The sequence below is a fragment of the Gossypium arboreum genome, chromosome 8 (assembly GCF_025698485.1).
Source record: "Gossypium arboreum isolate Shixiya-1 chromosome 8, ASM2569848v2, whole genome shotgun sequence".
In the NCBI taxonomy this organism is placed as follows: Eukaryota; Viridiplantae; Streptophyta; class Magnoliopsida; order Malvales; family Malvaceae; genus Gossypium; species Gossypium arboreum.
The window spans coordinates 6,621,182-6,693,270 of NC_069077.1; the positions used below are offsets into that span (position 1 = coordinate 6,621,182).

Below are 72,089 nucleotides of genomic sequence, written 5' to 3' on the forward strand. Positions count from 1 at the left end.
AGTCTTCTTGTTGCCTTTTTTCCCCATAACAGACTCAAACTTCATGTACCATTGCCTTGGAGCTTACTTCAAACCATACAAGCTCTTCTTCAATCTGCACACATAGTCTTTTTTCCCTTGTGCAACAAACCCCTCTGGCTGCTCCATGTAAAGCTCTTCTTCCAAGTCACCATGAAGAAAAGTAGTTTTCATATCCATTTGTTCAACCTTTAAGTCATAACAAGCTACCAAACTCAGTATAGTTTTGATAGAGGACATCCTTACAACTGGAGAAAATATTTCTTCAAAATCAACCCCCTTTTTCTGAGTATAACCCTTGACGACCAATCTAGCCTTGTATCGTAGAGAAGAAGACTTCTCTTCTTGCTTCAACCTGTAAACCCACCGATTCTTCAAAGCTCTTTTGCCCTTAGGCAGTTTCACCAACTCAAAGGTATGGTTCTCATTGTAACACCCTAAAAATTTCTACAGTAAGATATTATCCTTAATATAGTAAAATAAGGAAATAAAGTGACAAGAAGAGGAAAATTTGAGTTATGTCACTGGGAAGTATATTATGATATACTGATTTAAGAAAGGACTAAATTGTAAAAGTGAGAAAAGTTTTGTGGCCAAGAGTAAATACTCAAAATTTGAGGGATTAAAATGTAAATATGAAAAGTTGAAGGACTAATAATGAAAATATTTTAAGGGTGGAATGATCTAGAAACCAAGGAAAATTGATGAATTAGGACCAAATTGAATAGGTGAAGAAATATGGGGGACTAAATTGTAATTTTACCAAATTAAGTGATGACTCAAGAATAGAATTTTAAAAGATCACTAAGGGCAAAATGGTCAATTGGAAGAGATAGAAATCTAGAGACAATGATGATGTTGGAGATATTTTAGATAAATTAAATAAATAAATATTAGTTTATTAATACTTTAAATTGATTTTTAAATGATATTTTATTATTTTATTATTATTTTATTTAGTATATATAAGGAAAGAAAGATGAAGAATCATCATCTTTTCTTTCCCATGCAAACCAACGTGAGAGAGAGGAAGAAGAAAAGAAGTTTTCTTTCTTTACAATTTGGTCCTTCCACCAAAAATTCACCATTTTCACCTAGAAATCAAAAGAATTTTCATAGCTACTAAGAGAGAAAAATGTTAAGGAGACCATGAGGAGTTAGAATATCAAGTTGGATTTAAGAAATAGAAGCTGGAGGAGAGAGAAAATCAAGTTAAAGACTAGTATTAATAGAACAAGGTAAGTACATCAAGATTTCAATATGTTTTTAAGTTTGTTATTATTGACAAAGCATGGAAATAATGTAATAGTAGAGTTTTCTTACATAAGGTCCTATATTATTGATATGTTAGTGAAGAGAAAATAAGAGAAAGTGATGAGAAATGGTGTAGAAAAAGAAAATAAGGGTGTTATAACATGGTAATTAATATCTTGCACAAAAACAGTTTTGGACAGCAGCAGTAGTCTAACTTTGAAAAATCATAAAAATTTTATAAATATAATTATAGGATGAATAAAATATTAAATTAAATGTTATTAAGTCTAGTTTCTTATAGAAGAAATTATGTAAGCAATGGAATTTTAAATCATGATATATGATGAATTTTGTGAGATAAGGTCAGAATGATTTAGGGTTCCCCTATTCTGACTTTGTAAAATTAAAAAAAATTGGATAAAAATAATTATGGGCTTAAATTTATATATTTAGAATCCAGAATGAGTCTATTTTCAAGATAAACAAATGGGAACATTATTTGAATTCTGTATGAGGAGATAATTAATTTTTAGTGAAGAAGGGTCACAACTGTCAGATAGCAGAATAAGGGTGACTTTAAAGAATAAACTGTACTTATTGGATAAACCAAAAATTCTGAAAATTTTATGAAAATAAGATATATGAGTGTAGTTTCAGGGAAAATTAATGGATCTTAATTTGGAGTTCTATATCTCCAGATATAAATAATTTAGTGATTATGACGCAGATAGACAACTTGAATATTCATAAAAGTAAATAATAAAAATTATAGATAATGTTACTTACAAGTGTGTATATACATTAAGGATGTGAAATGGAGAAGAGGAGGAGGAAAAATATGTATGAATATTCATCTAGCATGGCTAATTTGCATATTTTAGGCTCAGGGACTAAATTGAATAAAAGTAAAACTTTATGGGTAATTTTGTAAAAAGTCAGAAATGACCAAATTGCATGAAATGGATTATTTTATTATTTAAATTATAAAATTGAATGAAATTATTAATTTAGTTCAAGATCGGGGGAAAACATGTTTTAGGGATTAAATTGAAAAGAGTTGAAATTATGGAAAATTCTGATATTTTATAGAATTCATGGACTGTTATCAATATGTATGAGAATAATAGCTGGAAATAACAATTAAATTGCAAGAATTTTATTTTCCTGACCCTAAGGATGAAATCGTCATTAATTAAAAGTTTAGGGGCAAAATGGTAATTTTGCCTAGAGCATTAATTAAATGCATTAGAATATGAAATGAATGAAAATGATGATCAAATTTATTTATAAAGATCCGGACGACTCAAATACGAGACTTGATCGTGAAAAAAGAAAAAAATATCGGATTAATAAAATTATAAACACAAACAAGCAATAAGGTAAGTTTGTGTAACTTGAATTGTATTTTTAAATACTTGAAATATGTGGTTATGTGATGAAAATATGATTTGAATGTTCAATTCATGATAATTGATGAAATATTGATAATACTCGATATAAATTGAAAATAAATCCAGTTGAATGGAATGGAATTGATGGATCATTGGAAAGGAATTGGCGGTAAAAGGATCTAGCAGGACGGGTGATCCTATTCGATATAGCCCTCCAGAAGAATACGTGTAAAATGGATTTAGCCGGATGGGTAATTGAATTAAGTGCGAATTTGCTTTGGATGGTAATTCAAATCCAAGCTCATTAGAGTAAGTGTCATTGCGAGGATTTAGCTTTGGTGGTAATCCAGACAATATTCTATGAGTTTATATTACGAGATTTGCTTTGCCTTTGGTAATCTCGTTGTAAGGATGAGGTTCGCGGGAGTGTGCTTTCTAAAATGAAATGTGTAAGACCATGGTTGAAAGATACCATGGCAACATGATATGAAATGTGTAAGACCATGGTTGAAAGATACCATGGCAACAGGATATAAAATGTGTAAGACCATGGTTGAAAGATACCATGGCAACATGACGGGAATGAATAAGACCACGGTTGAAAGATACCATGGCAACCTGACAGAAAATGAGTAAGACCATAGTTGAAAGACACTATGGCATCATGTCAATGATAAATAAGACCGTGGATGGGGAGGCGATGATATCTATTGAACAATTGATATTGGGTAATATGTATCGGATAATGAATGGTTATATGAAATGGTTGTGTGAAATGTTTACAAGAACTGGTCATATGGAAATGTATGTACAAAATAGTTGTATGAAATAATTATGAAGATAGATAAGCGAAATAAGAATAAGTACATGGAATATAATTTATGTTAAGTTTGATATAAACTTTACGGAACAAATATACATAAAATAAATGGAAATGATGGAGCATGAAATATTGATATAATGAAATGATTGATATATACTTATGAAGAAAGCGGTAAGAGAATGATATGTTTCATGACATGTACATATATGATTATTTTTGATATGTTGATACAAGGGAATTATGTAAGTAAAGACAATTATTAAACTCAAGCGTGACATGTCGAGAAAATAAGTATATCGATGCTGAATTTATATGAAATATGTGCAAGTATACTAACAATGATGTTGTTTGACGCTTAGACAAGTGTCAAGCTATTGATTGAATGATAACATGTTTAATTATAAGAAGCATTGAAATGGTAAATACTTAGATGAAAATATTTAAGATTTTGCGAAAGTTTTTCGGTTGGTTTTTAATGTATGTTTGGCGCTTCAAGGGCCCAATAGAGAGACGTTATGATTGTTTTCAAAATATGAATAATAAATGACTCAGATTTATCTGAAAATGTTTAATAAACTCCGGTAATGCCTCGTACCTATTCCGGCAATGGATACGGGTAGGGGGTGTTACACTCATGCAAGGATTGAAGTTCATCTTTCATGCTTCAACCCACTAATCTTTGTATTCACTCTCCATAGCCTCTTCATAACATTCAGGTTCTCCCCCGTCAGTCAAAAGAACATATTCAGCAGAAGAATACCTGACAGAAGATCGTCGATCTCTAAAAGACCTTCGAAGTGGAATTGCTGGTGAAGCTATAGGTGCTTGTTGTTGATCATTCACAACATCATACATGGGAGTATCAAAGTCACCTACATCCTGATAGTCATCACTAATATCACCATGCACATCATTCTGGATAGGATCTGTAACACCCCTTACCCGTATCTATTGCCGGAATAGGTACGAGGCATTACCGGAGTTTACTGAACATTTTCAGATAATTCTGAGTCATTTATTATTCATATTTTGAAAATAGTCATAACGTCTCTTTATTGGGCCCTCGAAGCCCCAAACATACATTAAAAACCAACCGGAATTAAATCGGGATCATAAAAAAAAATTCGCAAAATCTTAAATTTTATTTTCATCTAAGTACTTACTATTTCAATGCTTCTTATAATTAAACATGTTACCATTCAATCAATAGCTTGACCCTTGTCTAAGCGTCAAGCCACATCATTGTTAGTATACTTGCACATATTTCATATAAATTTAACATTGATATACTTATTTTCTCAAAATGTCACACTTGAGTTTAATAATTGTCTTTACTTACATAATTTCCTTGTATCAACATATCAAAGATAATCATATATGTACATGTCATGAAACATATCATTCTCTTACCGTTTCTTCATAAGTATATATCAATCATTTCATTATATCAATATTTCATGCTCCATCATTTCCATATATTTTATGTATATTTATTCCAGTAAAGTTTATATCAAACTTAACATAAATTATATTCCATGTACTTATTCTTATTTCGTTTATCTATCTTCATAATTATTTCATACAACTATTTTGTACATATATTTCCATATGACCAGTTCTTGTAAACATTTCACACAACCATTTTATATAACCATTCGTCATCTGATGCATATTACCTGAATATCAATTGTTCAATAGATGTCATCGCGTCTCCCATCTACGGTCTTATTTATCTTTGACATGATGCCATAGTGTCTTTCAACTATGGTCTTACTCATTTTCTGTCATGTTGCCATGGTATCTTTCAACCATGGTCTTATTCATTTCATATCACGTTGCCATGGTATCTTTCAACCATGGTCTTATTCATTTCCTGTCATGTTGCCATGGTATCTTTCAACCATGGTCTTATTCATTTCATATCACGTTGTCATGGTATCTTTCAACCATGGTCTTACACATTTCATATCGAGTTGCCATGGTATTTTTCAACCATGGTCTTACACATTTCATATCGAGTTGCCATGGTATCTTTCAACCATGGTCTTACACATTTCATATCGAGAGCACACTCATGAACCTCATCCTTACGGATGGGATTACCGGTCAGGCTAAATCCACAGTAATATAAACTCATAGAGTATTGTCGGGATTACGGTCCAGGCTAAATCCCTGCAACGACAATTACTCTAATGAGCTTGATCTCAATTACCGATCCGAGCTAAATTCAGACCCTAATTCGGATTACCTGTCTGGGCTAAATCCATTTTCCACATATTCTTCGGGAGGGTATATCGGGGTAGGATCACCCGTCCAAGCTAGATCCTTTTTACCGTCAATTCCTTCTCAGAGATCCATCGAAATTTCCTTTCATTCAACCGGGATTTCTTCCCCTTTTTATCAAATATATCAATGTTTCATAAATTTTCATACAATGAACTTTTAAATCATATTCACATCAATAACATACATTTCAAGCATTTAAAAATATAATTCAAGTTATACGAACTTACCTAGAGAAATTGCAAAAATATCAAGATTCAGGGACATTTTGGTAATTTACCATTTTCCCAATTTTCACTCGATCTTAAATTGACAATTTCATTCAATTTATTAATTTGGATAATAAAACAATTCATTCCCTTCAATTTGGTCATTTTGACATTTTTATAAAATTGCCCCCTGAAGTTTTACTTTTATTCAATTTAGTCCTTAAGCCTAAAACATGCAAATTAGCCATGCTAGGTGAATATTCATATATATTTTCCTCCTCCTCCTCCTCCTCTCCATTCCACATCCTTAATGTATATAACACACTTGGAAGTAACATCATCTATAATTTTTATTATTTACTTTTATGAATATTCAAACTGTCCATCTGTGTCATAGTCACTAAATTATTTATATCTGGAGCTATAGACTCCAAATTAAGATCCGATAATTTTCCCTGAAACTAGACTCATATATATTCTTTCCATAAAAGTTTCAAAATTTTTGGTTTAGCCAATAAGTACAGTTTATTCTTTAAATTTACCCCTATTCTGTTGTTTGACAGTTCTGACCCTTCTTCACTAAAAATTAATTATCTCCTCGCACAGAATTCAAATGATATTCTTGTTTATTTCTATTGAAAATATACTCATTCAAGATTCTAAAAATATAAATTTAAGCCCCTAATTATTTCTATCCAATTTTTTATGATTTTCCAAAGTCAGAACAGGGGAACCCGAATTCATTCTGACCTTGTCTCACAAAATTCATTATATCTCATGATTTACAAATCCATTACTTACACAGTTTCTTCTATAAGAAACTAGTCTCAATAATATTTAATCTCATATTTTATTCATCCTATAATTCAATTTCTAAAATTTCTTGTGATTTTTCAAAGTTAGACTACTGCTGCTGTCTAGAACTGTTTTAGTGCAAGATATTAATTACCATGTTATAACACCCTTATTTTCTTTTTCTACACCATTTCTCATCACTTTCTCTTATTTTCTCTTCACTAACATATCAAGAACATAGGACCTTATGTAAGAAAATTCTACTATAACATTATTTCCATGCTTTGTTAATAATAACAAACTTAAAAACATATTGAAATCTTGATGTACTTACCTTTTCTTATTGACTTCAATCTTTAACTTGATTTTTCTCTCTCCTCCAGCTTCTATTTCTTGAATCCAACTTGATATTCTTGCTCCCCATCATCTCTTTGCTATCTTTATCTCTTGATGGCTATGGAAATTCTTTCAATTTTTAGGTGAAAATAATGAATTTTTGGAGGAAGGACTAAATTGTAAGAAAATAAAAACTTTCTTTCTTCTTCTTCTTCTCACGTTATTTGCATGAGAAAGGTGATCATATCCTCCTCCCCTTTCTTTCCTTTTATATATATATATATATATATATATATATATATATATATATATATTAAATAAAATAATAATAAAATAATAAAATATCATTTAAAAATCAATTTTTATTTAATTTATCTAAAATATCTCCAACATCATTATTGTCTCTAGATTTCTCTCTCTTCCAATTGACCATTTTGCCCTTCGTGATCTTTTAAAATTCCATTCTTGAGTCATCACTTAATTTGGTAAAATTACAATTTAGTCCCTCATAATTCTTCACCTATTCAATTTGGTCCTAATTCATCAATTTTCCTTGGTTTCTAGATCATTCCACCCTTAAAATGTTTACACTATTAGTCCTTCAAATTTTCATATTTACACTTTAATCCTTCAAATTTTGAGTATTTACTCTTGGGCCACAAAACTTTTCTCACTTTTACAATTTAATCCTTTCTTGAATCAATATGTCATAATATACTTCCCAATATTGACATAACTCAAAATTTCCCTTTCTGTCACTTTATTTCCTTATTTTACTATATCACGGATAATATTTTACTATAAAAATTTTCATGGTATTACAGGATCTAGTGAAGAGTCTAGGGGAACCGGATTCACATCAATCAAGTCACCACTATCTTATGAATCCACTTTCTCCGTCTTATCAATGTCATCAATGGTCTGATCCTCAATGAAGACAACATCTCTACTTCTCATGAGTTTCTTCTGAACTGGATCATAAAGTCTATAACTAAACTCACTATCTAGACCATAACCAATAAAAATGCATTGTCGAGTCTTGGCATCCAACTTGGATCTTTCATCCTTTGGAACATGAACAAATACTTTACAACCGAACACACGTAGATGATCATATGACACGTCTTTACTAAACCAAACTCTACCTGGCACATCACCTTGCAAAAGAACACTAGGAGACAGATTTATCACATGTGTCACTGTATTCAAAGCTTCAGCCCAAAATGATCTTGGCAACTTTGCATCTGACAACAAACATCTGACTTTCTCAATCAATGTTTGGTTCATTCTTTCAGCTAACCCATTTAACTGTGGAGGCTTTGGTGATGTTCTCTAATGTCTGATTCCCTGTCGCAGACAATACTCATGAAAAGACCCTTTGTACTCGCCACCATTATCAGTACAAATGCACTTCAACTTCTTTCCTGTTTTCCTTTTAACTGATGCTTGAAACTATTTAAACACCTCAAAGACTTGATTTTTAGACTTCAAAGTGTAAACCCACAGTTTTCTTGAACAGTCATCAATGAAAGTCACAAAATAAAGTGCACCGCCATGTGACCTTACTTTTATCAGACCACAAACATCTGAATGGACCAACTCTAGCAACTCTGATCTTCTATGAGAAGGACGACTTCTAAATAAAACTCTTCTCTGCTTTCTTGCTAGACAATGAGCACAATTCTTCAGTGTAGCATTCTTCAAACCCGAAAGTTGATTCTTCCTTGCTAAACAGTTAAGCCCCTTCTCACTTATGTGACTGGGTTGTTTATGCCACAACTCAATTAAGGTATCATTCACTGTCACATTCACCGTCTCTCGAGAAGTCGAAGCTTGTATCAAGTATAAATTTAAGCTCTTCTTTCCTCGAGCCACAACCAAGGAGCCTTTAGTCAGCTTCCACTGCCCCTCACTGAAGGTGTTACAGAATCCCTCATCATCAAGCTTTCCTGCAGAAACCAAATTCAAACGGATATCTGGTGCATGTCTGACATCCTTGAGAGTTAACTTTGTTCCATTGTTACTCACCAAGCTAACACCTCCCATACCAATAACCGAAACCAAACCGTCATTACCCATCTTCAATACCCCAAAATCACCAAGAGTATAAGATGTGAAGAAATCCTTCCTCGATGTGACAATGAAGTGATGCACTAGTATCAATCACCCTACTAGTCTCGTCGCATGCTAGGTTGATCAAATTCTCATCACAAATAACCATCAGATCTTCACGAGTAGCAGTAGCAACACGCTCGGATTTTTCATCATCATTCTGATCGTGTTTATCACCACCACCTTTGTTCTCTTTCTTCCACTTGAAGCAATATTTCTTGATATAGCCTTTCTTACCACAATGATGGCACTCAAGATTCTTGTATCTCGATCTTAACTTGCTTCGGTTTTTATCTGTGCCCTTTCCATCTTTGTCTCTGTTCTTCCCCCTGTTCTCGATAACCAACACCTCGAACTGTGATGTAGGACCCTGAGATCTTTTTCTAACCTCTTCATTCAACACACCACTCTTAGCCAAATCCAAAGTAATAATACCTTGTGGGGCAGAATTAATAATTGAGACCCGAAGAGTCTGGTATAGTAGCAAGCAACCAAAGCCCTAAAATCTCATCATCAAATTTGACACCCATACCAAGCAACTGATTCATCACACTCTGAAATTCACTAACATGGTCAGCTATAAATGTTCCTTCTTTGTATTTCAACGCTATCATTTTCTTCAGCAAAAACAACTTGTTATTGCCCGACCTCGAAGCATACAAGCTTTCAAGCTTCTCCCACAATGTTCGAGCATGTATCTCCTAATCAATGTGGTTGTAAACATTTTCCTCAACAAATTGTCGAATAAAGCCACACACTTGTTGATGCTTAAATTCCTATTATTCATCACTTTTTGAATCGGGTTTTTGAGTAGCAAAGACCGAAAGATGCAAAGTCTTCACAAATAACAAGTCTTTCATTTTATTCCACCAAAGTTGATAATTTGTGCCATTCAACATAATCATCTTGCTCGTATTGATTTCCATAATTATCTGACACAATAACTGAGCTCTAATACTAGTTTGTTGGGAAGAAACTGAACAACTGAAACAAAGCAAAGCACAACCGGTGTTATTTCTCTCCCTATAACTCTTGTAAAAAATTATGGCAAGCACAATAGCACAAAATATGTTCTCTAGCAACCTTAATCAACCACAAATCAACCAATGCAACCACAACAAAAATAAATAAATAGAGACACCGGTATTTTTACATGGAAAACCCCTCTAAATCAAGGGTAAAAACCACGGGACTTTAGAGTCCGATAAAAAACTCCAATATCATCAAATATTCAACTACAAGATCATAATATCAAGCCTACAACAAGCATTCAACTCCAACAAGGCTAACAATATGTAATCTTTAGCAAAAGAGAGAAAAATGGGAGAACATCACCAAAAATACAATAATTGAAAAAGGTATTTGTAATATCCTGGTTTTGGGCCTAGTCGGAATAGTGGTTTCGTGACCACAAAATCCGAGATAGAAATAATTATTTTATGATTATTTTAAGGTCTATGATATGATTGCATGATTGTGTGAAAATTTCGTGAAGAAATTTTATGCATAAAGTGCTTAATTTGAAATTTGGGACTAAATTGAATAAATTGCAAAACTTGTGTTCTAGAAGTATTTTGCATAAAATTGAATTAGATTATTAATTAGAGGTTCTTAAAGAGTAATTTTACCAATTTCTAAGTCTATGGACAAAAATTGGACATGGATGGAATTTTTGGAAAGTTTAGTAGTAAGGGCATTTTGGTCATTTAGGGGTAAAATGAATTAAAATACAAAATTAAAAGCCAATTTTGCTCATCTTCAACCCCATGGCCGAATATAGCAAGGAGAAACCATGGCTAGGGTTTTTCAAGCTTCCAAGCTCGATTGTAAGTCCATTCTAGCCTCGTTTTTAATGATTTTTACGTTTTTGGAGTCCCGGTAGCTCGATTTAGCTTATGCTAGCAATAATTTAACCTAGGGTTTATATTTGGAAAAATACCCATAAGTGAAATTTGTGTATTTTGGTGTTTTATGATAGAATATGAGGTTTTAAATTATGTTAGACAACTTGTGCTACTCGGTTTTAAGTGAAAATGAGCAAAAGGGCTTAATCGGTAAAAATACCTAATAGTCATAAGTACATGTTAGAGTGAGAATTTGATGTTGCCATAGAAGGGAAAAATGATCAGCATGTCATAAAACATAAGAAAATAGGCTGAATTTTAATTTACGAGCTTTGGGGCAAAAGTGTAAATATGCAAAAGTTTAGGGGTAAAATTGTAATTTTTCCAAAATATGATTTTGGGTCAATTTGAATAATGTGAGTCCTAATTAGACTATATTTTAAATGATAGAGCAAGGAAAACTGAAATTCGGGCTAAAATGGGGAAAATACCAAGTGGTGGGCGAAATGGTAAAAATAGCCATTTTAGCATACGAGGTAAGTTCATGTGTAAATAATGTAGCATAATGGTTATTTTAAGTTATTGATGTTAATTATATGTTATGCTGAATTTTATTATGAAATGTATGCTTGTGGTTAATTTCAAATAATATGCAAATTATGCGAACTACTTGTTAAATATAATTGTTACTGAGTATTGATTTGGCATTCTACGGAAGACAGCAAGGATAAGTGTTCGAGGAAAAAGCCCGTTTGAACCTTAGGAATAGATGAGGATACAAGTGACATGTCACTAGGATGGTTGAGCATCCGAACTCGTTGAGTTGAGTCCGAGTTCACTTATGGATCTGAATGCGAACTCGTTGAGTGAGTCCGAGTTCGTGAGATGTAACTAGGCATCCGAACTCGTTGAGTTGAGTCCGAGTTCACTTATGGATGCGAATGCCCGAACTCGTTGAGTTGAGTCCGAGTTCGTGAGATGTAACTAGGCATCCGAACTCGTTGAGTTGAGTCCGAGTTCACTTATGGATCGACGCCTGAGCTCGTTGAGTTGAGTCCGAGTTCACTTATGGGCGGGTTACATGGTAGCTTGGCTACATATGTGGCACTTATGTGCAAACTTTCCATGTATCCGAATTATATTCCGATGTGTTCAACGGGTAAAGTTCTACTCAAATGGAGGAATACTCAAGATGAAAGGGACGTATTGGTAAGTGTTGTGAAATGGATACTTTGAGCGGTATGTACTTAACCCTCGGGTTGAAAACTCGATATAACAACAATATGGTAAGATGATAAATGAAAAGGTGATATGAATGTCTTGGTGATGATTATGCAAATGATGTTTTATGTTTGCTTATATGGTTATGTTACTTGCTATTTGCATGTGAGCTTACTAAGCATTTATGCTTACTCCTCCTTTTCATTCCTTGTAGTGTTGACAAGCCAGCTCGGAAATCGGAAGCGGTTGGAGGCACGCTCACACTATCCGTATACCATCTTGGCATAATGGCTTGTATATTTTGAGTATGGCATGTATAGCATTATAATCATTTTATATGTATGGTCTTATGATATGGTTATTGAGTGGTATGGAAATAGAAATGCTTGGTAATGATTAGCCATTGGAATGGCTAATCATGATCATATTTGGTATTATGTATGTCAAATTGCTAGCTAATCCATGGAAACCATGAAATAGGTAAAATTTACCATAAAATAGATTCAGACAGCAGCAGTGACGTGAGTTTGAAAAATCACTAAAAATAGTAGAAATGGAATTAAATAATGAATAAGTTATGGAATCGAAGTTTGATGAGTCTATTTTCATATGGAATAAGCAAAACAGGTATATGAGCTATATTTTATGAGATGTTTAAATTTTTATGAAACAGGGCCAGAGCGATTTCTGGATCCCCTGTTCTGAATTTGGAAATTCACCATAAATTTTACAAAGATAATTAGAAGTCACGCTTTATATGTACAGATTCCTTATTGAGTCTAGTTTTATTAGAGACAAACGGCATAGTCATTGAAGGTCTGTATAGGAGATATCTGATTCGTAATACACAGAGGTCAGAGTAGTTGAACCCTGAAACAGGGGAGACTTTAACTAATAAACTGTACTAATTGGCCCAACCAAAAATTCTAGAAAAAAATTAGTAGATATATACATGAGTCTAGTTTCAGGAAAAATTTACGGAATTGGATTTCGAGTTTCGTAACTCGAGATATGATTTTTAAAGCGACTGTGATGCAGTTAGCCAGCTTGTCTGGAAATTTTAAAATGAATTGTATGAGCTGTTTAATTAATGAATTAAGTCCGTTAACACCTCGTGTTCGACTCTGGAAACGGTCTCGGGTACGGGGTGTTACAGTATTTCTGACGCTACAAGGCTCGGATGAAAAATCCGACCTTCAAAGTAAAGAACACCTTATCGCCTAGCTGTTGTCCAAAAATCAGCTCAATTGAACTACGGATGGACCTTCGATCGAAGAGTTGATCACTGCTACACTAAACTTGAAAAAAACTGATTTCTCCTCTCCTCTTTTTTTTTTTTTGACAAGCTTCAATCTCTCTGTTTCAAAATTAGATTTTTGGCTCTCAATAAATGGCTGCCCACATCCACACATAAAATCCAAAAAGAATGGCTTTTTGTCAAATTTAAAAAGGGTAATAAATATGTGGCAGAAGCTTTCCTTTTTGTAACCAAACAAAAGAAATAAACAACCACTTTTAAGTTGGGTTGACCGGTGTAAGGGTTCCCCACATAATGGGACCCACACCCAACAGCGACAATAAAGAGAGCCATCAATAGAAGCATCTTCAAAGAAAGTTTCGAAAATAACAGAGGATGTCATTGGAGTGGCCACACCTTTACAATTTTCCATGTTAACTTCATGTAGCAAATCCAAAATATATTTGCTTTGACTTAAGAAAAGACCATCAGAATGTGGAAGTAAGTCAACACCAAGGAAGTATTAAAGAGAGCCCATGTCCTTTAAAGAAAATATGTTGGAAAGAGTATAAAAAATGTATCGAACTCTTTTAGGAATATTGCCAGCCACAATTATGTCATTAACATAGACTTCAAAACGATGAAGAATAAATAATGAGGAATTTGACTAAGACTTCACCAACCCCAAACATAAGAAGATAAGTTTTTAGCTCATTATACCAAGCACGTGGTGCTTATTTCATGCCATAGATTGCTTTGTTTAACTTGCAAACATGTGTTGGTAAATCAATATTTTCAAAACTGATTAATCAGCCAACCATTTTGCATAGCAAGTTTCACAATGGGACTGAAAGTACCGTGATAATCAAGTCCATGACATAACCTGAAACGAAATTAAATCCAAGTTAGATAAAATAATTAAAACAAATAATAAATCAAAGATTAAGGAAGTGAATAAAGAAGATAAATGGAAAGATAGAACGTGGCGTGTAGAAGTCCTAAGAAGCCTTGGAAACACGAAGAATCCACAACCCCCTTCAAGCGGCTCTAATTTCCCCTCCAAGATAAAAACCTTGGCAAGAAAAAGTTTGAAGATGATCCCTACAATCTAAAAAGATTGTTAAAACTCTTCTAAAAGAAACTCAAGAGAAATTCTTGAAAAGAAAAACTCAGAGAGAATTTATTAACTCAAAAGAGAAATAAAATAATAATGACTTGTCTGTTTTGTATACAATGCGAAGGCCTATATATAGGCTAGCTAAATAAATCTAAATAAAACTCCTAAGTATGCTAGAACTCTAATTTAATCTAAACAAGAAGTAGTTTTAAATTAAACTTTCTTGTTAACATAAAATTCCTAAATAACTTTAAATACTTAATAATTATAAAAAATTCGGAATAAAACAATAATAAAATAATAAGGGCTGATAAATAAAATATTGGGCTCATATATAATAAAAATTAAGCCTAAAACCCAAACTCAATATGATTTAAACTTGAATTAAAAGCCCGAAACTCGTAATTCCCGTCATAATCCCGTTCAGAAATTTTGCTCGCGCAGTCTTCACTAAAACGGTCATAACTTGAGCTCCCGAACTCAAAATCGAGTGATTCAAAATGCGTTTCGAAGTTAAGAGATAGATCTTCAAACGAAATGAGGCATCTCAACCCAGAAATGCCAGGATCCCATCCAAAAAGTCGTCGAAAGTCTGCTGATTTCCCAAGCCTGAAAATTGGCAATTTTGATGATTGAAATCTAATAAATTTCACCCCATTTGTGCAAGTATCATTGAGTATATCCTTTGGCAACAAGATAGACTTTATACCTTCAACAGAGCCATCTGGGTTGGACTTTATACCTTTCAACAGAGCCATCTGGGTTATGTTTGATCCGAAACAACCACTTACAGTCCACCACATTCTTAGAAGAATCATATGGAACAAAGTCCCATGTTCAATTGCACACAAGGGTATTAATTTTGGCTTACATGGCTAAATTCCAGTGGGGGATTAGCTTAGCATGTTTGTAAGAACAAGGTATAGAGTTGGTGGATGTAATGGTGGCTTGGTATTGACAAGGCTTGAGACTATTAGTTTTGGAGCGGGTGATAATTGGGTGGTGGTAAGCAATGTTGGAAGTGTAGGAATACAAGAATAAGACGCCATTGCGGTAGTATAAGGAGAAGGTTGAATGAAAGAAATTAGTGGCGGTTGTTGTTTGTGGTGACATTGTAAGTGATTAGTTTAGAGGGTGTGGTATTTATGGTGACGGTGGGGTTAATTGTAAAATAGGAGTGAAATTTTGGTGAGTAGAGTCAAAGGGACAAGATAGAGGTAAAGTATTTGATCGTCGAGAGGTGTCGCTGGACACGGGAGGTGTCGAGTCTAATATCGATGGATGCATGGGCAATTGCATGCGTAGTGGTGGAACATATAAAGAACTTTAAATAGAATTTAGATTAAGATTTTTATTTTAAGCATTTTGAAATGAGATCGTCTCACAAGATATTATTAATTTTAAGATTAGATATTTGTAAAAAGATAATTATCTTAATAAAAAAACATATCATGATAAGTAAAATTTCGGACTTATAGAATCAAAACAGTGTAGATTATAAATTTTGTTCAAAAATCCCAAGTAAACGCATGGTGTAAAACGTGGCTCAAGTTTATTTTTGACATATGGTTTAAGCCAAGGTAGCATAGACAACCAAATACTTTTATGTATTCAAAATTTGGTGGTTTTTGAAATTTCAAAAAGAGATTGATGTTGTGAAATGGGAGTGGACAACCAATTAATTAAATATACTGCCTGATGACAGGCATAAGTCCAAAATAGTGATGGTCAGGATGCTTGATGTACCAATGTGCAAGCAGTTTCGAGAATATGTTTATGTTGTCTTTCAATTATGCTGTCCTCTGTGGTGTATACAGAGGTGATATCTGTCAGAAAAAATGTAATTTTTAAAAATTTTAACGCATATTTTCAATTGATAGAGGTTCAAAATAAATGACTGATAAATGAGAAATTGATGCTCAAAGTAAGTTACTTATAAATATTTATTGAGAAAAAGAAAAGCTTAGATCCCACATTGGTTAAATATTAACTGTGGGATATATATATATATATATATGAGGACCCGCTTAAGGGTTATTGAATGACTAAGCTTGATATTTTGCCTTGCATGCAAGAGGAAATGTTTAGACCGATTGAGCCCAAGAAGGGCCTACAGATATTTTAGCCCAACATAAAAATAAATTTCTCAATAAATATACAAAATCTTTTTTAATTCAAATTGAGCAGAACCCATAACGAATTTTTTCACTCTCAAAAATTCTTTTCTATTTTCTTTCCAAATTTCCAAACGTTTTGATGATAGAAGAATGCAAGGTTTGTTCGTTGATCATTGCAAATGTACTACTATCGCGATCATTTTGTTGTTATAACCTGTGACACATACGACCAATATTTCTCCAAGTATCATTAGAGCGGCCGAATCTGTTTTAAGGAAACTGTGAAAACAAACCTTAACATCTAATAAAACCCAATTCCCTTATTCGATTTCTGGTTTTTCAAGATCTTATTTATTTAATTGTTTTCCAGATTTGATGTTTTAAATAAATATAAATATTTATTTAATTTATTTTGTTTAGATATGGTGCATTTACATAAATATAAATATTTATATTTATATTTATTCACTAACACGTTTATATTTGATGAAGCAATGTGCAAGCAATTTCAAGAATATGTCTCTGTTGTCTTTCAATTATGCTGCCCTCTGCTTTGTATACAGAGGTGATAGCGAATGTTATACATCATAAGAGTGAAAGATAAGATTGAAGATTTTGAAATTCTCCACCATCATCAGTTGTGTGAAATTGATGCTCTAGTAAAGGGTGCAATGTTTTAAAGATGTTTAAATTCTCTATCTTGGTTTTTAAAGTGAACAGCCACATGTAATTCGAAAATTGATAGACAAATAATACATAGTATTGTTTTTTTGCCAATAGATAGAACAGGGGAGAGTCCCCCATAAGTCACTGTAAATTAATTGCAAAGGCTTTTAACTTTGCAAAGAATTTTTTGGAAAAAGGTTGTTTGTGGTTTTTATTAGATCTATGTGAGTAACACATGTGCAGAATGGTCAGGTCGTTCACAAAGTTGGCAGTACACGATGTATGTGGAATGTTGTTACTGCTGAGTGTTACGTGGTGGACACCAAGGTTGATTGAGTTCGTTGGGATTGTTATTAGAGTTCTGTCAAGGGTTTTTTGTGTTGTTGCCTGAACGTGATGAAGTGAATGATGAGCTGTGGACAATATTTGCTGTGATAGGTGTTATTAGAGCCTTTTTTGTTGTCTTTATGTAGTAAAAAGATATCATGATCGAGGAGCTTGTTGTAAAGCCCTTCATAAGTGATGGGAGTGTCACTAGATCAGATGGTTGCAGAGATGTTTTTGCATTTGGGACAAGACCTTGTAGGATCCGAACAATGAGGTGAGAATTGGTGAGGGGTTCACCAGCAGTGGCAAGCTCGTAGCAATAGACCATAACTACGAGTTTGAGCTACTAGAGAATATTCTATTGTTGTTGCATTATGATCTATATGCCCTTCTTTTGATCTCAATAAGGGGACATCCATTATGGAAAAAATCAAAATTTTGGTTTAAGAAACACTTATGGATATATAATGGTATATAATGTAGAAAAGAATGTCTTGGGTTTACTTTGAAAAAAAGTACCAAAGGAGATTGGTTATTTATAGATTAGAGTTTTATTAGGATTTTTTCAAGAAACTTGACATCCATATATATCGACTTCAATTGAAATTGTAAAAATAAATTGTCGATAATGGCAAGAAAAAAGAGAAAAAATAAAACACACAGAGTGAATTCGAATGATACAAGAAAAGAGACGACTACATCTATTTATAAGTTTATAAAACTATATTCTAATTGAAGTCAAATAAAAATAATACAGTAAGGTTAAAACACCTTATTATAATCAACATCAAATAAATGAAGTATATTTTTATACGGATTTCACTTGTGCAGCCTGTACTGTGTCGCAGGAGCCTTCGACCTCCGCACCCCCAATTACGACCTCAGCCTAGTATCTTGTTTATTGGGGATTTACGATGAGCTACGGCTTTCGCCATCATAAAGCCATCATAAATTCCCTTATCTTGCCACTTATATTTTTATTTAACAAAAATTTGGGTCACATATCTTTAACAGAAATAATCACTTTACTTTTCAAATAAATAATTACAATTAATGATAATTTTTTTAAAAATTTTAAAACAAACATCTTCACCACCATTTGATTTGAATTTTATCTAAACTCATCACAAAATCAAATTCTATTGTTGCAATTTGAAATTTAAGTAACTTATTAAAAACTCGACACCTACAAATGCAGGGAGCGATATGGGTTCGATTTCTGTTAATGTTTTTGGATTTTTTGAACTGCACGTCATAATTTAGTTAGATTCTTGATTTTTCCATCTTAATTTTAGGTTTTAAATTTTTAAACTTACTTCGACAAAGTAAATTTTGTTTTTATGACTTTTGAATGGGTGAATTACCTAAAAATACTGAGAATTATGGAAAATTACTGGATTAGGCCAATTTTTCTAAAATTTACCAGACGCATTTTCTCTAACGGTTACTCCAAACGGTCGAATTCCAATAACTTCCTCTCCCCCCTCCCCAAACGACTTTTTTTTCCTATTTAAAGCCCTAATTTCTTACTTTTTCAATTCTCACTCAATTTTCAATCCTCTCCCAACTCTCATTTTTTATTAAAATTGTATTAAGGTTTTTTTAATTATTTTTGTATTATGATTTTTTTGTATTTATTTAAATTAGTAATGGCAAATTCTCTAATTCATTTAGATGTCAAGCACACTTCGATCGTTCAATTGCAAATGGTAAGAATTTTTTTATTATATTTAATTTAATTATTTTGTTGTTATATTGAAATTTAATATTTTATATTTTTTTTTTATAATTAGCTGGAAGATCGGATTTTAGAGAAGTATATTTACAATCTATTCGCTCTTCCATTGTCTTTAATCGAACCATACTTGAGAGATGCGAGATTTTGCACGTGACCTTAAAAAAACCCCTAAACCCTAACCCTAAAAATCCCCTAAATAGAGAAAGAAGGACGTGTCCTAAATTGGCCTAATTCGCTAATTTTTCAAAATTATCAACATTTTTGGGTAATCCACCCCTTTTGAATATTATTTGGTAAGATTCAAACACTTTTCATAAATATTTTTAAAAACAAATTTTCAAATAAATAAAAAAATCAATAATTTTATATGATATTTTTGAAAAATATTTTTATATAGAACTTTTAAGTTATTTTATTATTTTAAACATGAAAGTGTTGTTTTTTACTTCATAAAATTTAAAATTATTATAAATTAAAGGCATAATGATAAATTTAGCCATTTAATATTCACATATTTTTCAATTTGGCCCTTATTCATTTTAGCTAAATTTGGCCTTCAACATTTTAAAAAGAGTTGAATTTGACCATCAATCTTTAAAAAAGAATCGAATTATATTTTTTAAATAAAAATAATGGTTAAAACGTTAAATTTTTAAACATGGAGGCCCTCATGGCCATTCACATTTACTTCATGCTAATTTTTTTTATGAATTTTTTATATTTAATTTTTTTTTGAATATTTTTATATTTTTAAATTATTATTGATGTGGAATATAAGACAAAAAGTGTCAAGGCAGAATGAAGTACACATGAATTGCCACGGGTTGCAAGCTAACATAGTTAAAAATTAATATTTTAGTCAACATTTTCATTTTAAAAGAAGATATTTGACTATTTTTGAAAAATTAATGATTAATTTTAACTAAAAAATAAAAGTCAAATTAATAAAAATATAAATATTAAGAACTAAATTTATTATTCTACCTAAACTATATAAAAATAGAATTCAATTTGATTTAAATAACTACAATTTATTAACTTTTATTCTATAAACTATCCAAACATCTCTATTCAAATCAATTTTTCTACTCTAACCTTATATCAATATCAAAATATATTTAATCATTTGATAATTATTACCTTAATTTCAATAAGATGTGAAAATTTTAAAATTTAAATCGATACACTAAACTCGACACTGATAAGTCCCCAAATCACTATCGCAACAAATAAATTGACAACCATTTTTAAAAATACATATTATAATAAACAACAAGTATTTTCAAGTGAAAGTAAATAACCGAAGCAAGCAGTTAGAACAAAAAGCACATAAAAGCAAAAGGAAAATGAGTTTAGGAAACCAGAGAAATGATTTTATGACTGGTGAGAGAATTGAAACGGCGAGAGACAGCGCCGCCCACATGACAAGCCATAGTGCCGAAAGTTTTCACTATCACCTGTTTGATATCTATATTTAATTCTTTTTTCCTAATATAATACTTGATTTTGACTTCAAACCTTACTTTAGCACTTAATTTTTTCAATTTGATATTAAAGATTTTTATTTTAATTTAATACTTAAATTTGATTTTTATATTTAATTTCATACATAATTTTTTGTCCTAATTAAATATTTATATTTTTTATTAGAGAACATGTGTCAAACTTTAATTACGTTACATTATGTTATTTGACCTAAATACTAAATTAAATTTTAAAATTAAATTTAAATACAAAATTAAAACAAAACACTCAAATATTAAATTAAATATTAAAATCAAATTAACCGGAGCATAAAATTAAAATTCAAAAACGATTTATATTATTAGCCAGCTTTCTTTCGTTAAGTAAACGATTATACGGTCGCACCTAACCCAACCAACCTCGTTCCTTTATGGGATACTTTATTTTTATTTTATTTATATTTGATGATGTCCGTATGTTATTATTACTACTATATAAGAAAAAAGCAATTTTGAAAAAAAAATGTGAAAGGGCAACTTAGTTTTTATTTAATAAAACAATTTTTCATTGAATGAATTATTTTATCAAATTACTAATACTCTTTTCTTAAAAATCACGTATGTGTTAGGAATTTATTTATAAAAAAATCATTTTGTGACATGTCCATACCATTAATAATAAGTTATGGTCATGAGTTAATGAAAACTGAAAAAAAAAAAGAGAAGAGCAACGATATTATTTGAATGTAAAATTATTATTATTTTGTAGATAAGGTTTTGTTTTAAGTTTTTAAATTTAAGTAATGAGTTTGTTTAAGTATATTTTAATTTGTTACTTTAATAGTTTAATTTTTTTTATGTTTATTTGATGGTTTATATTTGAGATTTGTAATTACTCTTTTTAATAAAATTGTTTTCAAAATTTAAAATTATATTCACTTTTTAAAAATCCAATATGTTTTACTATTAAATTTAACACATATTGATAATTACTTATTTAATGATATATGAATATAAAGATTTATGGTGATTGATGATAAAACTAGTACTTTTCCATAAAAGTAGAAGACTAGTGGGCATATAAAAAAAAAAAAAGAAAGGAATGGTCATTTTCATTTTACATGAATTTTCGTAAATATGATAATAGAGTTATAAATTTTAGTGGAGCAAGTAGCTAGATGTTTTAATGAATATGTGAAATTCTTTGGGTGTAATTGGAGGATTTTGAATGGTGGCATGCACTTTGTGCTATATAATTTAATTTAGACGTAATACTATTGAGTGAGAACCACATAAGTTCATCAACACTTATGCCACCATTAAAAAAACATGAAAAAAAACTTGCAAATCAATACGTTGTCATTATTTGTTTTGTGATCAAGCAATCTTTTACATCTTATTGATATCGCTAATGAAAAACAAGTTTTAATAAGAAAAGTCATTAACATAAGATTTAAAACTATGTGAATATTTTGATTAACCTATAATACAATTTTCTATATATTTAATTACCATGAGATTTTCTACCAATTAGATTAACTTAAAACTAAATTAGAATATTTTGTTCAAGGAATGATTTCCCCCGAAGTCTTGGAAATTTTCTTTGTCATGTAATAGAGTTGTTATTCTTTTTAAGATAAAAGGAAGTCGGATTGCATTTAGTTAGAGAGTACATTATAATAGCATGAGAAAATACAAAGTGAGTTCAAGTAAAACATTTTTTTTACATATCCTTCAACTTAGAACTTCTAAAGAGAACATTTGTCGCACTGTGAGGCCTTTCCGTTTCTTTGCAAGTTGGCTACAAGACCCCTTGTTTAAGGATTTAGTGCAATCTAACCGAAATGATAAAGGAAATATGGACAAGACTTGGGGGCTTCATAAAATCAGCTCAAGAGTGGAACAGGTGACTTTTGGAAACATCTTCATTCGCAAGAATCATATCATAGCAATGCTTAGGGGTGTTCAACAGGCTTTAGACAGATTGAATTCTAATAATTTGAGGAAACTTGATATTAAACTCAGAGAGTAGCCCGAAGAAATATTGGGTCTTGAAGAACTCTTATGGCGTCAGAAGGTTAGATGTGAATGGTTAATGGATGGGGACCGTAACACCAAATATTTCCAAAGCAGAACGATGACCAAAAGAACTAATAGAATTGAGGCTTTTAGGCTAGAAGATGGAGGTCGGTGCTTTGATGAGGAGAGGCTTAAAAGGGAAGCTGCCAACTTTTTTATAAGTCTATATACAAACGACAAGGCGGGTGATGGGTATTTCCTGATTAAAAGCTAATTTTCGAAAATTTCTGATGTTGTTAGTAATTTACTCAATTTTGATGTTACAAACTAAAGCACTTTTTTGAGATTTTGCCTTTCAAAAGCTTCGAGAAGGGATGGGTTACATGCTAAGTTCTTTAAGAGTCAATGGGATACTGTTGGCATTTCAATTTACAAACTGATTTGGAGAATTTATCGAGGAGAGATTTTGCTCTCAGTAGCACTTTCATTGTTTATTGGCCTAAAGTCGACCACTTAATTCCATCTGATTAGCCTATGTTTCGTCATCTATAAAATCCTAACAAAGACCATTATTAACAGATCAAGGCCGATTTTACAAGAGATTATCAGGTTAGCTTCATTGAAGGTAGGTCCATCACAGATACCATCACCATTGCGTAAAAAGTTATCCACACTATGCATACTTGTAAAGGGCATAATGCATGGATAGATATTAAAGTGGATCTTGGAAGGGCTTACGACAAAATCATATAGGAATTTCTCAAAACTGTTTTGCACACAGGTTTTTCGCATAAAATGATTCATCTCAGTATGTACTAAATTTGTTATTCTACTACGCAAATTGTATGAAACGAAGGTATAATTGACGAATTCAAACCTTCTAAACGGATTCGCGAAGGGGATCCTCTATCACCATATCTATTTGTTACGGGCATAGAAAGATTAGCTCACGATATTAACTAAGTAATTGAGAACAAGAATTGAGTTCCTTCTGAACTTTCAAAAAGAGGGCTAAAAATCTCATACCCTCTTTTTGTTTTTGCAAATGACTTGGTTTTTTTTTGTTTCCCCCGAGTTGATATGGAGCAAGTAGATGTAATTAGCAATATGCTAAACACTTTCTGCTATTTCTCAAGTCACAAAGTTAATGTTTGAGAAACTCAAATCTTCTTTTCAAAGGATACTAAGAAGAGTGTAGGGCAAGCTATCAGTGCAAAACTAGATTTTCATATGGTGTACTATCTAGGTTGGTATTTAGGAGTCCCTTTATTTCACAAGAGAGTGATAAATGATACTTATAAGTTTGTTCTAAATACTATTCAGACACGTCTTAATGGGTGGGATGCTAAGAGGCTTTCAATGGCAGGAAGAGTGACACTTACTAAATTGATCATTTTATCAATTCCTTACTACTTTATGATCATTTTGTCAATTCCTTACTACTTTATACAGTTTGTTCTCATTCCAAAAGGCATGTGTGATGAAATAGTGAAACTAGTCAAAAAATTTATTTAGGGCTCTACGTTTAAATCAAGAAAGCTAGCTCTTATTGGATAAAACCGATACATGTTTATTTTATTCCATATAGAGGATCCAATCGAGCTGAATTAAGGGGAGATAAAGTTCACATTGGTTGTAGTTTTGACAAACTAATACATGTTTATTTAGTAAAACTTAAATCATGTCTTGTATTAAAGATTGATAGTGAATTATTTTTTAGGTAAGACTCCACAAACATAACAAATGTAAGAAGTTTTCGAACTACACAACCAACTTTTATATCCATCTATTAATTTTACTCTATTAACTAATAAAGCTAGTTTCAATTAAATATGCAACTGAAAGACATAAGAGGACAAAGGACCTCCCCCTCCCCCTCGCACCTATAAATACCTTGAAAAACGAAGAAGAAATGATTGAACCCTTGACTCTTTTACTAGCCCTAGTCCTTTATCTTCCTCAACATACAACATTTTCCTCCTCCTTTACCTGCTTGCATTTTTCCAGCTTTATATATGTTTAGATGAATTGATCTTCTTTGCACCATCACATTTTGTTCTTTTATCTCCTCTATTGCTGATATCAATAAATATTTTGAATTTCAATACAATTCAAAGAAAAAAATTCCATCACTATCTTTCTTTCTCGTATAGAAGAACTTTTTTTGTAAGGGACAAAAAAATCTTAAGACATCTCAGGCGTAAGAGGGAAATGATTGTTTTCAAGTTAATTTAGTTGGAAGCTTTTCGACCAGCTATGAATTTTGCTGTTGCTTATTTTACAAGAAAAAAATAAAACAAATTAATTTTTTGCTTCTTTTTTCCCTTGTGATTCCATAAATTTTTTTTCTCATGAATAACCCTTGTTTTAATAAATAAATAAATAAAAACAAAAAGTGAAAAAGAGTGAACGTACATGATTGGTTGCATAAATCTCGCGTACTTTTTAAATAAACTTCAAATCAAATGCAAGGTGAAAAGGGTAATAGAGTAAATTTAAATAATTCAATATTCGCCTGCCAATCTTTGTCTCATATACGCTTTCCTCCATTTCAGAAATTTTCAGTTCTCTTAAACAAGGAGAAAACAGGGAAAAAAAGCGAAAATTTTCGAAACCGAGTCGTTTTTTTCCTGTTCTTTTCTTTGTATTTGAAATTTCAAAGAAAAAAAAGCAACATATTTTGATTCTATGCCACCTCATTTCTGGGGATCGGAGGATCAAATTATCATTACATTTCCATAGATTTTTTTTTTTTTAAATTCTGTGTTTGTCTGGCAAAGAGCTCTCCTCCTCTGTGTTTTTGAAGAAAAAAAGAAAGAAGAAAAGGAAAAATGGCTGGTTCGCAGAGCGGAGATTTAAAAATGGAAGGATGGTTACATATAATTCGTTCGAATCGGATTGGATTACAGTACTCAAGCAAACGTTACTTTGTTCTTGAAGATCATCTTCTTAAGAGCTTCAAATCCATGCCCATTTCCAATCTCCAGGTTTCTCCCCTCTTTACTTTTTTAGTATTTTTTTTGTGCGTGTGTGAAGAAGCTTATATTGCAAGCTTCGTTACTCATTTACGAATATTGTGAACAAATAATGGCATTTAACTTTAATATGATTCTCTTTTCTTTTTGATTAATCGATCTAGCTGCTATAATGAAGGAATAACGAATTTTTAAAGTAACGGTTCTTATATTTATTTATTGGTTGTATTTTTTTTATTCGTTCATTTAATAGTGATTTTGGTTGCTTTTGCGAATTAGTTGAATATACTTAATAATTTCATAACAGACGCGTTTCTCACTAGGTATAGTATGAGTATTTCGATAAGGAGGGAGAGTATTTCGATACTATACTAACCTGGTTGAAATTCTTTGCTGACTTCTTTTTTAGTTTGTGTACAGGTAAATCTGGGGAATTGTACTGTCAACTTTGTGTCAGGAATACTTTACTTTAGCATACATATGTCAGTCTTGTGTTCTTTAATCTTTAGTTTCTTTTTGAAAGTTAAGTTGATTTGATGATAATTTTAAGCCAAGCTAATAAGTGGCTATGAATAATTGTACAAGTGATGAAGCCAGGTCTTTGTTTTAGTGCGAAGTGGCTTAATTTAATTTGATGACTATCATAAGCCAAATAATACGTTTATACATAATTATACAATGATGATGAGGCCACGTCTTTGCTTTAGTGGGAAATGGCTTAAGCAGCCTCGAAGAATACTCGACGATCAAGCTATCTTGTGCCTCTGTTTCTAGATGTTGCAGTTCATTTTTAGTTTTGTGAAAGTATTGTGTATATGATTTGATTAATCAATAAATGGGGATGCTAAGATAGTATTTAGGCTCAAATTCATTGAGTTAATGTTCTTTTTGTTTGTAGCTTCACATTTGCATACCGTTTATTTTTCAGACATGACAATATTATTGGGCATAAAAGATAAACCTCTGATTTTCTTTTTAGGAACCTGGTAGAAGTGCAATCATTGATTCTTCCATTCGAGTGACAGACAATGGGAGGGAAAGCATTCACAGAAAAGTATGTGGTTTTTTCCCTCTAGGACAGTGGTAAATTTTCTGATTTATGTTTTCTGATTGGTTCATGCTATCGGACCCTTGTAATGACAGTTCTTTGTTCAACTTATAGGTGTTCTTCATATTCACCCTTTACAATAGTTCTAATCACAATGATCAACTTAAGGTGAGGCAAATACAAAGATTCTTAGTCAATATATATCATACTTTCACCTTCATGTATGAGATATGGAATCTAAATTTTATAGCTAGGAGCTAGCAGTCCTGAAGAAGCTGCAAGATGGATTCAATCCTTGCAGGAAGCAGCCTTAAAGGTGCTGAACTGCTTTCTCTTGTTATTGCACATCTTAACTATCTGGCATTAGATGATATGAGACGACTTGATTGTATATATGCAGGGTGGTCCATACTCTGGAAATGATGCTGCTTATTCAAAGAGCAGATGGCAGTCCTTCAGGTATAATAAAGAGACCATCTAGTATTTCTATTCAGCATAAGCTTCTGCCCCTTTCTTTTTTGTCTGTTCACCTATGCTTGCAAATGATTTGCAAATTGCTTGAATAACTTAAGTTGGATTATTTGGGATAGTTAGTAGTGATGAGTGTGATAGGACATGATGCTCTTTTTTATCAAGTATTCTCTCATATTTGTTCCCTATAACCATATATCAGTTTCTTATAAGGATTCTGTGCATGCAGGTCGAGTGGTTCAAATAATGAACATCACAATAATTCTCTTGACTGGACTCTTTATTCATCCACGAAGATGGACAGAGTGACATCTGATGTTGTAGCACCATCACCTTGGACAATCTTTGGATGCCAAAATGGTAAGTACAAATCAAATATTTGTGATTTTTTAGATTGAGTTATTTGTCTAAAACCATGAGGCAATGCAGGTCTCAGACTGTTTAAAGAAGCTAAAGAAAGGGATTCTCATAGAAAGGTTGGTAGCTTTTGATTCACAAGTCAAGGATATTCGTGCAATTGCATTTGACTTTTTTCTCTCCTTCCTCCATTGGCAGTGGGATGACCATCCTGCAATCATGGCTGTGGGCGTTGTAGATGAAACTTCGGAAGCCATTTTTCAAACACTTATGTCTCTTGGACCCTCAAGATCACAGTAAGCTTCCAATTACTCTTTAGTTTCTTAAAATAAAGCTCTTATATTCTTTTGCAAGAGGCATGGTTTAATTTCACTATCAAGTGGTACTTTAGATCTATGCATATTAGCAATCATAGTAGATCTAGCATTGTGATTTGTTGGAACAGACTGCACTGTGATTGCTATTCTTACTGGCCATATTTAAATGAGCTGTTAGAGCTCATGTGTCACTTCTGTTGTAATAGAGAAGAAATGTCAACTTAAGTTTGATGGATGATAGAAATAGAAACCAAGTAATTATTTCCCTTGTTAATATGAATCCAATCTCTTTAGAAACTCTTAATCCACAAACGTTTATTAGCTACACAAAACCATAAGAAGAAATCTATATTCTGAAGATGACTCTATGCAAGGATTTAGCATCAGTATTTGGTGCCTGTTTTAATGCATATATATTTATTTGTTTTTACTTACTGATGCTCTCTTGTATGTCCTAAAGTTGTGCAAAATTAGAGTAATATTCATCTAGCAATTTTTTTTGTCTTATCTGGCATGCTTTCTGTTTCTTTTTCTAAAACCGAGGGTAATTTTGCAAATTATGTTGCAGATGGGACTTCTGTTTCTACAAGGGTTGTGTGGTTGAACATCTTGATGGTCATACTGATATTGTTCACAAGCAACTCTATAGTGATTGGTTACCTTGGTCAGATCCAAACTTCTGATTTAGTCATTATATCTTGCAAGTCGGAGATTTCTGTATATATGTCTTCTCTAACTCATTATACTTGCAGGGCAATGAAAAGGAGGGATCTCTTGTTGCGGCGCTATTGGAGAAGAGAAGATGATGGAACATATGGTACTAATTGTTCTGAGGGAACTCTTAACATTTGTATTCAAAGTTGGAACAGATCAAGTTAAACTGCAAACTAACTTATTTTGGTTGATATTATGACAGTTATCCTCTATCACTCAGTGTTTCACAAGACTTGTCCCCCGCAGAAAAGCTATGTTCGTGCCTGCCTTAAAAGTAATGTATGCCTGAAATATATAATAAGAAAAGATAACTTTTCTACATTTTCTGAGTTCACCATATTATTCTGTTATACATAAGTAAATACATTATAAGTCGCATGAGCTGGTTTTGGTTTAAATTTAGCATACAAGAGCCTTGTCTCCTTAGTATCTCATGTGTGCATGATCACATGCAATTTACTGGTTTGTGTTTGAAGCATCTTTGGCTTCTCAATTTGGATACTGCTCATTGGTTCATATTCTATTGCTTTAGTTTGGTGTGATCAATTTCGCCATTTTTCTTGTATACCACATAGAAATTTGTGGGTTGCTGCACACATGATGCATTTTTTTTTTATGTGTGTGTGTGTGTGTGTGTGTGTGTGTTAAGGAGCGATGTGGAGATGTATTTTTAAAAGCAGCAAAATCAAAACTTAATCTACAACGTTATTGTTTGATGCTTATTTGCAGGTGGTGGATATGTCATATCTCCTGTGAATGAAGGAAAACAGTCTGTTGTAAAACACATGCTTGCAATTGATTGGAAATTCTGGAAATCTTATCTTCGAACTTCAGCAGCTCGGCCTATTACCATTAGGATGCTTGAGAGAGTTGCTGGTAAATCATTTATTTGTGTTTTAACTCTGTGGGATTTGTCATCCTAAGCTTCAACTGCTGTTATAATCTTATTTATTTGTTCATAATATTGTGTTTGTGGTTTGTGCATCTGTCTTATAACTTTGTGTGATCATTTGAGCCATTAAATTTCTAGGCATTTATATCATGTACTTGCAGCATTACGAGAATTATTCAGAGCAAAGCAAGTAAAATATCCTTCGGACGATCTTTCTTCTGGAGAGTTGACACGGAAAGTTAGGTTGCACCAGAGTGTGGAGGATGGCTCAATTGATATGTGTACACAAATAGAGGCTGGGAAATCTAAGGAAACTACAAGTGAAGTAATGGAAAGGGCTCCTTCAGAACATTCAAGTCTGTTAGGTCTTAATGATGCAGCTGATGAATTCTTTGATGTTCCCGAACCAACAGACTATGAGCAATCAGAAGATGGTTGGACTTCTGACTTTGGTCCTGAAGTATCTCAGGTGCACATCAAAGTAATTATTGTTTTTTTACATGAAAGTGAATTTGCAGTTAACTTGTGGTTGTATTGCTGTTACTCTTAGCATTAAATGAGGCTATTACAAGTTCTGCGTGTATTATTTTGCCATGAGTTTCTCACTTGACTTCTATGTGACTGAGAAATTTGTAGGATACACGTCATCCAAAGTTATCAACTGCTGCTGTTTTTGTGAAGAAGTTACATGGTCTTGCAGGTGGTTCCTTTTTGGATGATCAGTATTTCACCTTAACTTCTTAATGTGGCAATGAAGTTTTTTTTTTTTTCTCCAAGAAAGTTGTAGAAAGATAAATTGCTGATAACTTACAGTTCTTCCATGTTGCAGTTCAAAAACGAGGCTACATGGACTTACAAGACATGACGAGGGAAGATGGTATATGTTGCTCCTATGGAAACACTCTTCCCAAGGATCCAACTTGTACATTGCCTTGTAGTTGGACAGCTGCAGAACCCTCAACATTTTTAATTCGCGGAGAGAATTACCTAGAGGACCGTAAGAAGGTATGAAGAACAATGCTTAAATGAGGACAAAGTTGAAGTCTATGAGAAAAATTCAGCTGGTGTGTTCTATGATGATTCATCCATTGTACGTGTGATTGCATGATCATGCCGTGAACTGACATTTTGTCTCTGATGATCTCTGACTATACTGTCTATGGCTCTGTACATGTCCTTCCATATTTTGCATATCATGTTTGGATACAATCGATTGTCAGCTTTTGTAGATATCAAATAGTGATCAACTTCTAGAAGTCATGGATATCCCCATTGAATTCACTGACTTTCATTTTATATAGCTCCAATTTTAGTTTTCCTGCATTAAATTTCAACTTCCAGTTTAAAATTATTATATATTTGCTTTGCTTTCAGTTTAAGGCAAAGGGCACTTTGATGCAAATGGTTGCTGCAGATTGGCTAAGATCTGACACAAGAGAAGACGATCTAGGAGGACGTCCTGGGAGCATCGTTCAGGTTCTTTTCATTTCTTTTTTCTTTAAATATATGTCATCACTAATTTTTCAGATTGAGATTTGAGGTCATTGTTTGTGAGTCACCTATAAGCAAAACTAGTTGCATTTGCAATATGCTGCCTGTACGTTAAAATAATGTTACAAAAATTGTTGGTCTTGCAGAAATATGCTGAGCAGGGAGGGCCAGAGTATTTCTTCATTATAAACATACAGGTATTCGAGTTTCTGCTTGCTTTTAATTCCGCCAAGCTATATTTCCATCTAGGCTAATGTACTAAAAAGGCACTTAAACTACTACACTATGTTTAAACAAGCCCTTAACCTATTTTTGTAGTTAAATAAGCCCTTAACCTATGATTTTTACTCATAAAAGCCCTTCATTTTAATATTAAAGTAAATATATTTGAAATTTCAAGCTCTTATCTTAATTTTTTGTTGATGCAATAAAAATTATATATACTTTAACATCAACATAAAATCTAAAAGAGTAATCAAAATTTTCAAAAGAGTAATTATGTCATGTATCTAAGCGCTTTCAAGAAATTTTAATATTTTATTTTATTTTTATTTAGTAAACTATTCTCATCAAATTCACATCAGCATAAAATGCAAATTAATTTAAATTTTTAAATAGTTTTACTTTAATATTAAAATTAAGGGTTTTCATGGGTAAAAATCATGGTTTGAGGGCTTATTTTTGTTTAAACAAAGTATAATAGTTTAAGGGCTTTTTTAGTGTATTAGCCTTCCATCTATGTTTTCATCGGTTCTTAAGCATTGAAAATAGTCAAACTATTTCCTGCAATGCAGGTGCCAGGTTCAACAACATATAGTCTAGCACTATATTATATGATGAGTAGTCCAGTGGAAGATTCACCCTTGCTATACAACTTCATCAATGGAGACGATGCATATAGAAATTCACGGTTTAAGCTCATTCCATACATATCAAAGGTTGGTATTTGCAGCATTTTGCAGTTGAGATCGGGAATCTTTTCTATTCTAGTGAGCTCACTTGTCACCAGTGGGTTACGTAATAAACTCAAAGAGAAACAAACAATCGAACTTACATTTAACTCCATTTAAATTGAACAGGAGAAACTACGTTTTCCGAATTCTCTGTACCTTTTTTGACAGGTCACTTAGTTTATACTTACTACTGCTTTCAAAGATTTGCATTGTAAGAAATCCCTAAGCTTAAGGTGTCAGTACTGAGCCTACCCAGACCTTATGACCTATGAAGAAAAGTAATTGCATGCAATCTTTACCATGAAGACTAGCCGGTTTAAACTCATACCGCATATAGCTTCATTTCACAATTTGCATTGTACAAAGAAAAAGGGTTTTGATAGATGACTTTGTTTTGTTAGGGATCGTGGATAGTCAAGCAGAGTGTCGGAAAGAAAGCTTGCCTCATCGGCCAAGCTCTGGAAATAAATTACTTCCAAGGGAAGAACTACTTGGAGGTAAATTTATAACATTGCCTCATTTTTAAACAATCAGTGTTCAAAGTGGATTTTGACAATTGTAAATAGCATGAGAAACTCCGGCATACTGAAACTTCGTAATTTTTTGTTTTCAGCTTGGGATCGACATCGGATCATCAACAGTAGCAAGAGGTGTAGTCAGTCTTGTGCTTGGTTACCTCAACAATCTGGTTATTGAAATGGCATTTTTGATACAGGTAAAACAACAAACACTTAGCAAAAACAATGAATGGAAAAATAAAATGGAATTTCAGTGTCTTTGATCTTACACTTCCATAAATGTCCAAAATTGTAAATATTTCATGCGGAAACCTACAGGCAAATACAAAAGAGGAGCTGCCGGAGTACCTTCTCGGGACGTGCCGGCTTAACCATCTGGATGCAGCCAAGTCTGTTCCAGTAAAAGTATGATTGAAAAATAAAATTCTTAAATCTGATGAAAGAATGAATCCCAAAATCAAATCAAACGGGCTTTATCAATCAATACCCATTGATATTAAAAAAACAGCTCTTTCTTTTTTTTTTTTTTTTTTTTTTTTTTTTGTATAGATGACAGTGTTGGTTAATATTGTATTCAAAAAATTTTCCCATTTTGATTTCTTTCTTAATTTAGTTGTTAGCTTATCGTTTTCTTTTCTAAATTGAGTGATTGCATGGTCTGGTAAAGATTGAGTTCAAATCAAAACCATTCTTTTATTTCCTTAGAGAAAATCAATCATATTTCTAGAAAATTTATTAGTACATTGTTTTTTCTTAGATTTGATAAACAAATTAAATGATGACAAGTGTTAAACTAAAATTAATTAAAAGTTATATGTTCCTATTCTTATTTTCGTGATTATTTTTATAAAGTAGATAAAGAAGCAAGAATTTGTATCTATCTGATAAATTATGGAAAATTTTCAATATTTAATTTTTAAATTGTGTTGGATACTTATTTAACTTTTTAAGTAATATAATTTTCTTTTTTAAAAAATGTGAATATGATAAGTAGATGATTATTTAATCACTTAACTTGAAAATATTAGGCATTAAAACTATGAAGTAGTTCATTTATACCGTGTAAAATTTAAATAGTTTTTCATCCTCTATAATTTTTATATGACTAGTATTTTAATAATTCAATCATTAAATTTATATCAATCTAAAATAATGTATATATTAATATATATTTAATGGTTGAATTTTTTATGTAAAACAAATAGTTAGAACTTTTAATTAATACTAAACATGTATGATCTACATAAATAAAATATGAAATATGACAGTTAAATTATTAAAATATTAATCGTATAAAAATATAGAAAAATATAAAATTACTAAAATTTTATATTGGTGTAAATAAATTCTTCCCTTTTATTAATATATCAAACAATTTTATAATATAAAATTAATGCTAAAACTAAGTAGTTAAATTTTTAATATTAAAATTTTCAATTTATCACACCCTTTAGCTTCTTTTTTCTTTTGCATTTACACTGAATTGGACTGTAAATATCAAGTTTTTCTAGAATTATGTATTTCATTTCAGCCCGAAATTTGATTTAAAAAATAATTGAATTTTACTGAAGGTATTATTTTATTTTACTTGGCTGCTTTAAACGTGAGCCTCAATACAAGATGACATTAGATTGAGAAGGAAAACGAAAAGGGATTACTTGTTTTCCGCACTTAATGATGATGTTGTACAGTTAAAAAGTTCCTTTCAGCTGCTTTGATAGGATGTTCCTTTACAAACACACTTTTCACCAAATTGGCAGACATAGCTGCCTCGATCAATTATTTGCCTGCAATTGCATTTCTCTTTTAACAGATAATATCATAGTAATAATAATAATAATAATAATTCTCCAAAGATATTTAATATTAAATAATTTCTTTTATTATTTTACTCGTGATTATTTACATTTTAACTTTGTGTTTATAAAACATGGAAAAGGTGTTATGGTTTCGTGGTCAAAGGTCTACTGATGTATTGTAGGCTTGTTATATTTTTTGTGGAAACAGTGAACCAATCTGTACTTAAAAAAGCAGAATCTTGGCTTCTAAACAGCCAGTTCACAATTTGGCAGGTTGTCCGTTTCAAATATAGATACCTATTCATAAAAACTAAATTATCTAAAGATAAATTTAATAGAAATAATATAAAATATAAATTAAATTATAAATTCAATAAAAATAGAACTCCATGATAATAGTCAATTTTTTCTAATTTGGAAATAAAAATTCAACTAAACTGAATAAATTATAATAATATTTGATTAAAAACAATTAGAATCCAAATAGATTTTTGATTTTCTCGGAATTTCTTTAAACCCTAATAAATCTCTTACCAACCCAATCAAATTCAATAATGTTAATTTTCTTTATAACCTAATTTAATCAATACAAACTAATTAATTATGATCTATCAAAATCTTGAAATATTATACAAAATCTCGTTATAATAATTGATTAGATGGTTGACGAAATCTTTTACTGCTTACGTAAATGAGTAAAAAAGAAAACAAACGGGGAAAGACCAAAAAAAAAAAATCTTACAATAAGAGGAAATAAGATAAAATCAATTTTTAAAATATATATAACCAGAAAAAAAAAAGGAAAAAGGGACCACAGGCATGTGAGAAGCTACAACTAAATAATAATTGCAATACCAAAAAGACAATGATTTGTTTCTCTTCCGCCAACTCACTCCATCTCCTCTCGTCGGTGATCTCTTCTTTTTCTTTTTCTTTTTTAATTACTTAATATATTATTTGGTACTTATATTTCATTTCAATATTTAATTTAATACTGAAGTTTTTTCCCAATTTGGTATGGAGTTTTTTTTTTTTTGAGATTTTGGTACATGATTTTAGCTTTAACATTCAGTTTGGTATTTAAGTTTTTAAATTAATACTTGAGTTTTTTTTGTCTCATACAAGTACCTAAATTAGATTTTAATATTCAATTTAATATTTGAAATTTTCTTTTGTTCCAATTAAGTACTTATATTTTTTACTAGATCACACATGTCAAATGTTTTGGGCCATAAAATGTTGTTTAGTTTGGATACTGTTAGGATTTTAACCCGATTAAGTAACGAACAAGAAAATAGCAGAATAAATTGAGAAATTGAACACACAAATTTAACGTGGAAAAACCCCTCCAAAGAGAATAAAAAACCACGGGCAAAGATAATTTTACTATAATGGCAAAAGAACGAAGAGTACAAAAGATGGAAATAAAAACTAAACCCCGAAAACCCGAAAACAAAGAACCCACAAAACATAAACACAAAATTCTCTAAATGTGTTATGAGTTCTAATCTCTAATGGGTGTGTTTTCTAAGGTTATAAAAGAGCCTATTTATAGGTTAAATTCATAGATCAAATAATAATAAAATAATCTAAACTAATCAGTGTTTGATTGAAACAAGTAAACAGAGTTTAATTGAAAGACTATTTTTCAAATTTGACTGAAAATAGGAGTCATATTTAACAAATCTCCACATTGACTCATATTTCCACAACGCCATCTTTGCCAAAGCCCGCCACGAGCCTATCTTGAACTATGTAGGGAATTAACTGAGTCAAATTTGTGCTTAGAAACTGGAAAACTTCTAGCCTTCGACTTGTACACTGCCAAATCAAAACTAACCCGGTCCGATTTTCACAAACACAAGACCTAACTTTTCAAAACTCGCATCCAAAAGAGAACCTCTCTTCAACGAAACAATCATACCTTTTCCCTCCTATGACCAAGTTGCCTCCGCTCCAAACAAGTTAACTTCAACTCAGAATCTGACGAGGACGTCCGATTTCACCGGCCATCGTGTAACCTTCCGAATATAAAGATCGCCGATTCTTTTACCTTTTAACAAAACGAGAGCTCCACGAGATACTTTAATACCGCTTCGACTCGATGTTGATTTTGCATCCTTTCAAGTCTAAAATACTTAAGGAGATGAGATTCTTTCAGAATCGTACATACCGACATCCGAGAGTGTCCTAATCGTCCTATCGTGCATCTTAATTTTAACAAGTACCAATACCAATTACCTTACTAGATGAATCGTTTCCCATGCGCACAACTCCACCTTCAATCGAACTATATGTGGAGAACCATTCTCTATTGGGACACATGTGGAAAGAACATCCTGAATCTAGGATCCACTCGGACGTGAGCTTGGTGTTATCACTTGTTGACACTAACAATAAATCATCCCCATTTTCATCGGCCAAATTAGCACCAGCTACATCTTCCTCGTTACTCTCAACAGCTTTTTTATTTCGTAGTTTATAACAATCTGCTTTGACGTGACCTAGCTTTTTACAAAAGCGACACCTTTTATCTCGTTTCTTTGATGCTACCAAAACGGAAGCTTGCCTATCTGTCTTGCTATCCAAATGAAGCTCATTGTCAAGTTTGTCTCTACTCAACAAATGACCCTTCACATCTTCGAACGAGAGTTTGTCTCTGCCATAAATCAGGGTCTCCCTGAAAAGACTTGTATGAAGGGGGTAAAGAGCACAATAATAGCATAGCCTGATCTTCATCGTCAATATGAACCTCAATATTCTTTAAATCATTTAAAAGAGTAATGAATTGACTGATGTGATCTCTAAGAAGCTCACCTTTGTTCATGCGAAACCTAAATAGACGTTGTTTCAACACTAAACGGTTAGCCAGAGACTTAGTCGCATAAAGAGTTTCTAACCTTTTCCACAAGGCAGATGAGGTCTTCTCCATCAATACCTCTTACAATACCGTATTCGTGAGGCACAACTGGATTGCAGATAAAGCCTTTTCATCAAGCTCTTCCCATTCTGTTTTATTTAGATTCTCAGGCTTTTTCCCGATAACAACCTTTTTCAAGCCTGATTGAACTAGAATTGCCATCATCCGAACTTGCCACAGATTGAAATTTGTCTCACCATCGAACTTCTCAATTTCAAACCTTGTTGTTGCCATCTCTAAACGGGCTGACCTATGAAAATTGAACTAACTCTGATACCACTTGTTATGATTTTAACCCGATTAAGTAACGAACAAGAAAATAGCAGAATAAATTGAGAAATTTAACACACAAATTTAACGTGAAAAAACCCTTCCAAAGAGGATAAAAAACCACGGGCAAAGATAATTTTACTATAATGGCAAAAGAACGAAGAGTACAAAAGATGGAAATAAAAACTAAAACCCAAAAACAAAGAACCCACAAAACGTAAACATAAAATTCTCTAAATGTGTTATGAGTTCTAATCTCTAATGGGTGTGTTTTTTAAGGTTGTAAAAGAGCATATTTATAGGCTAAATTCATAGATCAAATAATAATAAAATAATCTAAACTAATCAGTGTTTGATTGAAACAAGTAAACAGAGTTTAACTGAAAGACTATTTTTCAAATTTGACTGAAAATAGGAGTCATATTTAACAGATACTAAATTGTATATTAAAACCAAACTTAAGTACCAAATTGAAAAGAAAACCCCAATTAACAAATTAAACATTAAATAGCAAATGGTATATTAAATTTATTAAAAAATTAAAATCACATTTAAATTATTTTCAATTTAAACAATTACAATACAATTATGTAATAGGAAGGAGAAAGAGTTATAAACAGAGATTAAATCTAAATCAAACATGAATGGACTAAAATCATATTTACATTGCACATACGTAAATTATCAAAAAATTAATTTCTTTTCTATTTCAAACCCCTTTTTAATTTTTAATCATAACCTTATTTTCCTCTTTCCTTTGGTTTGAGTTAAAAATAAATAAACAAACCAATATTATATTTTATCAAAAATCTACTAGGAATTACATTATTAATTTCTCATCTAGATACTTAAAGTTTTCTTAATAAAAGTAATATTTAAATTATTAATTTTGTTTCATTTTGCCCAAAAGCATAATACTTACCAATAAAAATGTGACATGTGGTATTGTTTAGGTAAAATGAAATGAAATTGATAATTTAGATACGTTTAAATAATAATAATTTAGGTATTTAAGTGGAAAAGTGGTACAGTGTGAGGGTCAATTTTGTAGCTAAGCCAATTAATAAATAATTGACAGATGAGCGGTGATGAAAAGTGAAACCGTACAGTCGCCTCCATGTGCGTCATCCCACATTAACTTTTGCTCCCTCTCTCACACACACACACACAAAATCCCTAAAAATCCCAATGTCAGACACGGTAATAATATCATCTCCTCTCTCATTTTCTCTCATTTTCCTCTAATCCAAACAATGCCTCTCCTTCAATTCTCTCCTCGAAACAAGGTCCCCTTTCTCTCTCACTCTCTCTCTCTCTTTGCATTTTGTTTTTCTTTTTCCTGTTCAGAGAATAAAAAAAACATTTTAAATGTTAGCATTTCATTTGCAATTTTTCTATCAATTTCTCCTCTGCAGTTTAGCTTTGTTCTCTGTTTGATGACTCAGGAAATGAAGAAAATGGCACTTGGAACTCTTTTCTTTGTAATTAATTACTAATTGTTAGAAATTTCATTTTGCTACATTTTTATTTTCCATTTATCCAAACAAGCTCTTGAAATTATTATTACTTTATTTGGTTAAATTTTTTCATGCTAAAATGACGACTTAACTGGTTCTCTAAGATATTTATTTCCTTGTATAAAACCCACCTAAATAGGTTGTTTATTTATTTATTTGGTTAACCTTTCACACCTAGGAAACTTTATTTTTTATTAGTTTAGTCTCCTTAATTTCTTCAATTTTTTATATAAAATAAATAAGTTGTTGCTTGCTTTGCCAATTAGGCTACTTGTTTAGTAGCAAATCTAAAAGAGACATTTATTTCCATATATAAAATCACCTGTATTGGAAACTTTATTATTTTTGCCTTAAATAGTATCCTATACTCCTTAATTTCTTAAAAATAATTTTTATAAATAAAAAGTTATTGCTCAAGACATTATTGCTTTGTAAATAATAATAAAATGATAAAAGAAAAACGGAATGTTAGCTAGAGAAGCTGATTTCCATATTGGATAATAACTTATTACAAACCCCTTTTTTGTAGGCGTTTAAATTAAATTTTCCACTTATTTTGTCATAAATGTTTACATTAAACGCGTTTTTATCATACTTTTGTATATAATAGTAATTAACTTTCATTTTTTTTTTCTTTATTTTGTGAACAGAAAAATAAAGAAGAGCAAAATCAGAGAAAAAAACTATGAATAATTCTTGGTTTAACAAATGCTTCGATGGGTTTGGGGTCAATGATGGTTTATTTGATGACTTAGTCAAGTATTTAGATTTCCCATTGGAAGATGTTGAAGGAACGGATGATGATGGTGCTAGTGGTGAAGGTGTTGTAAAAGATTTTCATCTGCCTCTCGATGATGTTGAAGATAAAAGTTGTGTTGGTGGTGGCGGTGATGATGCTGGTGAAGATTGGGATTGTAACTTCCAAAACTTAGAGCCGCCGCCTGCTAATGTTTTGGCTAGCTTGTCTTCTGGTTTTTGTGGCGATTTTTTCAGTGATACTTTGGAGAATAAGTTTCCAGTTTCTGTGAGTTACCTTTGTTTCTCCTTATGCTAGTGATGTCTAATGATATTTATGGAGTTATTAGTTACTATGCTTTAGTGTGTATTAGATTAGTGTTCTGTGTTTTGGCAATACAGTTTACAAATCTAACATGTGCACTTTCAGGATGTACTTCCCAGAAAGCAACCATTAATGGGCAATATGTTAATTATTCGTTAGTCTTTGTTAAAAAGCAATGTTATGCAAAACAATTTTGTTTCGCAGGAGTTGTGCAGTGTTTCTCAACCTCCTTGTAGTTATTAAACATTAGGCTCTTTATTGACAAAATTCTTCTGTGAAGGATGCTCTGGGAAAAGCTTTGGTTAAAGCTGGTTATATGGTGTGACAAAGAGTTACAAATGAAAATACTTGATACAATAAGAGCATGAGGCATATTATGTGCACTGGTGCAGTCATGCTGTTATAGTGTGGTACATGTTTTTGATCAGAGAAAGCAAGCAGGTTAATCAATGCTTGGTTTGCCTTACCAAGAAATGCAGTTGATTGTGACTCTCTGGTTACTGTTCAATGGCACAGTGGTTCTTTTTAAGATAAATTTTAGTATTAGAGATTCATGCAATTGTTCTAGTAGCCGATGGTGTTTTCTATTATCATTTTCAATTGGATCCTCGTACAGCCACTAAAATGAATGACTAATTCTTTAGAGTGTATTTTTTCTTCCTATTAAACTCTTCCTTAACCTCACATCCGACTTATTGCTTAATTCTTCTTCCCTTTTGTATCTAGTGTGATGAGTCTTCAGAGCTAAACCAGTTGTCAGGCATTACCAAAGCATCCTCCAGCAGAAGCACTACTACCCTAAACGGAGAATCTGTGGATGTCAAAGGTTCAACTTGGTTCCAGACTTCTAGTCCAGTGTCTGTACTTGAAACCAGTAGCGCTTGCTCATCTGCAAAGCCTGCACCTATCAACCCTAAGCTAAGTTTCCTGGTGAAACGTGACCGAAGCAAGCGCAGGCGAGCATCTACCTTTAACCTGCAGTTCACATTGCCTTTCATATCCTCCACAGGATCTACTTCCTTGGTTGGTTCTGAATCAGAATCAGAAAGCCATTTAACAGAGAAATCTGCCAAAAAGAGACAGAAGAAAAAGAACCTGACATGGCTTTCAGGTTCCAGTGAGAATGACAGATCCTCCTCCGAAGAGGCTGCTGTTGTTAGGAAATGTACGCACTGTGAAGTTACAAAAACTCCACAATGGAGAGAAGGACCCAAGGGTCCAAAGACCCTTTGTAATGCATGTGGGGTTCGCTACAGGTCTGGCCGCCTCTTTCCAGAATACCGTCCTGCTGCAAGTCCTACATTTGTTGCATCATTGCACTCCAACTCTCACAAGAAGGTGATAGAGATGAGGAAACAATGCCAAGCTGCTGAAGTCGGTAACACCATCTACGGTGTTAATTCCACCAGAAATAGCAACCGCATTGATTATTAGTTTAGCAGGCATTTAGCAGGGAGCTTCCTTGTTCTGTGTTTTACTATTACTATTATTATTATCATTATTTTCCTTGTTTGTCAGTGTGTACATTAGTGGAATAAGTAGGATGTTAGATGATGACATGTTTGGTAGGAGGAGTAGGCAGAAAATATAAAATCAGCGGGAAGTGGAGGGTGGATTATCAAATTAGGGTTAGTGAGTGGTAATGCCATTTAGATGTTCTTTTTAACATGTTTGACAGTATCAGGTCTCACCCTATTCATTTATTCTTCTTAAATGCAATTAATTTAGTGTCTTTTTCTCCATATTATCTTCTATTCTTCCACTTCTCTCATACTCACCCAATCTTCCTCAAGCTCTGCAATCCATACACTATGTTTTGGAACAAATTTGCCCAAAGGGTTCATAAAACTAAGGCTGAGCAAGAAAATTCCATCCGAATATGGTTACTCGAACAAAATTAAAATTTATTTTATTTAGTTTATAATTTATTTTATTTTGTAAAAAGTAATTTTAGCTCTTTAAATTTTATATAATTTTAAGTTTGTAAATGATATCTTCTAAAAATGATAATTTTTAATTTAATTCTTTAAAATTGAAAAAATATAAACTATTAAAATAATAAAATTATATTTTAACTCTCATAAAAATATAATTTCATTTCAATCCTCTTAAAATTTTCTAACTTCGGCCTTTTTCAATGGAAACAAATGTTGAACTAAAGAAGCCCTAAGAAAACAGATTGGTTGGGACTTTTGGCAAATGCAAAGGCAGTGCAACCAAGTGTAGAGAGTGTAGGCACAAAGATTAACAAATTTTACTAATTGAATTAAATTTTATGTGCACTTTTAGTTTGAACTTCGTCTTGTCATAGAGTTGGAAATCTCTACCACCACAATATCATACACCATCTAGTAAAGTTTGTCAAAGACTTTCCATTTACCATTCATTTTCATGGTAAGATTGAACATACACTCAGTTATTTTGTTTTTCTATCTTGATACATATACCACTCAAAATTTCTCCATCCATTCTAATAAATCCTTTACTCTCCCCCATAACAAGTTCTAATCTCAAGTATGACCACTCATCAGGTTAACTGTCTCTATATAGATATTCTTAATTCCCTTTTCACACGCTAGCTTAACTCCCTCAAAAGCCAGCTCCCCCCCCCCCCCCAAACTCAGCTTCCAACACCGGGCAAATCCCTATTTTATGGGAAAACCCCTATAGCCAACGTCCCATTGTCCCTGACCACTCCCGCCACTGCAGCAACAAATGTGCCCACTGCTGCATCAGTATTTACCTTTATCCACTCCCATTTCGGCACCTCCCATCGTATCCCCACTCCTCCCCTACTTATGCTATCCAACCCCTTTCGAAATAAACATTCGGCACTACTAACCTTATCCACAAGCCACAAACACCACTGCAGAAATCCTGCTTTCTTTTCAAAGTTAGGATAAAAACTTCTTTTGTTTCGCGCCTCAACAAATAATCCCAAATACCACATCGCAATTATCACTTACTATTGGAAAGTACTCCGGTCTAGATATATTAATGAGAATCCAATCTTTGAGGCTCAAAGATATGAATTCAGTAAGTTTTGAAGGCTGAATAATAGCCGACCGAGTTTTAACTGCCCTAAAACAAAGCCTCAACACATGATCCGTGTCTTCCACCTACATCCACAACTGCTGCAATTTGCCTCCTCCGTCATATGTCTCCGCACTCGTGAGGAGTCCGTCATTCAATACTAGCCATTGGAAAGATCTCACCCTTTGTGGCCCTTTTAGCCTCCATGCTGCCTTCCACAGAAAGTCATTTACCGTCTGATTATTCTGCTCAGAACTGTAAGCAGACTTGACACTAAAACATCTTCTCGATTCCCACCTCCAACACAACCTATCATCCTCATCATTGTTATTTGGAGGTACGGTCACCCCAAGTCTCTGAAGACCATTCTCCGAAAACACAAATTGCAGTCGAGTCCAATCCCATCTTCCATCCCCCTCCACCATCTTTGATACTGGAGTGAATTTACATGTTCTATTAACAGGCCCGATCCCGGAATCCATTCATCATGCCAAAAATCCACCGACCTACCATTTCCAAGCTTCCAACATATCCCTTTCTTGACAAATTCCCAGACCTGAGCTATTCCCCTGCACAACCTGGAGCAACTGCCTCGTATGATGGAGGCCGGGAGGACCTCTTGCTTGTTATGCAAGACTTTGACTCATAAATGATTGACATTCTGAGCTATTTTGAATCCCAAACTTCATTAGAAACGATTGGTTTAATTCTACCATCGTTCGTAATACCACTCCTCATTCACCCCTTTGCACAATCAGTCCCATCCAACCAAATGAACTCCCTTCTTCTTTTCCGTTGATCCCCAAACAAACCCACATATAATCTTTTCCATCTCAAAGCAGACTCCTTTGGGAACCAACATGGTTTGCATAACATAGGTCGGAATAGTAGCTAGCACAGACTTTGCCAACGTGATCCGTCCTGAAAGCGACAAACTTTTTGCCTTCCAACCTAACAATTTCTGTCGCATTCTATCAATCACGTACCGATAAGTCTCGCTAGTAACTCTTTTGTGAAGCAAATGTACCCTAGATATCGACCCAAGTTCTACTTTCTTGAATCCCAATCCATTGCTCAAATTTAATCCCATCATATTCGTCACATTCTTGCTGAAAGATACCTGTGTTTTTCACGGTTCACTTGATGTCTAGAACTTTCGCAAAATCGAACAATAACTGAATTAATAACTCCCATTTGTTCCGTCGAAGCTTCTGCAAAAACAATTAAATCATCCGCAAAGAAAAGGTGGTTAATTACTGGCCCTTCCCTATTCAACTTAATCGGTTTCCATCTACCATCATTCACCTCCAACGCAATGGCTTGGGCCAACCTTTCCATACACAAAACAAATAGATATAGTAATAAAGGATCCCTTGCCGTATACCACGCGAGGTTGAAAACGGTTCTGAAAGCTGCCCATTCCAACTCAGTTTGCATTCGTACAGAACTAACGCATTTCATAGTAGTTTAACTTAACAAGTCTAGAATCCCAATATCCTGCAACGTGTCATCAATAAAATCTCATCTTAACATTACCCGTGATATGTGGACTTGGTACTAACAAAAATCTTAAGGACGAAATTAAAAAATATATTTTTATGATAATAAAAATATAATTTTATCATTTTAATAAATTATTTTTTATAATTTTAAAAAAATTAAATTAAATTTTATTATTTTTGAGGTCAAAATATAATTTTATTATTATTAATTTAAAATTTTATAAATTATGAATAACTTAAATAAAAAATTTTCTATTTTAAGGGCCTTGCCCTGCTTGATCCTTGGCTCTGCCACTTATAAGTCACCATGCAGAGACTAATAGACCGGAATTGCCTAACCATTTCTGGGCTTTTTACCTTCGGAATCGGAACCAATATAGTCTTATTTATCCATTCCTCAAGATTACCTCCCTTCATCACCCCTCGAACCGTCCCCACTACACTCTCTTCACTACCTGCCAATTTTTCTGAAAAAACATAGCAGGCAACCCATCAATCCCCGACGCTTTCAATGGATGCATATCCATTACTACCCTATGCACTTCTTCCTCCGTAACAATGCTAGACAAACACCTTAATTCATTATCCGAAAATTTTAAAAAATTGACCCGAACTGCATAATAAGGTGTTGCCAAGCTATCCGTTTGGATTAGATTAGTAAAGAAATCTACCGCATGTTGACGTAGCAGTTTCGGATCCTCACACCAATCCTCATCCCCTACTTTCAGGGAATGAATAGTGTTCTTTTGCCACCTAGCCATCGTACTCAAATGATAAAATTTCGCATTTCTGTGATTCTGTCCCCCTCAATCAACCACTGACTTGATCTTTGTTGCCAAAGCATTTCTTCCTGACACCTTTGGTCAAGTTTTGATTCTTCACCAACCATGCATTATATTTGTTGTGGTTTAGGGTTTTCCATTTGCCATATATCCACACCATGTTTTCCTCTTGCTTTTCTAACAAACCTCATCATCTCTGCATTCATCCACTTGGATTTGCTTGATGTCCCATTGTCGGTTTTGATGTTGTTTCTTCACCAACACCTTTCAATTTGTTCCTTTTATCCGTTTAATGTTGAAAGACAGCATTTCCAAGGGTTGATTAAAATTTTGAAGAAAATGAAAATCGATTTGATTCAATTTTGGTTCCATTATTTAATTCGGTTTGATTATTATTTAAACGAATTTAGTTGTTGTTCACAAGTTAGAAAATTGTAATTATTTGAATTAAATTAAATTTTACTTTTATAATATTTTTAATTTTTATAATATAAAATAAATATTTTACATTTAAATCGATGAATTTAAAAAAATTATAAAATATAATGTTAGTATTTAGTACACTCTGCACTATAATTTTTTATTTTACAAACAATCTAGAAAATTTGACAAATATATTTTTAATATTTTATTATATTTTTGTAGGACAATTATTAACCTTCCAACTCTATTTATAATGTCTAGAAACTCTACTTACAATATACTAAATAATTTCCTATAAAATATAATCAAATAAAGATTTTTATCGGCCCTTCCAGGTTCCTAAAACACATTTTGCCACTGTCCAAGAGGGAAAAGAATTCACATTTCGCTTAAAGCTTTTTCTCTCGTTGTCTGTTAGCATAGATTGTCATGTCAGCATATGTTGGTTGATTCAGCATTTATTAACAATCATGTTAAAATTCTGTTACAAATTGATAATTAACATCAATCAAACAGCAGATTTGATAATTTTATAAGTTTAGAGTTCAATTGATTATAAAAAGTTTGAAAAGACTTAATTGATTTTTTTTAAATTTTTTTTAAGGGTGTTTATACCATTAAGCCAACAATAAATAAGTGTTGTAATATGCTGAATGCTTTATCAGTTTTTATGTTGGCGTTGGTCATGACCCTTTGCTTCGCCATTTTAAAGTCAAGCCCTTTGCTCGTTGCCACCTCTTCTAGTCTCTTTCTAATCAACTTGAAACAAAAGGAGGGAAGGACCTGAACAGACGGAAAACTAAGCTAAATATACCACTTGTAGGCAATACAAATACATATTTCACGGGTATATTATGTAGTGGATTTGGAGGTTGATCAATGCCAGAAACAAGCAGAACACTTTTCCAAAAAAAAAAAAAAAAGGAAAATTAATAAATTTGATTCACTTCATGAAATGAGGGTAGTCAAAATAGAAAATGATGATGATGATGAGCGAGAAAAAGATAACAGGGCTTATACAATCATCCAATAAAAAGTTCCAAACATGCAATGAAGCTTTGATGATAATGATAAAAAAAAAAGGTTTGGCTACATCTCTGATTGCAAAGAATCTAAATAATTTCTGGCATTGTCCAGTTTCTGGAGTTGAACTTTAGATAACAAGTTAGTATTGTCGTCAGCCAAAAACATGAATGACAAGCCTTGCATGTCTGAAAGTCAATTAGTTGCAGGATCATGGTTGATGGTAGTACCAATCATCCTTCGAGAAAAGCCAAGACATTCAAGAAACAGCAAATTATAGCAGTCAATTGGGTCCCATAACCTACATCATGGATTTAAATACAAAAAGCAATTTATGGTCGTTATTGTGGTCGCTTCGGCACTTATCATGATAATGATATTCAACAACGAAAACAAAAAAAACTAAAACCACAAAGTAATGACCCTATTTCATGTTACAACCCATGCCACTACATTTTCATATAACTATTTTATCCTTTGACAATAAAATGGCTAACAAAGATTATTTAACGATTCATCACTAAACATAAGCGAGTTTTCAGATATATATATGTATGGCACACAACAATTAACACTTATTAAATATGGCAAAGAAGTGCTAGATTAGACATGTCCATAAACTTCAACACTTTTATTTATTTATTTATTTTTTTGGTATTAGCCAAATTAGAAGTATCTGGATAGGTGAAAAGTCCATTAACATATTACAAAAATTATTACTAGCTAAACATCAACACTTTCCTGAAAGGCATGCCACTCATCTCTCCCTGTAGTTGAAATACATCTTTACTCCCTATTGCATCTTCAAACCTGCAAAAGGGTAAATGGAAATCTCAGAACTTATCATGAAGTTGAAGCTACTGAATTGCAAATGCTTCATAAAAGTTAAAGCTAAATAAATTCATAATCATAAGATCCCACATGGTAAAAAAAAATCAATTATGATCAAACAAATACACACACAGCAGGGTCTAAAACAACACATGATCAACAATGAATCCCTCTATTATAAGGGATTCTCCATGCCACAAAAACCAGAGGAAGGTAAACATAAAAGGTTTGTGAAACTTCTCTATGGTAAAATCTTTTAGCCTATGAAAACAATGGCCTTATGACCAACAACTACAAGCACACTTCCTTGTAAAATGCAAGTCGCTAAACTATATATTATCTGCTAAGACTCAACATAAAAGAGAATAAATTTTGAGTTTGCTAATAAAAACTGAGAGGAAAGAAAATAAAGTGAGATCGTTATAACAAATCATTCCGAATTAGAATGATAAGAGGAAGGAAAACAAAAATGATCCAAGTTTAATCTTTTCATCTTACCAAGTAAAAATGAACTGATTAACAAAATTCAGAGATTTAAGAGTCATTGAAAATAACAAGGGAAAAAAAAACATTTTCGCTATTAGCTGAATCAACAAGAGATTTGATGGAAAACGATTTGTTAGCTGCATCAAATCGCTTATTGATTTGTTAATCAGTTAAGTCTTCACTTAGTAAACCTCAAAACTCAGAGATTTATGCGTCATTGGTTCATTAAAATAAGCATTCTGGTATTAGTTTAACGGGTGATGCATTATTTGAGTGTAATTCTTGAGTGAAGGCTACGTAACCGTCTACGCTATTGGCTCACATTTAATTTAACAAAAAGAAACATAAAAGATAAGAGCCATTGATCTCTGGTTCTAGATTTACAGATGAAGTTGGAATAAATTGAAGATAATGCAATCATAGACATTGAAATAAGTGAATGTATCAGTAATAGAAAAGAAACTACCTGAATAAAGGGGATTGATTGAAGGAGAGGTTAGTTGTAATAGAGCTCGAGGCCCATGCCATCGTGAATCTCGTAGTCTTTGAGGGTGATATGGTCCTTGTAGATGGTGTACCACTTCTGGATTCGAATCTTATCGGCTCGGGTTCCAGTCTGAGCAGCAACCAGCTTCTTGAGGTCGCCGATGGTGTCGTCCTCGTTGCACTTCACCCTCACCTTCTTCCCCAGCCTGTCGTTCAACACTACCTCTATCATCTCCTTTCTTTCTTTCTTTCTATTTTCCTGTTAACACAAATTACCAAATATTATTGTTTGTTGCTGTATCGTTGACGCGTCCATCTCTTAATTTATGTAGTTACATATGGGATACGCGGGTTCTGGAAATTTCTTTTGAGGGTATTTCCGCACTTTTATCCCGAGCAAAGATTCGTATGACCAGTTAATGCTTCACACGTGTCTACACTTTGGTGAACCATGCAAAAGTGAATATGTTTAATGCATATATTCGTATATCTATATGTGATGGGCTTTTATTTTTATAAAACTCAAAATTATCACTATATTATTAGTAAGTTTACATTTTGGTCACTTAATTTTAAAAAATCACAAAATGATCATTGAACTATTCAAAAAATTTTATTTGAGTCATTGGGTTGTTAAATTTAAAAGAAAAAGTCTAGCTAGTGAGCTCTAAGTAACGATTTAACGATTTATTAGTTGGATCAGTACTTATCAACAAGTAGGAATATACCTTATATCCAAGTAGATCTAACAATTAATGTTGGAGATTGAAGAATAAAGTTGCTTGGATTTTGATTCACAGATTCGTGACTTTCAAAGTTGATTCGTGAAAAAAAATTAAACTGTAGAAGTAAAGGGAGAGGAGAGCTTTTGATTAGTTTAGATAATGCAAACAAAAAAGGCGATATGGCAGTGATTTTAACATGCTAATGACTTAAATGAAAATTTTTAAATAATTCAGTGATTATTCTGTAACTTTTTAAAGTTGAATGACCAAAATGTAAATCTATGAATAATTTAGTAACCTTATATGTAGTTTACCAAACATATAAAAAACACCGGTTAAAAAATTATAATAATAAAATTATAAAAAAACATATTAGGCTTATTAGTGAAAAAAGCCCTCAACTAAAAATTAATAAATCAATCAAGCACTCAATAAATTTTAGCACCCAATTGAGCCCTTCAAAATGAAAAATTAATCTATCAAGACCCTCTATTAAATGTTGACCAAGTTTGACCATTGAATTCTGCCGACATAGTTGATAAACCAATTGGACGGTGACATGTGACGACCACATGTAGTAAATATTTTATAAAAATAATGATTTAAAAAATCACATCTAGGTTTCTAGGTTCATATTAGATATAGTTCTTTAGACAATTACAAAAGAATAATGAAATTTTATTATTATTATTATTATTATTATTAATTATAAGAAGTAATAAAATTATTAAAATATTAAAATGCTTAAAATTTATTAAAATCACGCCTAAAATGCACTTAGACAATTGGTTATCTAGATTTATTTGTACGTAGACAATCATTTTTCTTAGCTCATTCCCTTCATGGTTTTTAATAATTTTAAATATTTTTATTTTTAATAAATTTAATATTTATTTTATAATACCTTATAATTCTAAACTTTTTAAATAATTTTATAATTTTCCTATAATTTTTAAATAATTATTGTTTTAAAGAATTAGAATTTTAAAAAATAAAAATAAAAATACTTGTTGATGTGGGCCACGTCAAGCATGATGTACATGTGGGTGCCACGTGTTTTCGTCTAATTGGTCTATCATTCACATCAGTAATATTTAATGGTCAAATTTGGCAACATCAATGGAGGAGTTTGATTGATTATTTTTCATCTTTAAAGGCTCAATCGGGTGCTAAATTTTGTTGAGGGTTAATTGAATTTTTTTTATTTTTCACTAAGGTTTTTTTTTTTTACTAATAAGTTGTAATTTTAGAATAGAATTGAGATTCAATTAATAGGTAACATCAGCTCAATCAAACACATTATAATAGTACAAATATATATTTATCTATCTATACATATATATATTAAGCCCCTAATTGAGTTGATGCCTGATGTTGAGTTGGTATCACAAGTCTAGCGAGTATCAACTCAATTGAGAAGTTACTAAAATACCCCTATCTATCTATACATAATATATTAAGCCCCTAACTGAGTTTATGCCTGGTGTTGAGTTGGTGTCACAAGTCTATGGAGAATCAACTCAATTGAAAAGTTACTAAAATACCCCCTATGTATCCATACTTGTATTAAGTCTCTGGTAGAGTTGGTGCACAGTGCTGAGTTGATGTCACGAGTTTATCGAGCATCAACTCAGTTGAGAAATTACTAAAATACCTCTTTAAATATAAAAATAAATTATATTATTATGAGGGTGTTTTTTTTTATCTTTTATAATTTATAAATCAATAAAACTCAATCATAATAAAATTTAAATCCATGACACAATAAATTATCAATATTTGACTTTATCATTTCTTCTTCTTTATTTATAATGACTTTATCATTTCAATCAAAGCATCATTTGATTTTTGTATCAACTTTTATTAAATATGTTTGTTACATAAGTTTTTATCCACATAGTGGGTATACAATAATATAATTTAATATAAAATTTTTAATATCTTTATTAATTGTATTTACAATTCATAATTATTTAATTTATAATATTTCTCTCATCACATTTACACATTGTTTAATTCGGTCTTTTTACAGCTTTTGATATTAAAGGTTCATTTTAAAAGAATGAGAAAAGATGATATTTATTATCTTAAATTTTTGGGTGTTTCCATTTATATATATATAATGTATATATATTATCAAATTCAATTGATAAATTTGTGTTTTAAATTTTTAGGTGAAAGGGTCATAAAAAAATAAAACTCCAAAAAAGACCAAAATACACAATTTGTAAATATTCTAAAATCAAGACTAAATCGACACAATACATAAATGATAAGGGTTAAAGTTACTATTATGCTAATTTAAAACCTACATTATCATTTGTTTTGATGAAAAATAAAATAAATAATTATTTTATAATTTTTATAATTAGATAATAAAATCTTATCAATAATTTAGTTACCCTTATTTTCATCCATATACTGAATGCCTCTTCAATTCAACTATACCTAAATTTTTATTTTGATAGCAAAGCTCTACAATTCCATTTGTTTACAGAAGGTGATTTAGTCTTTTAGGCTCTACAAGCCCTTTTGTTTTTCATTTTTAAATATTGGCGTGTTAAATAATTATTTTAATATAAATAATAATTTGTTATTCACTTTCAGAATTATAAAACTTCTCACTCAGTTTTATTCATTTATTTAGATAAAAAAATCAACCACTTACAGTTTAAAAAGGTACAACTATAAGAGTTACGGAGTTTCCATTTTTTTCTTCTAATTTAAATATCCTTATCTACTCTAAATTTTCTTGTTCAAACATTCTAATTATGTTTAGCGTATAAATGTACAATGACAATGTATATTATATTATATTAATCCCTTTGATAACACGCTCGTCAAGTTCTAAGCCCATTGTATTAAGCCGAATAAATTATAAAAGAAAAGCAAAGATCTTGTCATTCTAAACATCAAAACCAAATGAAAACATCCCCCAAAAAAAATAAAAATAAAAAGGGGGTTAAAATCTGGGGGAAAGGGAGAATATGAAGAGAGAAACACCAGAGCCATTAAAATATTGATTTCATATGAGTGTTAATCAGTCACAAGGGAAAAAAAACAAAACAAAATCTTGAATGGTAAACAACTAATGAACATGTAATTAACCAAAATAGCACAGCCTACGGTTTCAACACCATCAGGAAACAAAATTATACTGTACATACCAATTTTGTTACTTCAGCCCTTCCCAGCTTCCATAAGTACACATTGTCGTACTTTCTAATTCCATGTTTTGCCACAAATATGTTTGGCAGGCATTACTCCGAAACCGCAACCTCTTTGTCAACCCTCCAATAGTTTGCATCGTTGAACTCCTTTATCCCAGCACCAACTTCATCGGAGTTCTCCTTTTCGGGTACGTGTGGAATGATATTCCTTTTCAATGGTCCTGCTTCCCCAACTATCCCTTCTTTCAAGGCTTGTTCCATTGCCTTCTCCGTACCTTCTAATTCCACGCCTACAAATTCAACATCCTCTTCAAACAATGAGCGCACAGATGGTGGAGATTTTTTACTTGAATTGCTGCTCACTGATCCGTCACTCATATCCATGGAGTCTGAGGAACCATTTGCGAGTATGGGTTCCCCATTCGAGGGCTGTGCAACATCAGTCATCACTGTCTCTATATTTCTGGGTAGGTTGACATCTGAGCTGTCATCATCAAGAAACGGATTCTTGCTCAAACCACCCACTTGGAAATCTGATGATTCTCCCCAACCCACCCATTCAGGTAAAGGCCTATCTCCAAGCAAGTCCTTGTTTTCAGTAGTATCAAACCTAAAGAATCCCATATCATTAGAAGCATTTGCTTTCTCCCCTTGGGGATCCAAGACTCCACCGTTCATCGAATTTTTAAATCCATTCATTGCATCAGAAGTAGATGTGCCATTCATTGACTGTTTGCTTTCATTTAACTCATCCTCCTCTCCAACTATCACCTCATCATCACTACTACTGTTACCACCGTTTGCAGTGCCATTCAAGTTAACATCATCAAATACCTCTGTGGGTGATGTGGCCATAGGTTCATTACCGATTTTATCATCTTGGAATGCAAACCAATTGGAATTTGTAAACAGACTGCTGCATTAAAACATGGGTTGTAATCACCATTAAAATGGTTAGTTCAACAGAAGAATTCAACTGTGATATAGTCATGAAGCTAAGGCTACTTGAACAAATATTAATCAGCCAAATTACTCCATTACTATTGAGTAATAACAAGAAAACTCACCTCCCTTGGTCATCACTGAGCCTCAAGGATGATATGACAACCTCAGCAGATTCATCATCAAAGTATACATCCTGAATCGTAAAAATACATTTGCCATCAAATTTCACATTAAAAATGACAAAAAAATGCCAGCTTGTTTGGCTTCTCCATCACTCAAGCTGATCTTAACAAATAGCCCTAAATTATGTTACCACTGATTTCTCTTTAATAGACATTCAGAAGCCACTGGAAAAACACCCTCTTGGCCTCATATTAAACCATAGAGAAAGATTTTAAGTAAATTAAAAGAAAAAGAGTTGCTTACCTCGTCATCTCGACCAAGACCACCATGGTCCTGAAAGGAGTAAAACAAAAACATTAAGTATAGCAAACAGGTAGAATTCAAGAAATTTTCAGGAGAAGCAAACTACACACTTCTTCATTATCATCATTCCCATATATTTTGTAACTGAAAGCCTGACTTAGGTTATTTGCTAAAGCTGCAACATCATAATCTCTATCATGAAGATCATCCTCGTCGCTATCCCTTGTTCTATCTTGGAATGCTGTTGGGCGGCTGGACAGGAGAAGGAAAAATGCATTACTCTTTATGTGATTTTCTGTTAGGTCTCACAACTATGCCATTACTGCAACTGGCAACAACGTGCTCACAACAAATATAAGTTCAAAAATTGGAAATACCAACTCTTCACATTAGCAGGCACTATATGGCAGGCAAAAGCCATAAATAAGCAAGAAAACTAGAAGCAACATTTCATATTTCATTATTATAAGTTGGAAATCTGTCGCAAAGACCATCTAGAATCCATTAGTGCTAGCACTCCTTCAAATGGCATACCAAGCACAAAATCTATAGCTAATTGACCCAAAATAAAAATCCAACTAATCAGACTGAAATGCCAATCAGAAATGAAACAAGTGCGTACCCACAAGCCCATCGATAAACATTTTCGACTGCATTACGTTCTTGCAAAACATTAGCTTGCCACTCGTTCCATTCGCTATTTTCCTATAAAGAAATTTATGAAGACGTGTCAGCAAGAAAAGAATTAGTCAAATAATTCAACATTGCAATTCCAGCCAATGAAAGATACCACCAATGTGGCAAATAACAAAATAATAGAGCTTAATTCATATTTACCATACCACATAGAGAGATCCGTTCTCTAACTTTGATTATAACAAAAGTAGTTAGGTTAAGCAATAATGCACCTAGATCCTGTAAGATCCTGACAGAAACTGTCATACAACATTAAACAGCATCCAATTCCCCACCTGTATACATGCCTGAATGCGGCTGTTGCTGCTTCCCAACTGTAAAATTTTATTTGAAATGCGTGTAATATGTCCAATGTTTCCTACCCGAGGTGCACATTTTCCGGCAGCAGGTAAAGTAGGCTGTTTGAGCAAAGAAGAGTTAAGCTGACTGCATAATCATGTAGCTTTATAACAGCTCCTGATTCTTTATTTATAATGGCTCTTAGGAAAATGGGGAAAAGTTGCATGATTAGAGCATCAACCTGATTACTGTCACCAGAAAGAACTGGATTTTTGTCAGTTTGAAGAAATTTCCCAATCAAATCACATTCTTGAAGAAGATGATCAACTATTGCATCATTCTTGCTTTCAAGACACGATAATATTATACTCCCCACATGATGATGTAATGCATTGTTGTATGGGTACCTGCATAATTTGAAATAAAGAATCAATCTTGAGCCTGCTGGCAGAAAAGATCCAACACCTACCTCAGGAAGACATCAAGCACTTTCTTCAAGATTCAAACTCCAATAAGTTTTTTAATTCAATTCAAGACGCCGGTTTTAAGCAAGAGCTTACTCAAAGAAAAGATCAATAACTCGCTGAATGGTTCCTGTGTTGACCAATTCCTTCTCTGCAGCTTCATTTCCAATTCTCAACAGCACAGCAATAAACTCCACAATCTGAAATAAAAGCAAAAATTCAGAAATAACACATGCGCCTATTGCACCTACAAAGTTTGATATGCATTACAAACACCAAAAGAATCAAACAAGTGTCAGTCATCAGATTGAGTATTCCATTTTGGTTGGTACATGAGACTTATGATGAGAATATAGTATGAACCTTTAGACGATGCTTCCCAAGAGGCGGCCTCAAGTCTCCATATGTGGTAGGCAAAATTTTCTCATCAGAGGACACATTCAAAAGCATGAGTAAGTCACCTACACAAACAAACGCAGCCTTCAAGACCATGGCTAAAATGAAAGGCAACAGGTTCCAAGCACCTAGGAATATACAAAAATGATTACATACAACTTTCAGCAAAAGAAACCCACTCACCAAGCTTAGGCAGCATAGCATTGACAGTCTCTGAATTCACAGGAATTGAAGGTTCGTACATATGTTGATGTCGGAAAGAATGCATCAAGGGAGAAACAATTGCTGATCTTTTGGGATCCAACAACGAGATGCAAACTGAGAGTGAGTGTATAAGGCCAGATTTTGAATGTGAATTTTCCAATGCATGACCAAATATCCTTGCAACAAAGCTGCATATGAACATATACAAAATTACAGGTCAAGTCACAAACATAAACAAAGTAGAGAATTGAAATGGCAATGCATATAGGGAGGGAACACAAAGTAACTGAATCTCAGAAACCTTGGACTAGAGAGTTTAGTGGCTAAAGCTGATGGGGAATTCCGTGTTATTGTACATAATGTTTCTGCTGCATTAGCATGAACTTCAGGAGGACACTAGTCAATTTAGAAAAATAAAAGCAGGTTGTGAGGTATTTGTTACGAGAAGAATGGCATGCCGTGAAAATATTAAAACAACATTACGCCAGAATACAACAGAAAATTCTCTTACTGATGGACTCAATTTATCAACAATCATTTCCAGCAAATTGCTATCAGCTAACCATTGCATTACATCCAAAAAATTGGGATATACATGATCATCACCTCCTACTAACCGAACCAAAACCTGTGAAAATAAGCATCTCATCTCAACGCTCATCCAAAACGTATGAAAAGACAAACCATATAAAACTCACTACTGCACTAAACCAGGAAAAAGAAACTACTCAGGCACCTCCATGATGGATGTGATTCCTATCAAATCAACCAGTTGGCGAAACACGTCTTGATGTACCTGTTACAAAGCTGTCTCAGTAAATCCATATAAACAAAACATGCTGTCTTTCATAGTTCAGAGATTATAGACCACAAAGAAGCCCAATATTGTCATGCAAGTCATTACACTTGTAGTGTCACTACTGTACAAAACTCAGAGAACCAACTCACCAGATGAAAAGGATCTATAATCTACAGAATTGTTAACAACACCCATAATTTAGCACGTTTAAGTTAACTTACAGGAGACAAATTATGTAGATGCATCATGCACATCCATGCCAAAGTTCAACTGAGGCACAAGATGAAGTTCAAACTGACAGTCTACATTCATACATGTCTCGGTTACACTAATCATCCAGATTTACAGGTTCTCGAATGCATCATCAAACAACATGAATGAAACAGATAAGCAAATTTCTGAGGAATCTAGGAATGTGATGGTAAGCACAAAATGTTTACTTACTTGAACATAGTTCATAATTGGAACAGTCTTCCGTAGCATAAGGCAGACAACAACCTAAAGTGCCACAGCAAAAGAAACCTATTAAGTGGTAATAATAACCAAAGCAGTAATCAAACTAAAAATGATTGAACCAGCACAGAAACTACCTTACTGAAATAACCAGCTAGCAAGGCACTATGAGGACGGTTTGGTTCCAAGAAGGAGAAGAGTAAGTTCATCAACTGCAACAAGGAGACAAGCATAAGAAACAAAATCGTGGCAGTTTTCATAACTAAAAATGCATAATCAAGAACGAAAATGAAATACCTGTTCCTCCTCCACTAAAGTCTTCAGAATAACATCTATCTCACATGTAAATATCTCACAGGCTATGAATGGGAACCTAGATACATAAAAGAACACATCATTATGAAAGGAATGACTAACATCAGATAAGTTGCAAGCCAACAAACTAGAAAGATTTATTTTTCCTGATTCTTCGTTAAATGAAAATTACTTACTTGAAGACCCGTTTGCTGTCAGCATCCTCTGGAGGTTCTTCAACAACATATCGCAATAACTGCTCAACTTGAGCTCTATCTCGCAGACTGCAAATAAAATATTGAGCAAATCATGAGCATCAAGCAAGACTAATCATCTATTAGATTCTACAAAGACTCCGACATTCACTAATAATCAATTGAAAAGAAAAACTTAAGGAAAAGGCACAATGTTATATAGTGGCAAGAATTACAAGTTGATGAGCCGACTGTTTAAAGCTTTACACTCTTGGATTATTTCTTCCTCATCCAGAAGCTCTTCCAAAGTAAAGTTTTCCTTGTCTAATATTGACTCCACCTACAAATGAGTATCGAGTCAATGAAATTAACCAGAATCCCAGTAAACAAAAAAAAAATCAATAACTCGACAAAATTCTTTGAACAAGTCGTAGAAAATGGAGAACAAAAAAGAATAAAAAAAAACAAATGCAGGTAAGCATATCTACATAACTCAACAGATTTTCTGAATTACATGCAAAAGCAGATAAAACTAAGTAAGAAAGTTCAGCTTCAAATAAACAGAATTCCAACCATTTCCAACTAAAGAAAGTACTTAAAATTCAAAGTTAATTCATCGAGTTGAACAAGGAAATTTCCCAAAAAAGCGGACAAATTTAAGTCGTCGAAACTAGTCTGCTATGGCATCGATGAATCCAAAGTAAATTTCAAATTAACTAAGCAGAAAGAAAATCAAGAATTCGAACCTACAAGAACAAAAGGAAAAAAAAAATAGAAACCTAATGAAAAATGACAAGTTCATTACATACGATAGAAAATTACTAAATCAATGTAGTAAGTAAAGATTAAAGAAATCAAGATTTTAAATTAAAAAGAAACAGAGAAATTAATTTGATTAATCAAGCAGTATAAAAAATCACTCACCGGAGAGGAGGCAGATAAAGATGTTAGCTTCCAAAACATGGTGAAGAGATTAAGCAGAGAAATAGATCTGTAAACCTTAAATTTTTACCAGTGAATCTAGGAGTTGTCCAAAGAGGAGGAGAAAAAGCGCGAGAAAATATATAAGAAAAAAAAACCCTAATTTTTGCTGTTGTTTAAAAAAGAAAGAGAATGAGAGATCGAAAAAACTATAAAAGAAATTATTTTTTTTTAAATGTCGGAGTAGCTGAGGGAACGAAGAAAAGGGAGGGGAAGAGTTTATTTTTTTTGCTGTGGAAAAATACAAAATGAAGCATGTCCCACGTATTTCACAAAATTATTTTTATGTCTAATGGATTGATGGGCCATGTATGTAATGGATGTGTGGATGGATAGTCATGGTATGACGGTCATGGTCATGGCCTCAAGGTGACTTGTGAAAAACTGATCCACCAGATTCTAAAAATGGAGAAGACTAACTCACAGCATCATTCAAGTTTTTAAGGTCACGAACTCTGACTCCGGTTTTTTCACAATTTTTTTTTAATTATAAAATATTTTCTTTAAAATTACTTATTTTTTTAATTTCTTGCGGAAAGAATTAGTGCATTTAAACTAATAACAAAGTGAATGATGGAAAAATGGTCGCTTCAGGAGGTGGTGAGAATGCCGATAGTGGTGGACACGCAAGAATGCTACTGGTGGCAATACAAGTTAGCAATTGGGCAACCAAAAGAGTTCACTTAAGAGAAGAATATATGTCCGATGCCTGTAGAATGTCTATTGACTCTCCCTTCGAGGGTTGGGCTACTTACAAGGCTATATTGATGAATGTTAATAAGAACAACATTCCTTACCTCTTTGGAGGTTAAGGACATTGATCTTCTAGAGGATGATATGATTATTGAGACCATTGAGGTATAATAGAGATTAAAATGTATAAATTTTGAAATTTATAGTAGAAATTAGAAATAGGAGATCCTAAAAGGACTATAGTGAAACCGGCTTGAAAATGCATAAATTTTGAAATTTATAGTAGAAATTAGAAATAGGAGGTCCTAAAAGGACTATAGTGAAACCGGCTTGAAAATTTGAATTTTAAATTGAAAGTTAGGTTAGTCTCAATTTTAAGGATTAAATCGAATAAGTTTAAGAATATGTGTGACTTTACAATTGATTGTGAATTGAGTTGAAAAATAAAGTTAGGCATTGTTGTATTAATATTCGTAGCTAAAGACAACGCGAGAGCATCAAAAGGAATGGGGAAGGCGAAAATTAGCAACGAGTAGTTCAAGTTTTTTGTAAGTGTTTCTGTAACATAACACTTATTTGATTTCTATATTTCTTGATATTATGTGTTGTATACTATTTAAGGTAGAATTATTGTAGTGAATGGAAAGGAATTGGAGTAAATTGAATCAAATACTAAGATACGTACCTAAATAAATATACTTGCGATAATGGAATAGATTTTCGTGGATTGATATGAAGTTAAGTAGAAGCATACTGAAAAATATAAAATGGAACTTGCAAAATGGTTGAATTATAGCCGTACAAGATGCGATGGAGATGATCGAGGGGCTATTAGGCCAAAATTGAGAAACCATCGTTGCCGAGCAATCTAGGATGGCAGGTCACTGTTGTCAAGCTTTCTGGGATGACATAAATGACTTATGAAACCACCGTTGCTGGGCAATCCGAGGTCGTAAGCTATTGTTTCCTGGAAATTCGGGATGGCAAGTCATCATTGTCAAGCAATCCGGGATGACAGTTTTAAATGAGCTAAAAAAAAAGAAAATGGGCTTACAAGTTTGGAAATGTATCAGTATGTTAATATGGAACGATATCCTTAAGTTAGGCAAATGTATAACCAGTGACAAACTCATGTTGAAGTTCAAGCTATATAGTTTAGACATTCACTCAAGTTTATGAGGTTTTCCTATCCTACCTCGTTTGAAATAAATAAATTGAATTCCGTACTCATCCTACAATTTGTCTTTCGTGCGTAGGTTAGGTACATAACTTTGTTCAAGTCACACTTTAGCATTCAATCGAGATCCTAGATTCCCTAAAGTTTGTTGTCTTTTGTTATACTTATTGGAATGTACCTAAGGAAGTCATTTTAGAATTTTGGATGGTCTATGTATGTCTAATATGTGATCATGTACTTAGATGAATGGTTAGCTTTGGTTTAAGTAATATATATACATCTTGCCATATATATACATCTTGCCATTTTATTGTGGAACCTTGAATGATATTCTGAATATAACAATTTGAAGTTAATTGGGTAAGGTAGATGATAGGGTGAACGCTTAAGGTAGATATCATGTTAAAATGGTATTGAATGGTTTTTGGTATGCTTTTGTTTGAGAAATGGTAGTCGATAATTTTGTTGTGTTTTGGTGCCAAATGTGGCATATTGGTTAGATGTTTAGAGATATATTGGATGGCATGTTTTAGCATGATTTTGACATGTTATAGGTAGGTTCCTAGTGGCAAAATAAAATGTATTTTAGGTCATTATTAAGGGTTGGATTGTATCATGCATCAAATGACCTATTTTGCACTACATAGGTTAACACACAGTTGTGTGTCACACACAGGCAGGTGACACGGTCGTGTGATCACTGAAAATTATTAACCATTTGTACCATACATTTTTCGATAGTCACACAGCCTGGCCACCCACCCATGTGAGTACTGTAGATTTGGTTATTTAGTTTTTCACACGGTCCCAGTTTGTTACATAGCCTAGCCACACGCTCATGTGATTTTGTTTTATATTTGCAAATTTAATCCACACGATCATAGTGAGTTACACGTTCTGGGAAAACGGCCCATAATTGCCCATTTTTGTTGTAAAAGTTTTAAAATGGTCCTTGTTGATGCCGTGTCAATTCTAGAGCTTTCGTCAACTTAACTTAAATCTGATTTTTTTGCAAAGCATGATTTTATGTGAATGTATGTAATTATTCAATGTTTAATAGAATTTTCAACTTATGAATCGCGTGTAACTATTCTGTTAATTACTGTAACATCTTATTGCTCAGGTCCGATGACCGGACCAAGAGAGGGGTGTTACACTAACCTCTTAGAAGGGACGTCACAATTTGCTTAAGAAAAATTAATCCGTCTTTATAATGATGTCTCTACTTCTTCTAACAAATCAAAGAGCTCAGTGATTAAATGGGGTCAGGCCAAGAAAAAGTTCAAAAGGAAAGGTATTGAAATTAGTCAAGGAAAAGGTCATTTAGTGCCGACTAAAGAAGAAATTGACTCCATTGTTGAAAACCTACTTGCTATTAAGTACAATAAGGGTGCCTCCATGAATGAATATGTAGAGGTTGTTGATCGTGATGTAGTGGATAGGTCTGATTATGTGTAATACTAAGGTCAGTCAATACCACTTTCCCTTTTTTATTTTATTATAACCTTTAAAGTATTTGATTAAAATTGTTAGGGATGTGGAAACCCCTATTTTGATTTATACATTAAGGAGTATTATTGGGAGCATGATACGAATATCTTAACTTTGTTTCAGAATAGAATTAGTTGGCAACAAGTTGATCGGGTGATTTAGAACTTTGGATTTCCATTCTCACATCGTTTTGAAACTCATGGCATTGTGGGTGGAATATGAATTTTTTAGAAAGTTTTTGCCTTTATGGAAATTTTGTATAATCATTGAAAAATTAATAAGTCTTGGATTTGGAAAAGTATACTTTAAGGGAGGGACATATGCTAATTAGGTTTATATATTCAAATTTAGAATGGTGATAAGGTGGCAATAGAAGGAAATTCCTTTTTTGTTTCACACAATACCTATTTTCAAACAAGCAAATAGGAGGGTTGCTGATCTTATACATCCAAGTTACTAGGTTTGGAGATCATCTCCTATATGAGAAAAGTTAGGGGATAATTGGTTGAATGAGTGAACTTCTCGCGGTTTCTCAATCTTTGATGGCGTAGATAGACTTGTATGGAAATATTATTTTGATGGATCTTTCTTTGTGAAGTCTGCTTGTGGGCTTATTTGGACACAAAATGCATAAGCTAGCAATCCTTCCCTACAGACTTTCAATTGGAAATCCTTATGGAGAACTAAAGTTCTTTTCAAGATAATTGTATTCCTTTGGAAGAGAGGTATGTCAATTGATGACTGCTTTATTAATCATTAATCTAATTTAATACTTAATTAACTATAAATTAAAACTAACTGGACTCATCATCATTCTCCACTATCAACATAAAAAAAAAGGTTTAATAACCATTTTGGTCCTTTGGATAATTTCTACCTAGGTCATTAAGTATTTTCTTAATTAAAACTCAATAATGATTAGACTTTTATAATTTAGTCCTTGAGCTTTAATTAACTATTTTCTCTGTTAAATTATTTAACTAATTTTTAATATAGTTTTATACTAACTTTCTTAATCTTTATATTTTATTCTTATAGACTTGGTTTATGAAAATGAGGTTCCGAAATCATGTTTTTTGATACCACTGAAAATTGGATCGTTACACTAGTGCTCAAAAGTTATTCGAGTTTGACTTGAAAAATGTAACACCCCTTACCTGGTCTGGTCGTTGGACCCGAGTTACGAGATACTACAACAGCTATCGGAATAGTATCATACAAATCACATCGTTTAATTTAACTTGAAACCTACCAGAGACGTACTCAACAACGGTTAGGGAAGAGATAAGGTAGGAATGAGAAACAACAGAATCGAGGTTGAGAATTTGGAGCTCCCCTCCTCAAGAAAAAGTTGTTCCTACAGACAGAAATGGCATTAACTTAAAAGTTCAAAAAAAATTTATCACACCTGATTCTCCTATGGACCCGAATTTAAAGAAAAGTTGGAGAGCTGACTGTATAGAAACATGAATTTTCCAGCTTTACTGAAATATTTAGAAACTTAAGTGGCTGGTTGGGGAGTAATTAGATTTCAATTCTAGTTTAGTTAGATTGGAATTGGTTGGTTTCATAATGGGAGACATAATGATTATGATTTAGTGGTTGATTTGGTCTATGAAGACTGTGCACATAGAGTATATATATATGGCTTGTAAGGAAATAGAATTCTTCTGAGTTCTATTTATAAATTATTCTTTCTTTATAGTATCGTCTTCTTCGACCACTCTAAAAAAGAAAGGGATAAAGCTGAAGGAAGCTCTACATGTTGTAGTCATCGTGTGATTTGGAGTTTGAAAGTAGAGAAATTAGAATTGGTCGGTTTCCTTATCCCTCCGAACTCGTAGATTAAAGGAAGGAGTAGTGTAATGACTCTCAAAGTTTTTGTATAATTAAGGATTTTAGGTTTTAAGGTTTGAATGCCTTTGAGTTAGTCGATAAATGGTTGTTATACTTAGTTGCTAGGACAAGGGAGGCTTTAACGTTTGGACAAGCTAAGCTGTCAAGAATAAGAAAGCAATGTGAGTTTCAATGCTCCACTTATGAGTGATCGTTGACAATGCATTGTTTGAATGGTCTATATTTAAGTTGTTTTGAGTGTGTCTGAAACTGTTATTATGTATGGATGTGGTACGTAAGCGTATCGAGCATGAATTTGTGTTGAGTTTTGTGATGATGTATAATTTTCATTGATTACGAATACTAGGTATGTATAAAATTGTGTAGGTAATTGAGTACCTATAAATGTGTTTTTATGCATGAATTAGTTATGGTACTACATATAAATTTAGTGCTCCACGTTATTATGTTATGTGATTATATGTTTGTGTTTACGTGCTTATAAATTGCAGAGTACGGAGGGGAAACTATTGATGGGTTAGATGAAGTTAGGATTAGGAAAGGGTGATTTTGTATATCGTCATCCAGAATTTTCTATATGCAAACCGTAAAATGCGAAGCCCTGGGCCTGACAGAGGGGCCACTATGGTGTTCATGCATTAAGGTTAAAACTGGCAAAATGGAGGAAAAGGCAGATAGATAGGGAAATGGAATTTTTGTTAGATTTTGCAATCCAGTATTGCTGGGTGCAAACCGAGATATGCGAAGCTCCAGGCCTAACGGAAGGGACACTTCAGTGTTGGAACATCAAGTTTAAAAGTGGTGAAATGGATGAAAGGACGGATAGATAAGGAACTATAATTTTCATTAGATTTCATAATTCGATATTGTTAGGTGCAAACTGAGATGTGTGAAGCTTTGGGCCTTTCTGGGGGGGATACTTTGGAGTTCGAGCATCAAGGTTAAGTAATGATATCAACTGGCTCACTAAAGTGACAATATGACGGTGCTTATTAGGTTCCATAGAGCAACACTGCAACAACAAATAGTAGGCTCTATGGGGCGACCTTGTGATGACAATGACGGTAAGGTCCTTCAGGGCGACACCTCAGATAAGGTTTAACATGTAAGATCGTAACTCGGCTATGACATATAAAGTGTCCGCTAAGACATTAAACATGGGGTTACAAGGTATAAGATCATAACTCAACTTTGGCAACCAATAGAGTCCACCAGGACATTAAACATAGGTTCAGATTGTGTAAGACTGTAGCTAGGCTATGGTGTCAAATAAAGTCCGCCAAAATGGGTGGGCTAGGAAGATGACATTACAAGGTAAGAGAGAGACCAAAGTATGATCTATTTGGAGAGTAACACGAAAAGTCGAGTACGACTTGTCCGAGAACGCGGGTAAATGAGTTAGTCCAAGAATTCGCCAAATTAAGAAGATAAGAAAAGTGAGTAAGAACATATGAGTCTACAGGTTTTGGCAAGTAAACCCAAGTCGGGGGTGAAAATAAAAGGATAAAATGGAACCTAAGCCTAAGGGGTCTGCAGGTAAAAGATAGCCTAGGCGGGTAAGTTTGTTGGGATCCACTTGGGAACAATGATAGCGTAACAGTATGACTGGTATAGTTTATCAGAAACCTATAGAGAGGAAGGATGTTTGACCAGGACTAGATAATGCTAGATAGATCGTGTGGAGCTAATAAGAGAAGTATTTACCAAGAACTAACCTGGGACAAACAGTTTGTCAAGAATAGTGGATGGTAAGGATTTGAAATCTAAGGAAGTAAATGGAAGACAACTAATGGTAGACAATGGAATTTATATCCAAGGTTGTAAGTAAAAAGGGAATATAAGCTTGTTAAATAGTAAGGGAAATTGGGATGAGGCAAAATCAGACCTGTACCACTAGAGGACCATTACCGTAAAAGAACATGCTTATGTCTCAGATAGAGAATAAGTCCGCTAGTGGTGAGCTAGGGGAAGAGGGGGAGGCATCGACCTTGTCGGTGAAATCTGTGGAAGGCCAAGGATGATCAATGAATTGAAATCTTTGCTTAAAATGTTGTTTCTTAAAGTTTCTGGATTTTTACAATAGTGTTGTCTTGCATATTCTCACTAAGCTCATTTGAACTTACAAATTTATTGCTTATCCGTAGGATAAAATTTTGACTCAAGAATCGAGTAGAGGGATCAAGCCAGATATCGCCAGTTTGTGGGAGGGGTGTGATTGTCATTCATGTAAATAGATGGGCACTCCTTAGAGGCTACATCTCGGGAATTAAATTAGATGTATTAGTGTCATAGGCTTAATTAGAATGGCAAATAATATTAGAGATTACCAATATAATGAATTTGTAATAATTCTAAAGTTTGTTTGAAGTGGGTTATGGCTGAAGTTAAATTTTGAAAAAGAAAGTGGAAATTAAAACATTTAAATAGGATAGTCAAAGAGTTTAGTTAAATTACACGTCGGTTGTGACATTTAATACCCAGATTGATGGATTGGGTTGGGAATAGGGTGTTACAAAATCAATTAAAAAAATGACATTAGCTAGGTATTTCTTTCTTTTTTTTCATTATTACCTTCGAGATAGGAAGATGAATGTCGTCACCAACTGGTGTAGTGTAGATTTTGGCAACGAAAGGTGGAAAAGGGGAAGATCAAAGTGATAAGTCGTAATTTATACATATTTTATCCCATGCTTAAGAACATTTTTGGATGAATTATCACTAGATTTGTGGAATTTGATGCTTCTAATCCTTTAATTTCATGTTTCATACTTAGGTGAGCATAAAAGAGTAAAAAGAGCGAGAAACGAACCAAAAACGGAGAAAATGGGTCAACGTGGGAAATCAACATGGCCTGGACTTCCTCACACAGGTAGACCACATGACTGTGTCTATTTAGCAGGCTCTAACACGGCCTAAGCCACCCTACACGGGCGCGTCCCTGTCGAGCCCAAGTCTAGTTCTACTTAGAAAAGGCCACTTTTGAGGGTTTGGAAGCATTCCAAAGCCTATATAAACACCCTAGAAGGGCACCTAAGGAGACATGGAGTAGGAGGCAAGGAATTACTCGAAAAAAGCCGATTGATCCATCTCAGAAGCCGAATTCTCCTCCAAGACTGAAGATCTCCCTTCAATTTCCTTTAGGGTTTTTGGGTTTTCTTTATGTTTTGTTATCATTATTCTTCTTAGATGTTTTCTTTTACACATATGAACTAAATCCCCTAAAAACCTAAGGGGGATGAAACCGAAGACGGATCTTATTATTATTTTTTAAATTATATGATAAATACTTGATTTGTTCTTAATTATGTATTCTTAATTCTTACTTTAATATTCCAGGATATTGATTCAAGTACTGATGAGCTTATTCAGAGGAGCAAAAGTCCCTGTCTAAGAGTAGATCTAGCATAATTAAGCGGATTTGATTGCACCCCTAGACATAGGGTGACATAAATCTGCCGGATTAGGGTCAAACTTAATAAGGGAATCCATAGGTCGAGTTAATGCAACATTAGGGGTTTTAATTAGAAAGAAATTTCAATTAATCAACCTAGGGTTAGACGTTGTTAGTCTCGAGAGAGATAATAATATAAATTAGGGATTTCTACGGATCGAGTCAAGTGAATAAATCGTCTAATTCAGAGTCAAATAACAAGTGAAGTCTTGGTGGATTCTTCCTGGGTATTGTCTAAATTAATCAGTTTCCCTAAAAGTATTTTCCCAATTTACTTCGTGTGCATTCTTAGTTTAGTTAATTAGTTTAAATAAAACAAATCCTCTTATTTTTAGGCTAGATAATAAAAAGAAGGTTAATACTAGTACTTTTAGTTCCTGTGGGTTCGACATTCCGGTCTTGCTATAAGTTATACTTCTGTTCGATAGGTGTACTTGTCTTTATCGTGATAATAGTTAGTTTTCAAGTACGATCAATCATAAATATAAAACTTATAAAACACATCACAAAGATAAATGCCAGTGACTGGTGATGAGAAGCATTGCTAGCTGGTGGCAGACACTGGGTTAGGAGGGATTGGAGGCGACAAAGGGACGGGTAAAATGGGAGGAACAAAATGGTTTGTTTGTCGGGGGATGTGAAAAGGAGAAACGGGAAAATGTCTTACAGGATTTGAATTGGTAAGACATTTTCCTTAAAAAATGCCTTCATTTTACCTTTTTTTTTTTAGAATGATTTCCTTTAGTAACTCATTTTCCACCAAACAAACATAGGAAAACAATTAAAATGTTTTCCGTAAAACGTTTTACATGTAAACAAATGGACCTTTAGTGTTAGCAAGAGATCCAAGCTTTTGTATGGTATGACATTAGCAGAATATAGATTAGGCAACAATGTCATTATTACACTTAAGGGATATCCTAAATTAAATAAGTGGTATAATGTCTTTTTCGAGAAAACAAAAATACACAAGTTGGAACTGGTCATGTTAGGTATTCGACAACTACAATACAATTGCGACATCTCTTTTCAACAAATGTTTGGCTCACCCTCTACACAATTTGGTTATTCAAATAGCAAAGAAAGCTGCTATACTTAATTTAGCTGACATACTTATCATCTTTTTTTTATTTTTGTCATAACATTAAAATATTTAAGAGAAAATACAACACATTATTACATTTCTTAGTTAACAATTTACACTACTTAAATACCAAGCACTCTAACATGGTAATTATATAATTGCTACATATCATTTATGTATTATAATGATACTTTTTTTGCCATTTTAAAATTTCCAAATTTATGTTCTTCATTTTTTTAACAAATAAATATTTTTTGTTTTTATAATTTATTACCATTAATAACTAGACATTGTTATTAAAAAAACACTAAATTTTGCTATGGTGTACAATGTATGGTATGTGTGAACGCTTGTCTTTTATATATTTATGTATATGTTATTTGTATTTGGCATTACCATTTATAAATTAATATATCAAATATTTATGATTATTTTTAAATATGGTTTAAATATGTTATTAGTCCTTGTATTTCTAACAAAATTAAGATTTGGTCCCCGTACTTTAAAAGTTAAAAGTTTAATCTTTTATTTTTTTCAATTCAAAAATCTTAACCCCATCATTATCATTGTTGATACTTTCGCTAAAATTTATCAACTTAACATGATTATTTTTCATCAAATATATATCATGTCACATGAGGACAACTTAATCAACATGCTAAATGAGTAAATTTTGATGGAAAATATTTACGCTTTTAATCACTAGAATAAGTTTTTAAATAAAAAAGTTAGAGGAAACAAAGACTAAATCTCAAATTTGGTTTGTACAGGACTAATGTCATATTTTTATATTACATGATTCATTTAAATACATGATCATGAAAGCATTTTTTATCACTTTATGACTAAATTATTTAATATTATATGATTCCTATATATAATATATATGTGAATAATTGCATTCTGTTTTATCATTTACAATTTCGGTAGACATCAAGATCTTCATTGACTAGACTTATATATGCATTATATATCTGTCATTGCCATATATACATTTATATATAATACTTATGATTCCTATAAATACATAATAAAAATTATTTTATCATTTTATAACTAATTAAATTATTCGATATTATAAGATTTTATACATACATAATGTAAAAAAATTGTAATACAAATGACATCACTTTTGACTAAACAAATTATATATCTACATGATACTTTAATCATTGTAAACAAAAATAAAAACCAAACCTAACCCATTTAATAGAATTTACTGCATTACAACTTCATTATCTCATGATATCTTCTATAAAATTATCGGCTATTATCGTCATTTAATTTGAGAAGATTTTCACTCACTTCACCTTTATATAAAGCATCCATTCTTTGTTTGGGTAAGCAATACATAAGAAAAAAAAAACCATTCCAACATTCCCCCTTTGATTTGTAAGGCATGACGAGAAAGAATGTCAAGCTTGCTTATATCACCAATGATTCAGCAATGAAAGCCACCTACAAAAAAAGAAAGAAGGGTTTGATGAAAAAGGTGAGTGAGCTGAGTACCCTTTGTGGGATTAATGTTTGCGCTATCATGTACAATCCTTATGAGTCCCAGCCCAAGGTTTGGCCATCCCCCATGGGAGTCCAACGAGTGCTCTCCAAGTTCAAAGCGATCCTAAGATGGAACAAAGTAAGAAGATGGTGAACCAGGAGAGTTTCCTCTCCCAAAGGATTTCCAAAGCAACTGAGCAACTTAAGAAGCACTGCAAGGACAACTGGGAAAAGGAGATGACCCAAGTCATGTTTAATAATATTTCTGGTGAAAGGGTCATCCATGGTTTGAACTTGGGGGACTTGTACGATCTCAACTAGTTGCTCGATGAAAACATGAGGGAGATCGACAAGAGGATCGCTGCACTTGCTAATACACCCCTTAATCCCAAAGGGGCATTACCATCGTTGTCCTCATCTGTGGCTGCACTGCCACCAATGACAATGGTAACGCTCGAAGCGATATCGAGGATCATTATAAAGGACATGTTACAAACAAAGGTGAATAACATGGATCAAATACAGAGGCAACAATGGATCATAGAGATGATGAACAACAACAACAAAAATCCTCAAACTCATATGGCATTTGGTGGCAATGAGATGATGTTCCAGTTTGGTGACAACATCAATCTCAATAATGGCCTCTGGTCCAATGCTTTTTCCCTTAAAAAAATAAGATTTCATTTGTGTCATCTATTTGCTTCTATTATGGCCTTTGATCCAAAAATATTTTATCATTTTATGTTATGATGGTGTTGTGCTTGTTTGAACTTGCTAGCAAAACACATATGACACATACAGGGTTCGTATACAAAAATTAATAGGGTTTGAAGAACATTATCTTAAGGTTCGCATGTAATAACTACATAGTTTGCACATAAGGGGTTCACATACCTAAGGTTCGCACGTAAGGGTTCACACACCTAGGGTTTGCACATTCATTCCTCATATGGGTTTGCCTAGTATTGCTAGGGGTTCACATACTTAGGTTTTGCTCAAAGGTATGCTAAGGCCTTACCATTAAACTAGCAAACTCATTCTTGTAAACTTTTAACATAAATAATTTTGAAGGCATTTTAACTCTCTTACCATTTGTTTTTTGATTTTTAAATAAAGTTCTAAATTTTATCTCTATTTCCTGTAACCTTATTTTGGGATGTGGTGGTAGTTTAAATAAATTATAGTACGATAAAACAATAAGTAAAAAAATTGGTTTTATAAGAGAATAAATAAAATCGCATAAAATAATGAAACTAGATAACTATTATGTAAACTTAATCAAATCTAAGCATGGGAGACTAACTCACTTTGATGGTCATAACTAATTCCTATATCAAGTTTTACTCAATCAACTAGTCGCTAACCTATAGGATCTCTTAATCTTCCACTAAACTAATGAGTCAGTAAGAAATACTTGTCTCTCAACCTCACAATCCAGACCGACTTGGGGTAAGGGTTTCACGGATAGGCAATACCAAATTTGGGTTAATTCCCAACTAGATGACCCAGTGTTGTCAAGCCTAGGGTTTAAGTTATTCCTATCCTAAACAGTTGATTCGCTAAGAAACCCTACATAGAAATCAATTAATTACACATCCACGCCCTAAAAATTTGCAAATTTTACAATTGATTTTCTTGAAAATTTTGATTTAATAGATTTTAAAGACATCAACATGGATAATATTGTAAACTATCTCATTAAGGGAAAGGGCGAATGGAAATTCCCTAACAACATTTAACCAGGTAATTATGTTCCTCATTGAAAAGATATGGATACAATTCATATGTACCAAAATATCTCATTCAATGAATGTTTCTAATGTGAATACTTTTTGAGCTATTTTTCAATGAAAATATGTGGATACAATTCATATGTAACAAAGCATGAAAATATGCATCAGCTGCTAGAAGATCAAAATTTTCTCCCCACACCTTGTGACGACCTTGTGCAAAAGGGAAAGAGTTCCAATGA

At 32.8% G+C, this 72,089-nt stretch overlaps 4 protein-coding genes, 1 long non-coding RNA gene and 1 pseudogene across 8 annotated transcripts; 3 read left to right on the forward strand and 3 right to left on the reverse strand.

Annotated features, from left to right (window-relative positions):
* Window positions 1-25,422: 25,422 nt before the first annotated feature.
* Window positions 25,423-33,515, forward strand: LOC108467878 (protein ENHANCED DISEASE RESISTANCE 2-like). Of its 2 annotated transcripts, none has more exons than XM_053018405.1 (21): window positions 25,423-25,957; window positions 26,925-26,999; window positions 27,108-27,161; window positions 27,244-27,309; window positions 27,394-27,452; window positions 27,694-27,824; window positions 27,894-27,940; window positions 28,020-28,117; window positions 28,707-28,802; window positions 28,891-28,955; window positions 29,055-29,126; window positions 29,582-29,728; window positions 29,906-30,225; window positions 30,381-30,444; window positions 30,574-30,749; window positions 31,119-31,220; window positions 31,382-31,432; window positions 32,030-32,173; window positions 32,590-32,685; window positions 32,802-32,903; window positions 33,025-33,515. In XM_053018405.1, exons 1-21 carry the CDS (start codon window positions 25,802-25,804, stop codon window positions 33,115-33,117), a joined length of 2,214 nt encoding a protein of 737 aa, XP_052874365.1. In that variant the 5' UTR covers window positions 25,423-25,801; the 3' UTR covers window positions 33,118-33,515. The 2 variants fall into 2 exon arrangements, with proteins under 2 accessions (XP_052874365.1, XP_052874366.1); XM_053018406.1 differs by having other exon boundaries at window positions 29,906-30,213.
* LOC108467879 (uncharacterized) lies at window positions 32,504-33,182 on the reverse strand. 2 transcript variants are annotated; one of them, XR_001868926.2, is made up of 2 exons: window positions 33,055-33,182; window positions 32,504-32,873 (listed from the first exon to the last, which is right to left on the reverse strand). It is a non-coding gene; the product is annotated as an uncharacterized LOC108467879 (long non-coding RNA). The 2 variants fall into 2 exon arrangements; XR_008269656.1 differs by having other exon boundaries at window positions 32,976-33,110.
* A 5,297-nt stretch (window positions 33,516-38,812) lies between the features above and the next one.
* Window positions 38,813-42,014, forward strand: LOC108470085 (GATA transcription factor 11-like). Its single transcript, XM_017771292.2, has 3 exons — window positions 38,813-38,981; window positions 39,863-40,236; window positions 40,999-42,014. Exons 2-3 carry the CDS (start codon window positions 39,898-39,900, stop codon window positions 41,704-41,706), a joined length of 1,047 nt encoding a protein of 348 aa, XP_017626781.1. The 5' UTR covers window positions 38,813-38,981; window positions 39,863-39,897; the 3' UTR covers window positions 41,707-42,014.
* Window positions 42,015-47,645: 5,631 nt separating this feature from the next.
* Window positions 47,646-49,166, reverse strand: LOC108468962 (ubiquitin-like protein 5). The gene is made up of 2 exons (XM_017769832.2): window positions 48,819-49,166; window positions 47,646-47,845 (listed from the first exon to the last, which is right to left on the reverse strand). Exon 1 carries the CDS (start codon window positions 49,068-49,070, stop codon window positions 48,849-48,851), a length of 222 nt encoding a protein of 73 aa, XP_017625321.1. The 5' UTR covers window positions 49,071-49,166; the 3' UTR covers window positions 47,646-47,845; window positions 48,819-48,848.
* Window positions 49,167-52,551: 3,385 nt separating this feature from the next.
* Window positions 52,552-59,146, reverse strand: LOC108469934 (uncharacterized). Of its 2 annotated transcripts, none has more exons than XM_017771064.2 (19): window positions 58,808-59,146; window positions 58,120-58,223; window positions 57,887-57,973; window positions 57,693-57,768; window positions 57,533-57,607; window positions 57,387-57,440; window positions 56,880-56,939; window positions 56,655-56,771; window positions 56,445-56,539; window positions 56,123-56,331; window positions 55,907-56,004; window positions 55,640-55,743; window positions 55,321-55,486; window positions 55,076-55,198; window positions 54,727-54,809; window positions 54,215-54,356; window positions 54,105-54,134; window positions 53,801-53,871; window positions 52,552-53,646 (listed from the first exon to the last, which is right to left on the reverse strand). In XM_017771064.2, exons 1-19 carry the CDS (start codon window positions 58,844-58,846, stop codon window positions 52,824-52,826), a joined length of 2,556 nt encoding a protein of 851 aa, XP_017626553.1. In that variant the 5' UTR covers window positions 58,847-59,146; the 3' UTR covers window positions 52,552-52,823. The 2 variants fall into 2 exon arrangements, with proteins under 2 accessions (XP_017626553.1, XP_017626552.1); XM_017771063.2 differs by having other exon boundaries at window positions 52,552-53,649.
* A 10,870-nt stretch (window positions 59,147-70,016) lies between these two features.
* The window catches only part of LOC108468741 (agamous-like MADS-box protein AGL80), a 2,439-nt pseudogene continuing 366 nt past the window's right edge, over window positions 70,017-72,089 (forward strand).

Coding starts and splice junctions, on each gene's coding strand:
- LOC108467878 (XM_053018405.1), top strand. CDS start 25,802: ATGGCTGGTTCGCAGAGCGGAGATTTAAAAATGGAAGGATGGTTACAT. Junction 30,445..30,573: donor GAAGTTACATGGTCTTGCAG/GTGGTTCCTTTT, acceptor TCCATGTTGCAG/TTCAAAAACGAGGCTACATG. Junction 30,750..31,118: donor ACCTAGAGGACCGTAAGAAG/GTATGAAGAACA, acceptor CTTTGCTTTCAG/TTTAAGGCAAAGGGCACTTT.
- LOC108470085 (XM_017771292.2), top strand. CDS start 39,898: ATGAATAATTCTTGGTTTAACAAATGCTTCGATGGGTTTGGGGTCAAT. Junction 40,237..40,998: donor AGAATAAGTTTCCAGTTTCT/GTGAGTTACCTT, acceptor TTTTGTATCTAG/TGTGATGAGTCTTCAGAGCT.
- LOC108468962 (XM_017769832.2), bottom strand. CDS start 49,070: ATGATAGAGGTAGTGTTGAACGACAGGCTGGGGAAGAAGGTGAGGGTG.
- LOC108469934 (XM_017771063.2), bottom strand. CDS start 58,846: ATGTTTTGGAAGCTAACATCTTTATCTGCCTCCTCTCCG. Junction 57,974..58,119: donor AACAGTCGGCTCATCAACTT/GTAATTCTTGCC, acceptor TTTTATTTGCAG/TCTGCGAGATAGAGCTCAAG. Junction 56,940..57,386: donor CAATTATGAACTATGTTCAA/GTAAGTAAACAT, acceptor GCTTTGTAACAG/GTACATCAAGACGTGTTTCG.